Source organism: Prosopis cineraria, unplaced genomic scaffold (genome assembly GCF_029017545.1).
Source record: "Prosopis cineraria cultivar Desert tree isolate PC_DT_omini unplaced genomic scaffold, ASM2901754v1 PC10, whole genome shotgun sequence".
NCBI lineage: Eukaryota > Viridiplantae > Streptophyta > Magnoliopsida > Fabales > Fabaceae > Prosopis > Prosopis cineraria.
Window position 1 is genome coordinate 16865380 of NW_026555341.1, and position 72089 is coordinate 16937468.

The following is a 72089-nucleotide window of genomic DNA, read 5'->3' on the forward strand; positions in this document are numbered from 1 at the left end:
CTTAGACACTTAGAGGAAAGCACCATAGATGACACTGTGTAATGTGCATTCTACAATGGTGATCAATGAGTTTTAGAGAGAATTGAGGAAGGCTCAATTAGAGGATGAATTTCTTCTTAGGATTCATGAGGACATAAAGGAGAGGCAAACCACAGAATTTAGGTTTAATGGTGATGGTTATGTGATATACCGAGACTAGATCAGTTTATTGAGTGATAATGAGATAAAAAAGATGATTCTGGATTAGGCATATCATAGTGAGTACACGATTCACCCTAAAGTCACTAAGATGTATTAGGACATAAAGTAGATTTGGTGGTGGCTAAGAATGAAGATAGATGTGACTGAATATGTGGCTTGATGCTTAACATGCTAAAAGTTCAAGATTGAACACCAAAAGCCGAGAGGTATGTTACAGCCATTAGAGATTCTAGAGTGGAAATAGGACAACATATTGATGTCACTTATTTTCCTAGAACTTAGTTAAGATATGATGCTATATGGGTGATTGTGGATCATTCGACCAAGTCTGTGCATTTCTAATAGTAAAAAACTTATTCTCTCGAGAAGTATGCTAAGATTTATGTAAATGAGATCGTGAGATAGCATGAAGTGCTAAATGATATTGTCTTTGACTATGATCTAAGGTTCACATCGAACTTCCAAAAAGTGTTGTAGAGAGTAATCAGAACCAAGTTGAGGTTTAGCACTTCCTATCATCCAGGCAAATAGCCAAATTGAAAGGATTATCTAGATGTTAGAGGACATGTTACGAGCCTATGATTTAGAGTTAAGAGGTAGCCAGGATACTCATTTATCATTGACCGAGTTCACATATAATAATATCTACCATTCTAGCATTAGAATGGTTCAATGTGAGGCTTTATACAGGAGAAAGTATTGATTGCCTCTATGTTAGATAAAATTGAGTGAGAAAAATTTGTTGGGATTGGATTTAGTGGACTAAACCACTGAGAAGATTTAAATGATTAAGCAAAGACTTTTAACAACTTAGAGTGGTAGAAGAGCTATGTGGATAGGCGAAGGAGGTTATTAGAATTCTTGGGGGTTAATCATGTGCTTTTAAGGGCTATACTGATGACTGGCATTAGGAGATCAATCAAATCTAAGAAATTAACTCCTATATTCATTAGTCCCTTTGAGATTTTAGAGAAATTAGGGCCGGTGGTCTATCGGATTACCTTGCCACCTCATTTGTTAGAAATTCATGATATTTCACGTGAGTAAGCTTAAGAAGTATCTATTGGACCCTTCTCATATCATCAAGCCAGAAGATGTGGAACGCAAGAATATTTGACTTATAGAGATGAGCTATAGTGGATAGTAGATGCAAAGTATAAAAAACTGAGGAATAAAAATATTCACCTAGCTAAGGTCTTTTGGAAAGACATGACTTTAGGTGATGCAACTTAAGAGACTAAAGACAAGATGAAACAATTGTATCCACACCTATTTTCATAGGTATATAATTGTTATGAATTTTAATTTTGAGAGTAAAATTCCTAAAAGGAGGGGATAATTGCAATATCTTCAATTTCAAATTCTTGATTTTAAGTGTTCAAAAGGGTAAATTGATAAATTTAGGCGATTAATGATTTAATGATGATTTCAGACTAATAATGAGGTTATTGGATCATTAATAATAAGGTTATGTATCATTAGACAACCTTGGAAATAAGCTAGATTGGTATGAGTGGACCGGGCATTATATGAGGCCTAAAACTCATTCTAGGCTTCATTATGCCATTTGCCATATGGATGCATGAAAATTTGATCTAATTAGATTGTATGCATGGGCTAAAACAGAAGGAAGCTAACAGGTAGATAAGAAGGACGACAAAGAGGGAAGGTTACTTTGCAAAGGCTTCATCATTTGGGCATTTTAAGGGCAATATATGCTAGAAACACCATTAGGTAAGCTTCCTTTCCCTTTTCCTTCCTCTACATTCAAATTTCTAAAGTTGTTGGCTAGGTTTAGATGTTGTTTGTTCTCTCTTAGGCTTTAACTGAACCCACTAGCTTAGATGGAGCCTTAAGGCATTAAATTAAGTTTCTAAACCTAGATATAAGGATTTTATAGTGATTTGGAGTTTTGAATTAAGATTTAGACAAACCTTAAGTAAAAATTTGAAAGGTTGGGAGCAATGCGGGTAGAAATGTGTTGTTATCTAAGTGGTTGGTGTTAAATAAAATTAATGGAGTGTATTAAAAGTGTTAATTTGTTAAAGAAAAAAATTGGATATAGTAGGTACCCAAAAATTAGGCATAAATGGGTTTGGTTAGAGTTATAAATCGATGATTAATGTTTAATCATGTAGATTAAATATTGATCGAGCATTATTGAGCTAGAAGAATCTAGAAGGGTGGTTAAATTATCACAGTAACCTTTTTTGTAATAAAAGAGTTGAGGTAACTAAATAATGTTGTTCTTTTACTTGTGTATTGAGTGGTTATGAGTTTTGTAAAAGTACATGCATATATATAAAATCTATTGTGAAATCTAGAAATTTACTTGAGTTTTGGTGTTTTAGAAACTTGTGTAAAGCACTGTTAAACTATTATATTATTTCTACGTTTGAAACCTAATTATATTTGTTTTTTAAATCACTGTGGAATCAAATAAAAATTTGAAATGCTAGTATGTGTTGCATGATAATTTTCTACAAATATGATATGTATCATTGGTACTGTATGAGCATAATTATTGTAAGAGGGTGATAGTTTAACGTAAAGTTATTGGGGCATATTGTATGAAATTCATAAGACATACTAGTACTGTGGAGGTCTAGGTGCTCAGTTCTTATTGTTTGGAAGTCTTAGTATCATCCTAAAAAATAAATTAGGCATATGACACCCTGGAAATTCGAAAAAGGGGAATATGTGGTCTAAAATAGGTGAAGGAATCTTTAGTCGAGATTGCTTCTCATAATTAGTGAGTTTGGGCAAGTCCAGTCACATGGATTTGGTCCTATTATGTTATCAGCCCACAAATTCAATTGGAGGATATAAGGTGAAGAATGTTAAATACGTGAATTTTAAATATAAGTTTTGATATGTAAGATTTTAAATTTAGAATTCAAATCCAAATTTACCTAAATATATTGATCATAACTTTTAAATTTTCATCTTATTTTTATATTATTTTATTAATAATAAAATAGGAATTCCAATATTTAGGCTAAGTCTATTCATGTTTGAGCTTGACTCAGATTTCTTCGAGTTTATTTGAACAGTCTAAATAAACCTAAAATCAAAAAATATTTTAAACTTTTAAGTCTTGTCTTAAAATTTTTCAAGCTTATATGGATTAATTTGTTGAGTTTGGTTTAAATTATTGCATATGTTAAAGCGGGAGAAAAATGAATAGCATTATTGAAAGAGAAACCTCAAGAACGTACAACAACTTTAAAGCTGCAATTTTCATTTACCATCCCTTTTAATTCAGTGAAATTTCTCTTTCATGTCGTGAATAACCATTGTTTGAATTGTCTTTTGCTTGCAGTAGGACCCATATGACACCTCTTTTTGATTTGGACTTGTCCCTAAGCTTGCATGCCTTTATCTACCCTTTATCTGCAATCTCTTAGATTTCCATATGCTCTATTTCATTCCTTTAATTTCCATTCGTAACTAAAAGTTGTTCTTATTTATTTGGTATTTATATTTAATGTTTTGAAAGCAATATTTTAGCTCAATCGGTTAATTAATTTGAATTAATGACAAATGGTGATTGGGTTGAGTGGGAAATAATTAATCTACAATGATACATCAATTGTTTATTTTCTCTACATGAGTTGTTTATACGTCTAGTTTTACCAAGAACAATAAGATCATTTTAGTCAGCTCTTTACTTTCATTTTAATTCCCTACATGTGCAGTGAAAATTCAAAGTTTTAGGGGTTTTGACTAAACTTAAATTTGGTCAAGGGCTCCTCCTAGAAATTTTTCAAGAATAATGTTTAATATATGATTAATTAATATTTTATTATAAAAATAATTTTTCATTTGAGTACTCCGACTTGGCTCAAATTTTGTTAGGCTTATATTCTAGCTAGCTCAAATGGGCTTGAACATTAAAAAATATTTGTTTTACTAAGACTGCCATAAGTTTTTTCAAATTTTATTTGAACTAGGCTTGAATTACCATCTTTTATTGCAAAGCATGGGGAATAAGACTAGAAGAATGGAGGAGAGAAAATGTGGGGTAGGAGAGAGAGGGGAGAGGAAAGAAGATTGAGATCCACATGTAATATTTTATTATAACAAATGTAATTTAAAATGTTCAAGGAAAAAAATGACTTAAAATTGAGTTTAAGGTGCCCGAAGATTCTAAGAAAAAAGTTCAAGGGCAAAAAAGACCTTTATCCTTGTAAAAATATTAAAAAATGTGATTGATTATACTTGCATAATGGTTGTTGAGCACATTAATGTTGAGGGCAAAAATACACACGTGACGGTCTTTTAGGAACAAAAATGACCCACAATTAAGTTTAAGGTCTCTGCAAACCGTAAGGGAAAAGTTTATGGACAAAAATGACACTTGACCCTTATAATTAAGATAGTTTTAAAAAAGAAATCACACATAGTAATAAACCTCATTAAATTCACTTTACAATCTTATTTTTTTTTAAATATAAACATTTAAAAACACCTTTAATTTAATACTCCATTTATAAAAGAATATTAAAAAGAGAGAACATAATGAAAAAAGGTTAATATTGAAAAAGTGTCATTAATAAAATCTTATTTTTATCAAAAATATCTTATATTTTAAAATGTCAAATCTCTTAAAAAAATGTCTTATAAATTGGGAATAAAGTAGTACTTGATAATGCCTTTAGCAAGATCAAAGTTAAATAAAAAAACATCTCGAGATAGTTCTCTCATTGGACCGATAATGATATAGGATGACCTAGTAGTATCATATACTATATATTTACATAAAAACAAACAAACCAATTCAAATATAATGAGATTAAATATAATTATATACATGTGTGTGTGTGTGTGTTTTTGTAAAGCTCTTCTCTATTAACAATTTTTCTATTTAGAAATGATTTATCAATAATATAGATGAAATGTTAACATAATTTACTTTTCAATCAACTATGATGCAAATAAACAATAATGTTTAAAATTACAGCTAAGTACATTTTATACTTGTATCATATATTATTATTATTACTATCTAATATCATATATATTGTTATGCCTTTATGTCAATCTCTGTACTTCTTGACACATCCATATTTTCTTGTAAGCATCAATACAAATGAGTGAAAATGAACACTTAAAGATCTGTCATTGTTAAACTGTGAGGATGGATACCAATATAATTCAGCATTTTTGACCTTCACTTTTCGTCATGAGATCACTTTTTATTGAGCTTAAAGCATGAAAAAATGTGATTGATGATCAAAGCAATGTCTTTTTCAAGGGAAAAATATAGCTAAGAGTTTTATTCCATAGCTTCACGGTATAATTGCTTGTTAATTTATTTAGATTAGTCTAGCTAGTCATTAATATGAAGGTAATAAATATCCTTTATTTTGGATTTTAAAATCTTTATTTTGGGGGGGAGGGGGTTTTGTTGATAATATAAAGACTTATTTTTCTGGCAACAATTAGTATAAAAACTTTCATGATGCCCTTTGAATCATGAGAGATATTCTAATTTCTTTTTAATAATAAATTTTTATGCTTGGCATTGTTATCTAGATTATATATGTTTAAGTTGAGTTAGACTTGTCATTGTCAAAAGTTTAAAAATCATTACTAAAGGTTTTTAATAGCGATTGCTAAAAGGTGCCAAAAGTTTTTTTTGAAAAAAATAAAAAACTCATATCATGCCACTTCACCCCACATATGTATCAACTCATGCCATGTCAAATACCACATCAACCATCATGTGTGCATCAACCTATGCCATATTGCATGACGCCTCACACCATATCCCCTGCCACATGTATTAAGTCATGCCATGCCACTTGCTATATTGCTACTTTGCACCAGGTCACACACCACGTCGTCACCTCACATGTTCATTACAAAATATGCTATAGCCAAGATTTTGAACCTTTGGCCTACACTTTCTGAGTGTTTTGCCTTCTTTTATCAATTGAATTGAAATGCACCTATAGTCATTATATGTAAAATTAAATATATATTAACTTCACACACATATATCAAATAATATATTATTAAAAAGATATACATATATTTTATTTTATTTTCCATTATTAATATAATAAAATAATTTACATGACTATTTATATTATATTTTTTGATAAAATATTATTTTTGTATTTTACCAACAAATATAAAAAGAAGTTACATATATCAAATGCCTAGTGTTTATATAGTTACTAACAATAAATTTCTTCTTTTATGTTAGTAACTTCTTTTTTATAACAATGGAAGCATGAACACTAGCAAAATCATGCAACATTCTTGTCCAAAAGCCATCGGAGATCAGCAGATTGAGTAGATACCATGTGTATATTATGCCAAATATCAAGTATGTAGTGTTATAAGTAGTCTGTGATGTCATTTGTATCTTGCAACATATGTACAGCATTAATGTCTAAATCTCTTTGAATCTCCATAATAACACCCTTATTCAAGTAACTTCTTTACATGATGACAAAATTTTGAATTTGAAAATATCAAATTTTAGAATATATTTATGTGATGTACTTTTCATTTATCCTTTACACAATTTTAACTTTAGATATTACAAATTATATTTTATATTTTTTGAAATTTATGTATTTTAATGTAAATAAGCATTTATGTATAACTTATCCTAATTATAATTGAAAGTAATCACCCATCAATATTTTAAATAAATCATATTAAAATACTAGCTTAATAATATCATTCTTAATAAAGATGAACCATATAAGTCTAAAAAATAGTATATATATAATAGAAAATTAAAAAATAATTTAATAATTAAACTTAACACATCTTCATTATTCTTTCTTTTGTTTCCCAATCCTATATTTTATTTATTTCTTATTCTATATATAAAATAAGAACTTTAATTTCATAAATATCTTTTGAATGATTTTATTTAATTTTAAATTTCTTAAAATAATTCATAAGAAATTTTTTTCTAACCATTTAGATGATACTTTTATTAATTATTTCAAATAAATTAAAATTATATTTAATTTCTTAAAAATACTTTTAGTAGTGACAAATGTTGTCACTGAAAGAAAATATATAAAATATTTTAAAATTTTTAAATTAATTTAGAAAAATATATAGACAGGTCCTTATAGTTTTATACAATTTTAAATTAAATCACTACAATTTATTTTGTTTTAAGGGTGAACATGCAATTTGAACCCTGAATTATAGGTTCAGGGGTTATTTGAACCCATATTTGTAAAATATACATTTTGGAACAATCTAACTTGGGGTATCCTTCCTCCTATCATTGATTAGGCCCTAACATTCATTAATGAAAATCTAGGTGGTAATGTTTTCTTTGTTACCATTGGCTAATGTGGGTGAGATAATTTCATATGAGCCAACACATAGCGTCCCCACATACCCATTTACTCTACCTTAGCCACCTCCCATCCTCTTCCATTTACTCTCTCTTAGATTCTTTAACATCGACCTACAAAAACAAGAAGAAGGATGGTTGATTTCTCATTATTATTATCGTCTGCAGAGATTGTTTATGAAGGTGATACTAGATGTTATCGATATGGGATGTTGGCCCCTCATTAGACTTCACAGAGTAAGGTGTAACATACGGGAAGATTAAGCATGATTAATTAATATAATGAGTGTGATTGGTGAATTAATGAGGCATATGATCAAAGGGGTTTAATTGGTATAATTAATTATAATTTCAACCCTAAAAGTAGGTCCTGGTTAATGGCTGGCCACCCGAGCAAGAAAAAAGGAAGAGAAAGTAAGAGAAAGTCCTTTGTGCCACATACTGTAGCATGTGGTCAATTCGCCATGACACACAGAGGCAGATTTAAATGCAACGAGCCTCTCTATGCCATGCACTGTGGCTGGAGGCTACGTGCACCATGACATATGGCTAAAAATTAGATATATCTGGTTTATGTTTGCCCAAGAAAAATAAAGAAGAGGAAGGAGAAATTACAAAGGCACATTTAAAAATTTGCTAGGGCACATTATTGGATCACATTAGTGATAGTTTGAAGCTCCCAAACACCCAAGGTAAGTAGTTTATGCTCTCATTTTCCTTTCTCTACCATTTATATAAAGGTTTGAGTTAAGGTTGAGTTAGACAGTTAATTTTTAATCTGTAAAAGTTATGGGTCCAAACTTAATGATTAAAATAAATATAATAGGAGTTGTTATAAGATATTTAAGCCCCACATTGATGGTTTTGTGTGTGGTTAGTTGGGTGGAGTAATTAATATGTAAAAATTGCAATTAATATGGTTGTTAGGAATGTTAGTGGAACACTAATGGTGATTTGAAGATTTATCAGTGATAATGTGTATTAATAGAACCTAATGAACCCATTGGATATGAATGGGTAGTGAATTATGGAATTGATAGTATAGAGAATGTGGAGTTTGGTATTGGTAGATCCTTAAAAATAGGATAATGATGATATCCTTGCATTATGACTGTAATAAGGTTCAATTTAGCACCATTTAAGCTTGTGAGAAGCTTTGGAAGTTAGTATTTAGAAGGGTTAACTTGGATCTCTCAAAATTTTGAGGTAACTAAGAGAAACCTAATTTTATATAGTTGAATATTAATTGGTTATTGGTTAAAAATGGGTTGATTTGGATTATAATTTATATTTCAAATTATAGATGCAACTTTGGCAAATGATAAACTTGTGAATGGTTTGATAAATGAAAACCTTTTACATGTCATCCAATTGTGATTTATAAATTTTTCTTGGTATGTTATTATGAAAGAGAAAAATTATGATGTGTAATGTAGAGTATATTAAGTATGAGTATGTGAGTTTATATGACATGATATGTTTGATGTGATTACATAATTATGTGAGTTGTGCATAGCATGATCATTGGTAAGAGTTCGCTTAGGGAGAGGAATAGTTGGTTAAATACACATGATATTGGTAGTGATTGTTGGAATCGAGCAGTTGCCTTGGCACCAACTATTAGAATCAGGAGGTAGCCCTTATCCTATGGTTGATTCAAGACTATCCCACTTGTTCTACAAGGGACTCAAACCTAACTAATCTCCACTGATTCATGAGGCGGTAAGATTAAGGGTACGACACCCCATGGTTGTTAATATTGAGGGAAGTTAGATTACATAAGTGAGTGAGTTAACCCTAGCCTGGTAGCTTCTCACAACTAAAAGGCTGGGTTAGTCTGTAAAGGACGTAGTCATGTGATAGCTAGTGGTTTCATGTTAGAGGTAACAAGAGGCTATAAGGTTGGCATTTGATCATGCTTATAAATTTGATCATATAGTTGTTAGTATTGTGGTCCTACATGTGTTAGGGGCACATGTTTGGTATTATTGTGAACCGTGGCCAAATTCATCATATGTGTGTTTGTGCCTAATTGGCATATGTTTATAATTGATATGTAACTATATAGATTAAGTGAAACTTGATTATTGAATGGTTATAATCCTCAATTCTCAATATTTTCAAGGCCTAGTTTATCGAATTCAAGTCGAGGAAAACACACAGAGGCATAGGTTCTGTAGAGTAATCCTTTTTGCATGCCTTTCCTTATCATCTTATGTGTATAAATGTTGCTATAATTTCCACCTAGGTTTCATATGATATTTTGTACTACTTACATTATTATAGCACAACTTGTGTATTTTGTGCCCTGGGTTAGTGAGTTTTGCTTGTAAACTCGTGAATAGGGCCAAAATATTTATGTAAGTAGAAACATGTGTATTTTGCATGGTTTGTAATAAAAATAATGGTTTTGTAAAAAGTTTTCCTCCCCCTTGTATTTTATGAAATTTAGGGTTGAGTGGTGAATTTGAGATACATGTATTTTTGATTGTGTATGGTGCATTGCACGTGCTGCTAGAGTTCATTAAGTTTGGTCAGAGAGTTAATGTAGGCTTTTGGCACTTGTGGTTGAGTTAGAACACTATTATTGAGGGATTTTTATGAAAAAGTGATAAATAGGTTTTAGTATCCAACTTTTTATAAAAAATGAATTTGAGTGTGAAACTTGTACCATTAGTTAGAGCTAGGAGAAAGCTCCATGTAAATATTGAAACCATCTCAATTGGATGTCAGATAGAGATTTATGATGCATTAGAAGTTCGCTCCCATTACTGTAAAATGACAGCAGCTATTGCTGTCAAATTATGTGCAATGTGTTATGGCGCCTCATGCCACGGTGCATGGTATAGAGATGAGTAAGTTGCATCGCATATGTCCTTAGCTGCGGCACATGTCACGTTTTATGCAAAAAACACATTTTTGAGTTTTGAAACTTAATATTTTTTGTCCTATATAATTTCCAAGCTTTTGCATTGTTTTAAAATTCTGATTTGAGCATATCAAGTGTTTGAAAGATTAGAAATATTGAATTTTAGGGATCCCAATATAATTATTTAAGAGTTGCTCTCATTTGTGCAATTTTACAAACTTGGTAATCCTTGAGAGGTTTAGTCTCTTGATTACCTCAATTTTGGAGTTAATTATGGTTTAGTAAGAAAGACCCACCAAAATTATAATAAGATATTCATAAATCGAAGGTTCTTTCCCTGTTTTTCCTCTTTTCCTTTTATGTTTGATGAGTGAATAATCATGTGCAAACCACCACTGATTGGGAGAATGTGGGTATTTTGTATGGCATGATGGTAAGGTAGGGCAAAGATCAAAAGTCATAACTAATGAGGTTTGGACCATATAGATAGGTTGTATGAAGAAAGAAGTATGTTGAGAAGGATATCAAAATGTGAAGGCTCCACCGCAGAGGTTGACTTAATAATTGCTGTACTAAAAGAGGCTCTAAATGAGAGAACGAAGCTTTAAATTGTAGTGACAGTGTTAATCTTCTCTTGGATGTTTTTTTGTCTTTTGTAAACTTGCATACATTAGCCCATAAGTTTGTATTAGTTTTTGAATTTATCTTCTCTTAGATGTTGCTTAAAATGAGTTTTATCTTTTATCTTTTGTAATTTTTTTTAGTGAATATTTGCTTTACTTGACCAAACCTAAGTCATACTTTTGGCTTTACAAGTTTCTTTTATATTTGTTGTCCCTAGAAAAAGGACACAAGTAAAAGCTCAAAATGTCCTGAGAAAAAAAATGCCTTGACATAAGTGTTTACTTCTATAAAACTCAAAATAAACAAGCATAAAGCTCAAAATGCCCTAAGATCTTCATATATAGCTAGAAACATAATTTATACATTCACTAAAATAATCTGTGCAATAGATGCTGTCAAAATATCATAAAGATGCATCCCACATACCTAAAACTTGCATTCCATAATTACAACTAGTATAATGGCATCATTCAGAGGCTATGCTGCCATTAATAAAAAATTACAACCACTATTCATAATATTTAAGGGGCTGCAAGATTCACATACAACCACCATTTACAAAAAATACAAATAACATTCACAAAAATGAAAACAATTAGTGATAAAAATTACAAGAACTAACTGAATTTCCTTAGTAAAAAAAGTGGCAATAGACTAAATTTATATTTAGATTCCATCTTTCTTGGTCTTAAACCTTTGAAGTCTATAACATTCCCAAAAAATTTCCCATGACTTATTAATCTAATGAAGGATAATTATATAAATTTAAGTATAATTGGGTTTAAGGATAGTTAGAGATGGCTATTGAGTTTGACTTTAACCTTTAGATTAGGTTTGAAAGTGAATTCGATTACTTAGGCTCAAGTTGTAGAGAAAACTTAGATTTTGACCCATTGTGTGTTATGTTACAGCATGATTTCTAGAATCAATTTTTTTAAAATGCAAAAAACATATCGAAACAAGAAGAAAGGAACTAGAAATAGAGAAGGGGCGACAAAGATAGTATTTTCTCTGTTAGGGCATCAACTTTTAGGCATTTTGAAGATGATTAGAGCTTGATTTCACCTAGTTAGCTTCCTTACCTCTTCTTCTTCTTCTGTTTACACATTTTGAAAGTAAGATTTAATGCTAAGAGATGAGGATTTTCAAACCCATTGGTCTAAATAAGATTAATGAGAGTTATTTGAGTTATCTAAGTCTGGACATAGTAGTTGTATGCGTCCATAAGAGTGGGTTCTCAATTATGGACGAATTTATACATTAAAGTGCCATTAGTGATGAAGGTTTATGTTGTTGGATGATATATTAGTGATCATGTAATTATTTAAGTTGTTGAGAGCTAAATGAAGTTGATGAGAGTTAAGAAACTTATCAGATATGAGGTTGATCTTGTAGTTAAAAAATTTGGTTATTAAAGTATGAAATTAGATATTGGAAGTGGTGATTTTAATGATTGTTAGTTATGAGTGTTAATGTTAATTGTAAACTAACCTCATGAAGCACAAGAGAGCTTGAGTTTAGCTCCGAAGCAAGTAGTAATGAGGGGTAAACTTTGACTTTTAAAAGTTTGAGATAACCGGGCGAACTTTGGTTCATGCATTTTCTTGTTATTTGATTATATGTTTAAATGAATTATTTAAAAATCAAGTGATATTTTTAAATTGATATTTGATGCAAATTGTGGCAATGTGAGCAAGTTTATGTGATGTGTTGAGATTGATGTAATGATATGTGTAAGAATAATTGTCTACATGAATATGTATGTGATGTGTGAATAAATGGTATGTTTAACCATAAACATGAGAACATGTTGAGACTTATGATGTGATGATAATATGATATGAATGAGATAGAATATGTAATACGAATAATAACTAAAGATGAACAAAGTGGTTTGTAGAGTTCAATGATTGAGAAATTGTGTGCAGTGCATTTAATGAGAAATTTTATGCTAGATTAAGCAGGTTTCATTTGCATGATCATCAAGCAAGAGTTCGCCTATAGGAAAAGAGTAAAAGTTGTAAATCTATGTGGTATTGGTTACTTATTGTTAGAATTAGAAGTGAGCCAAGCTACCAACTATTGGAATCTGGAAGTAGTTATTGTCCCATTATTGTAGAGAGACTACCCCACTTGTTCTTTGAGAGACTCAAATCTAACTAGTTTCTACTGATTCATGAGGAGGTTTGATTAAAGATGCGACACCCCATGGTTGGTAGTATTGGGGGAAACTATATCGCACAAGTGAGTGTAGTAGTATTGACTGGAAAGCTCCTCATAAGTAGAAGGCTTCATAAATTCAAGTTCATAGACATAGCCTACTAAATAGCAATCAGTTTCATATCAAAGCTATTAGGAGGGTATAAGGTTGGCATTAGTAATGCATATCATATCCCAACCACATGATTGTGATTGTTGTGGTATGACATAATTTGACAAGGGCACATGGTTGTTAGTATTGTGACCCCATATGTGTTTTGATGCATATTATTGTATGACCACATGGTTGTTATTTATGTGGTCTTGCATATCTTACAAAGGGCACATGGTTGTTATTATTATGACCCTTGCATGCTAAGTAATCTAATGTCACATGATTGTTAGTTTTGTAATTATATGAATTGGGTGGTTTAATATATGTGAATATGTTTCATTTGAATTTTTCATTTGCATCACTATAATTAATTAACATGCAATTGTATAGGCTAGATTAACTATAGTTACTGAGTAGTTATACTTACCTCTCTATTTAATATTTTACAAGCACTAATTCTATGTAGAACAAAGGAAAAGTACCAGAGGCTTAGTAACTCAGTTTCCTACTGTAGGCCTCTCATAATTTTAGATGTATATGTGTAATTGATTTATATTGCTAACTAGAATATTTATATTTTGCTATAATTGCACTATTGAATATTGACTATTGCAATATGTATTTTGGGCCTTAGTGTGTGTGGTATTTTTTTATTTGATATATTTGAGCAAGATCAAAATACTATTACAAGTATAAATGTGACTATATAAATGTTTGTATTGGATTATATTGAGTTTCAAAGTCAAAATGCCTTCCTCTGCTATTTCTAAAATCAATGGGTTGGGGGTTAAATTTGTGAAATATGTCATATCTAGTTGTTGTGGTGCATTACATAGGTTGTCCTAAGTTTATTCAGCATAATCTAAGTGTTAGGTTGCGTTTTTGGCACTTAGTGTGAATTTTAGACACCTGAATTGTGGTTCAAGGGTGAAAATGTGTTAGTTTACATTTAAGTGTCCAATTTTTTATTGGGTTACAGTTTAGAAATGAAACTAGTGCCACTAGTTAGAGTTTTGAAAGAGATTTTTATGGATACTTAAATCACCTCAATCAAACTTTGAACAAAGATTTGAGGCTTATTGAAAGTTTGGCCAAAAAAAATTTGCTATGACAACATGCTTTGTCATGGGTTTTGCATTTTACACTGCAACATAAAATTTTATGTTACATTGTATTGTGATAAAATCATTGTTTTTACTCTTTTGACCTCAATTTTGTATTATCTTACCTTGTATGATGTCTATATTTTCTTATGCAAGTTTTTCTCTAATTTTAGTTTATGAAATGATTTTATAAAATTTTAAGTTTTGAAAACTTAAGATCCCATTTATGTAAATTTTACAAGAAAAAATTAATCATTTGGTCCTTATTGTTTTGATCAAGTTGTAATTCAGTCCCTTAACTTTGACTCATTATAACTCAATCCCTAAAGTTTTGACTCAATTATAAATAGTCTTGGATTTTGCCTTTGACAATTTAGTCCTTAAAGTTTTAACCCCTTAAATATTTGTTCTTATATTTTAAAAATAAAATTATAAAAATGAAAAATATTTTAAACTTTTAATATTTACAAAGATGAAAAAAGTTTAATAATTTAAAATATTGGTAATAAATTTTAAAATTTTTTTAATCATTATAACTTTATTTTTTAAAATATAGGGACTAATATTTAAGAGTTTGAAACTTTAGGGACTAAATTACAAGAGGCAAAGTTCATGAACTAATTTACATCCAAGTAAAAACTTCAAGAAGTGAATTATAACAAGTCAAAGTTTAAAAACTGAGTTACAATTAAGTCAAAACTATAATGACGAAATGATTAATTTTTCTATTTTACAAACTTAGTAATTTACTTGGGTTAGTCCCGTGATTTTCTCAATTTTAGAGTTAATTATGGATTATAAGGGAGACCTTACAAAGTCCAATCCTTTTCTATTATTAGGCCTTGAGTTAAGAGCCTATAATGGGTGCTTGACCCTTTCATCTTAGGCTTGAGGCTTTGAAGGTAATTCTTTAGGTTCTTTGACATTGGTCCCATTTCCAAAGATTTTAATTTGCCTTGATTTTGCATTGGGATTTGAAATGGCTTGTCCTTCCTTGCTCATTCTTATCTCCTTCTTGTTCGGAATATAAAACCTTGTTTCAAGATATGCTTGGTGCACCATGTACTCAGCTGGAGTACCTTTCTTCATCACTTGTTTCGAGCTAAATCCAGGCTAGTCATAAAAAAAATGTTAGTGATGTGGATCTAATTTAAATGAATCAAAGTAAAGTTTAATTTATAATCCTTTCATTATAAATAGTTTGCCTTGTGGATTCATCAACTCTAATTCATGAAATATAGGAATCTATAGCCAAGTCTTTTGAGACTTAAGTGTGATTTGTTTTTAGAATGCAATGACAATATCATACCTGTTAATTGGTATAACTTGGAGTCTTCATGGAGTTAATTATGTTCACTTAAGGATATAATTGGTCTAATTGAGATGTAATAAACATAAGAGAGATCATTTGGGATTTACGTATTTAGCCTAATGGTTGTTTAAGGTTAGACTTAATTAATAAAGCTATTAACAATTAATTTAGCTTTTACATATAATTGCAACTTCACTATTTATAAGTACAAATTTGAAATTCACAATTCAAATTTCTTGTTTAACTCTTGATATAACATGGAGTTAATTCTGCTTGATTAAGGCTGTAATTCATCTTATTGGGATGTAAATAAAGTAATAGAGTTCATAGGGATTTACATATTTAGCCTATTGATTGCTTAAAGTTAGATTTAATAATAAATCTATTAATAGTTAATTTGACTCTCATTTAAAATTGTAACTTAATAATTTATAAGTAAAAATTTATAATTCACAAGTCAGATTTTTTACTTAATGCTTGATAGAGCATAGAGTCTTCTTGGAGTTAATTGTGCCTATTTAAAGCTATAATTGATTTAATTGGGATGTAAAATTCATATTCATCACAAGACCTCTTCCTTTTCATACATTCATTTTGCCAATTGATCTTTGAAAACCTTTCAATTTAATATATAAAATTTAATATATATATTACTTAATTAAACACATATATTTAATTTAATTTAATGTATTTTTTTATATAACTCATATTATTATGTAAATATGTTGATAATATAAACCATCATATAAATACATTAACACATATAAATATTTAAATCAATATATTATTAATAAGAAAATATATTCTTAACCTCAATTAATATATATTATTAAAATAAATATTTGTGTATATCATTTTAGATTATCTATGTTATAATTAAAATATTTTCATATGATAGAGATTTTATTTTTATATGTAAATTTACATAATAAAAATATTATTTGTTATTATTTTTCTATATCATTTTATATTATTTATTCTAATTATGATATAAAAAATTATTTGTAAATTATTTACTTTGGTAATTTTGAATATTTTATGTAAATATATATATATATATATATATTCTAATTTTTAAATTTATAAAATATTTAAAAACATTTTACTAAATTTTTAAATTAAAAACATATGTCATTAGTGTAAAGATTTAGTGATGTAAATTAGTGACAGATTTAAATTGATCACTAAATTTGTCAAATTTTTTTATAAAAATATGACGACATTTTATATTTGTTATTAATCCATTACTAATTTTATAAAATAAGTGACAAATTTCAATCCCTCACAAAATGTATGCCATTAATGTTTAGGATTAGTGACAAAGAATTTAGTGGTTAAATAAACATAAAATAAATAATATATAAAATCTCCACATGTCTTAATTTTATTGAAAATAAATACATTAAGTATATATAATGTCACCTATATAAGTATTATTCGATAAATTATACTTGTATGGTTCATTAAAAGATGGAAGCTTTTAGGAACTCAATACAGATTCATGAACAATTGAAAACAACTTAGTGAATGGGTTTTTCCTTAATTTCTTCTCAATTCGAGTAGAAAAGCAGAGGAGGAGAGAGTTTTCTCTCCTTCAGGCGCGTATGTTTTGTGGAGGTTCTTTATTGAAAAATAATAATAATTTTTTAAAATATATAAATAATAATTTGATCCTTCAAAGTGTCATATTTTTCTGAAATTCCTAGAGACTTTTTTATCATTAATAAATTTATATAAATTATCAAATTTTTCTTATTAAAAATAAATGATTCATAAATTTTGTTTAAACATTCACAACTTTCCTTTTTATGTTCACAATGATACAACAGCAAATCACAATTTCGCATATTAAATTTCTTATTTGCTGTTATATTGTTGTGAATATAAGAAGGAAAGTTGAAAATATTTAAACAAAACTTATGAATTATTTATTTTCAACAAAAATAATTTGATAATTTATATAAATTTATTAATGATAAAAAATTTAAAAATTTTAAGAATTATAATATTTTGAGAAATTAAATTATTATTTATATATTTTAAAATTTTTTTATTATTATTATTATTATTTTATTTATTATAGGATGACTTTACCGAGTCGCATCAACTATCAAGTCTCAAGTTAGATATCTACCGCAACCACTATCTTTTTCTTTACGTACGCGTTCACAAAGTTAATCTGTCGTGCCTCTAGACTTCAAGCTCTTATTAACCTTTACTGGAAGTTGTGTGATCAAGTCCGAGTAATTTAACAACATCATCCACACTTTGATATACTTCTTTAATTCTATTTATAAATATAAAAAAAAATTAATCTTATTTATAAAAATACTTGCTAATTTTCAATACTCTTCTTATATTTTTATCCTTTTTAAATGCTTTAGATAAAAATATCAGTAATGAGACTTAAGAATATTTATCAAGGATAAAGATAAAAATTTATTAAATTTTAAGATAGAGTTAATAAAATTTAAATTTTTTTTAATTTTAGTAAAATATATGAAAAATAATTTATAAATAAAATCAGACAGAATATACTTTAATTTTGCTTTCGATGCCTCTTTCATCTTGGCTCTTGGTACTTACAAGGTTATGCGTTGTCTGTTTCTGCTTAGGAAGAGAATCAACTCATTGCAAAAAGTCAGGTTTCGTGTTTATGGTTTGCCTCTGGAATATTTTTCCAAAAAATACAGCAGACCAGATTAGTACATTTCTTCGCTATGATTGTGCGAGTCCTTTCTCGGATTAAGGTTTAAGTTGGCAATTAGAGATTTTTCAAAGCTTCCTCATGGATTGGTTTTTTTAGCTTTCTAATATTCAATTGATATTAGAAGATATGGGACCTCTTTGCTAGAATTGCCTTGGCACGGGTCAAACGTGGCTTATCAGGAGTGTGTATTAATCCAGGTCCGCTTCATCAGACTTTCAGAACCATGAAACAAGAACACGTGTGCAGATGTATGATGACGTGCTGGGAATTTTTTGTGGTAACACGTGTAAAAGAAAGCTTTAAAATGATGTGCCTTAATCAGGTCTTGAAAGTAGAGGATCCAGATCCTCTCTTCCCCAACGCCAAGTACAGGTGTCCGTTCGCATGAGGTTCCTAAAGTACGTGTCATCAGATAAAAGACACATTTGTGACAAACCTGAATAGTCTGATCACTGATTATCTTTTAACGGATCTGATTTCTCTCTCTCTCTCTCTCAGTTTATGGCATCTTACGAAGAAGGGCAGATTTACCACGGGTTTGTCACATGGACTGCAATTAATTAATGGATCAAACATTAACAATCTTCCACTGCCACGTACACCCTTTGCATTTGGATTTTAATTCATCAACCTATGGCCCACAAACTTCCCAAATTACTTCCACATCAAAAAATCGACTAGGCTCTTTTGGGAATTAGTTTGGGTGTTTATCATGATCCTCATGATAAGCAATTTGGACTGTTTAAATTTTTAATTTGAATGCTCTAAATTTATAAATTTTTTATTTTTTATTTAATATTTATTAAAAAATTATAAAAATTTTAATAAATCTACCCCATTAATCATTTGAATAATACAAATTTGATTTGAACAGTTTAATTTTTATTTTTGATACCAAAAAAATAATGACTATCCAATTTAATTATAAAATTTTTATGATTTTTAAAAATTTACTATCAAGATGTACATGGAATAATTTAAATTTAACATTAAATTCTTTTAGAATTTTTTTATTTTAGTAATAATAATATTAAAAATAAAGATAATATCTAAACTGAAACTTTAAAAAAAATTAGGAAAAAGTTGCCAGTTAAAAATTTGTTTAGAGTAATTCTGGATAGTTAATTTATAAAAATTCTAAAAAATTTTAATATTAAATTGAGCCATAAGAGTAAATATATATTATTCAAATTGATAATAGAATAGATTTATTACTTTTTGTAATTTTTATTTCAATAATTATAAAATAAAAAATAAAATAAAACTTGTTAATTTGGGATTGCTCATCATATGTTGACCACCTAGGCCAGACCTGCTTTTTTGTCTCTTTGTTTCTAATGCTGTCTCATCTTAGAGCATATCATCAACACGAGCCTTCTACACCAACATTCTTTCCTCAAATCAACTAGACTTTACTAAACTAAAAACCTCATGCTCATCCATGATTTTGCTGAGGAGCTTCATGTTTGGGAGCTGTATGGAGGTCCATTGTAGTGAGCTGCTTGGTTCGTTTTTTTAGCTTTATTCAGTTTGGTTTTCTAGGTAACTGTGTTTGTGTCTTTGCCTCAAGTTTTCAGTAGCACTGTAAGGATGATGAGTTCAACCCTTTGCCATGGCCTCCTACTAAGCTATGGTATGTCAAATGCTGTGGGGAGATTGATCAATTAGAGTTGAAAAAGAATCAACTCAGCAATTTACTCGCTGGTTTTATTTATTATGCTAACTAGCTTTTGGAGTTCATTGTTCTTGCTTTACGTGTGAGCTAACAAATACTTCATCGGCATGCAGTTTTTGGAGAAGACTTGGACCTTTTTGATGGGATTTGGATTCAATGCATTATGTAACATCTCAAAATTTTAAGACTCGGATTTATAAAAATAAAATAAAATAAAATATCTATAATTAAATTAAAATTTAGAATAATTTGATAGAGGTCTAGAGTTTGAATTTTTCTAAGCAAAAGTTTAGTTTTATTTGATTTTTTAACTATAGAAAAAATTACCAAAGTTGACCCGGGCTTTTGTGCAATAATAAAAAAATGTTGGGTCATTTCTTGTAATTTTCCCAAACTTTTGGATCAGCTTTTATAAGGGAAAAGAGATGCAGAAACGCAGAAAAAAAAAAAAAGAACAAAACGCAGAGAGAGAGAGAGAGAGAGAAAGGAAGAAGAAAGGAGAAAGGGAGGGAGTTAGGCTCGGATCTAGGAGTCTTTGCGACCATTGCGAGCTCGGCTACACGATAGGTAAACTCCCTACTTCAATCCTCTTCTCTTTCAATTGATTTTCTTCAATTTTTAGAAGAGGAGATTTTTGGATTTTGATCCCAAAGGCTTTATTCTTGTAAGCTTTTGTTTCTTTGAATCCTAGGGAGTATGTTTTGAGTTTCTATATAGTGATCTAATATTTTGAGTGGATAATTGGATGAAAAGAGGTGTTTTGGGCACAAAATAAATCCTGAGAAATTGGGTTTTTGCTCTTCAATGGTTTAAGCTTATTGATTTAGTTATAATTTTGCTATTTGAGCCCAATAAGATTCAAATTAAGGTTTGGTTTTCATTATAAGGGCTAATGGTGAAAGTTGGTGGCACTAAGTGAAGGTTTTTAATTGATAAAAAATTATATAAATTGGAAATTAGTCTAATGATGGCTAATAAATGGTTTTGGTGGTTAAGTGATATTATGTGAATGGTTGGTTTAATATATGGACTATTGGGATGGATTATGGCTTATAGACCCAAGTTGTGTGGTATGAGTTATAGTCTTCATTAATGCTATTTGACATGATAAGTGATGTGGATCACTTATATGTTGTAGGGATTGTTGGTGGAATTTGTTCGGAAGTTAAGGAACAAGCCAAATTCTATTTTGTACAAAAGGAACCCTTTTGGTACCAAAGGGTTGAGGTAACAGGGGAATTTATATTTTTTATTACTTTTTTTTAGCTATTTTTGAATAAATATTACTAGTTATCATGCATTACATGTTTTAAAAGATTAAATGTGCTTTATAAGGGGTTATGGGGTACTACTTTGATTATAGTGCAAATATGTTTTCTAATTGTTTAATAACAATGTTTTTATGAAAATGAGATTTATAAATATTATACTACTTTAGAGTGTTGAATGGTCAATACTCAGGAAAGGTAGACAAGAGTAAAAGGCATGATCTCGGTGGGAGTTCACCAATGAGAAGGTGTGGATTTTTGATATTCTATGGCACACTGTCAGTACTCAGTGTTATCTTACGTATTGTGGGCTCAGTGCACTAAAGTGGTTAGTGTATTGAGTGTTCGACACCTCTCAGTGGGGGAGGGAATCCAACATATGAAGTGTGAGGTTGAGTGCCTAGGCCAAGGTAGCCCTCACAAGGAAAGTAAGTTGGGCTGGCTCTGGGAAGGAGTTAGCTTTAACTGCTTAGGATTCACGTCAAAGGGGCATAGGAGGTTCGGTGGATTAGATCATGCCTTAGATTATGTTTTGTGCCTGTGGAGGTACAAGTAGATATAAGGTTTACCTGTGAGTTAAAGAGTGCCAGGGGGCATTCTGTTGGTCATGAAAGGCCATACCGGCCTAGGTCATGCATTCATGCATTTTAAATGGCTAAATTATATACTATGTTGAATTTATTATTCGTTTATTTGATTATGGCTTACTTTGTAATAATTAATGTAGATTTCACTGTTACTGAGACTGTGGTTGTCTCACCCCTTTCTTTTCAATATTCTAGGTCCAGGCGAAGGATCCAGTGGTAGACGGGGAAAGGAGCAAAGCTAGGGATTTGCTTGTGATTTGTAAAGAACTGCAACCCCTTTCTTTTGAGCAAATATATTGTAATGTATTTAAGATTAGGGTGCCAGTAGGATATGATTATGTGTGTGTGTGTGTGAATATGTGTGGATTGTGTGCTTGTGTATGAATTTTTGTCTGTTTGCAGACTTGTGGCTAGGAAACTTGGTTATGGTGTGTAGTTTTGATGGATTTACTTAGTAGACCAAGTTTCTATTACAAGCAGATCTTTATTTTGATATATATGTGATTTTATAAGCAAATGCAAAGTGGTTGTATTGCAAATGGTGTGCTATGGGCAAACATACAGCTTGGATAGAGAGAGTGGGTGTGTGGGCCCCACAAGGAGCTCTGAGCCAAGTGAAAATATTTAGCATATGTATTTATATAAATACATGGTATTTGGATTGATTTGTGACCACTCTTGTATGATTTGTGCATTTTGGGGGTTTAGGGTCCATTTTGAGAAATGGCACCCGGGTGGTCAAATTTTGATGTATAGAGGTTTTCCATCATTTGAATGTTCTATTAGGTATTTTTAATCTTATTTGATGTGTCCAAAGTGTTCCCACAGGTTTGTGACCATTAGGATGAGATTTGGACAATTTTGAAAATGGTTTTTACCAAAAAGCTGCACTTTTTCATCTGGGTGTCCAAATCTTAATCCGACTGTTGGATTTCTCTAAAATTTGGGTCACAAGTAAAACCTTTTATAAGCTTCGTGTGGGCTTTGGAATCACATCGATCGGATATTGGACGGAGAAACGACGCACTCCGGAATTTGGTCTGGAGGTGATGTCATGACAGCATTAAATTGCTGTCATGACAGCTACAGTGTTAATTTTGTAACCTGCATAAAATTCAATCCGTCCGTTGGATCTTTTCAAGATTTAGTATGCTAATAGTATTCTTTAAAAGTGACATGTGGGCCTTGGAATCACTCCGATTGGAAGTCAGATGATGAAATGGTGCACTCCGAAAGTTAGTCCGGAAGTGCTGTCAGCTGTCATGACAGCAAAAAAATTAAATTTTTAACATGTCTAATTTTAAATCAGACCGTTGGATCTTTTTGAAATTTGGTATACTTATAGTACACTTTGAATGTGACTTGTGATCTTTAAAATTTCTTCAATCGGAGATCGGAAGGCGGAACGGCGCCTCCCAGAAGTTGACCCGGGAGGGCTGTCATAACAGCAATTTAATGCTGTCATGACAGCATATTTTTACCTTTCTTTTGTCTAACTTGCTTCCGTGCGCTATAAGTAGAACCTAAAAATTTTTTTTTAAAGGCTTTAAATGTTTAATTTTCCATTGTATATTTGCTTAGTGATTTAAATGGTTTGTTTCCTAAGTTGGTTTTAGGATTAACTCCTTAACCACACTTAGTTTATTTGGCTTGTGTGATTTTTGGATAACACTCGGGGCAAGTGTTACACATTAAGTGACTACAGGAGTATTAAACTGAAACACAGAAGAAACTCTTCTTATTTTAGCAAATCTCTTCAGCTCAACGATTACATTCTACATATTGATATGTATCTAGTTTAGTTACAACTAAACATTAACGACCTTAATAGATAGCCACTAGTAGAACGTTGGTCATCCCTGTCGGAACCCCAATCAATTAGTACACATCAAATCAAAGTAAAATATTATTTTTACAAAAATATGGGATACCTTGTGGTAGTCAAAGGACTCAAAATCAATTGAAAAATATTGAGAAATGAAAATAAGGTGACACACTGTGCCACACACTATGGTGGAAGAGTCATGTGCTGTAATGTTTTTCATGTTATCAAACAGCATTTTGCTGTCAAATGACAACTCCAAAGGACTACTACTAACATGGCCCACTTCTTCGTCTGTCGTTTGAATGAGATGATCAAGATTTTATTCCTAAATTAGGTGACACAAGAGAATTGGACACCCAAACATATTTTATCAACTTTTCAGACTATTTACAACATAAGGGTCTCTAAAACCCTATATATGTACTAAAAGCTATTCTTAACACCTAGAACACATTCAATGGACTTAGGGCTACCTAAACAACACACCATAAGCACAAGATCTCAACAAATTTCAAATTTTTGCTCTTCAACCCTTAATACCAAGAACAGAAGTAGGAGGTTTTAGCATTTTATGAATCATGTAATTTTCAATACAACCATATGACAATGTTTATTATACTTGTACTAGTATTTTGGCTCTATTAACACAGCAGCAAACTTGCATACAATATTTTAGGGCCCAAAATACATTCTAAAATTATAAATAGCAATAAAATGCAAGTGCAAACAAATTGCATCCTTTAAATGGTAATATCTATTGCATAAAATAAACAAGATTATGAGGTATTACACTAGGAATATAAAAATTTCTAAACCTCTAGAGCTTTTTTCCTTTTCGCATTCAAGCAAGATCTTGTAAAATATTTAAAGAGAAGGGTCAGTATAACAACTTAGCAATCAAAGTACATATATCCTATGCAATTGCATATGAATTGACAAAAATATTTAGATAAAAGTTGAATACTCAAAATTTGTGATTGCACAGATAACACAAGTCATAATTTCACAATTTATCATATTTTCTTTTCCCATAAATCAAATCGTAAGGCACATTGCCCCAATATAGATAACCATATGACAATGGTTAAATCCACAATCTTAATGTGCATTGCTATAATATAGACAACCATGTGATAATAGCATAATCACTATTATGACTTCCCACAAATTTATCAATCATGTAATATGTCAGATGAAAATATGCATGATTGATTCCTCCTTATACCCTCCTTATTTTCTTTAATTGAAATTGTGAGCTACACAATCAATTAGGGCTTCTTTAATATGAATGGACTACCTAAACTCTCTAATTGTGAGGATTGACTCAGCTAAAGATCACAATACTCACTTTCAGACCAATGTAATGTCCCACCTGGTATTATCAAACACATGGAATGCGAGACACAAGACACCATTATGATAATCAAGATTAATTAAATTCTTTATATAATGTTATCATAATACAAGGGTATAAAAAATAGTTTAAAAGATTAAGATCCCAAGAAACTCTTTTTAAAATGACGTTTGAGCTTAAACAATGATTTAAAACAAATTAAATAAGATAGCAAAAGCATAGGAATCAAAATATAGCTATTAAACACCTGTGGGGCATTTTGAAATGCTTTAAAAATGTACCATCCGTTGTAGTGAAAGCATCACCTGTTATAGTGGATGGCAAAGAGGAACCACATTCTTCTCTGTACAGTGCATTGTGGCGCATCCTTACTATCATGACAGCAAACATTATGATGACAACACTCTAGAACCAACTTCTGGAGTACATCAATTCATCATTCGATATTCAATTTGAGCAATTCAAGTATCCACATGTAGCTCTTTGAGCTACTAGCTATTGGCACTAGTCCCACATTTAAACACTTTATCATTTAAAAGTTGAATACCCAGACACAAAATGGTCAATTTTAAATACCAAACAACAACAAGGGTGTCCAAACCCACAAACCTAATGCTAATAACCTTGGGACCATTTAAATTAACTCAAATGGACCACAAATAACTTGATTGAACAATCATGCAACAACAATAACACTCCAAACACGAATTAGCCATAAGAACCCCAAATTCACCATAATTCAAAGGATAACCATAATTCACATTAAACATCATTTTAGCCATTCCAATATATACACAACACAAAAACATCACTTGCATCAATTTCTTCACTTCTCATAACCAATTCAACATAGATACATCTTCTAGGCCAAGATGCACACGTTTACACAAATTTTCATACAACTGACTACAAAATGGCATATGATCCTAAATGGGCATAAGTATTACAAATTTGTTACATTACCATCAAGAAAGAGAAAAGCTATACAAATTAAAGCTCTTCAAGATTCGATAGCCCCTTCCTTTCCTTTATCCCTATCGAAGCTTTCATCTTACAATATAACTATAGGGTGAGTTGAGAACTCAATAACCAAATAATCTAAACAAATTACTCATGTGTGAGAATAGTTAGTGAGTATGTGAAGTGAAATTTAGAACATAAACTTTGTATATATGTCAAATTATGTACACACACATGACTATACAATACATGATCAATACATCGCCTTATATCCTCCTTATTTCCTCTAATTGAATTTGTGGACTAACAATTTGATAGAGTAAAATTCATGTGACTAGATAGGCTCAAGCTCACCAATCATAAGAGGTAGCCTTGACCAAAGCCACCTTAGCCCACTATAGACCACATATTCTTCCTTTTCACAATACTTAAGGTGTCATATGCCTAATCTATCTCAAATAGTAATTGAACTTCTAAACAATTATAGAACTATACATCGGGGCTTCCATGGTGCTAGTGTACCATAAGAATTTCCAAACAATATTTCCAAATAACACTAAGGTGAACTCCCACCCTCTCATAATGATCATGCCAAATATATGCTTAACAATTACACACATAACCGTAAACCCATAAATTGTACTCGAATAATCATTTCTACTATAATTCATACAATTTTGCAATTATGTATGCATGAACATAGGATTTGGATTAAAAGCTTCAAAACCATTAAAGTACAAAACAAAGTTATGCATCCCACTTTACATAAAATTTTTAAATCATAAACATTTTTGATATTAACACTATATTAGTCCAAAACAATAATAATAGCTTTCGCAATTACCACACAACTATCCAAACACACAAATAAAGAATTTAGATAATTTAGTTGCCTCAACTCTTTTATCACAAAAAGGGTTACTGTGGACAAAACTTAGCTCTACATGTGTCCACTAGTATATCAACACTAGATTAATATTTAATTTATAATAAACATTTAACATCAATTCTCACTCTAATTAGCCCTCTTTCTAGCATAATTTTGGATACTCACCATACCCAAAATCTCACCTTAATGCTCTCAACACTTCCAATACATTCCATTATTTCCATTTAACACCCAAACACACTAATAATACCAATGACAAGCTCATTATCTTAAATCATATGATTAGTTTAACCATGTAAGCAAGACAACTATTTTCATTTATCACATATAGCTTCCACTTTCAATCTCAATCTCATTTACATTTTCACCACTATACTTAATCATTACATTTTGGACAATCATAGTAATCACATTAAGTGCTAATTCTCATTCTAGCACATAATCGTAGTTCTGAAATCATTTCAAATTAAAATTCACATTTAAAGTTGACTCATTGTTAATAAAACCTCACATGATTTTAGCATACATTAGCAATCACAATATTCAGTTATTCAAGTCAGTTCTTCCATTTTTGAAAACATAAATCAATTAACAAAGAACTGCATAAAATAAATTTCTCGGGTTATCTCAAACTTTTTAAAAGTTAAAGGTTTACCCCTCAAACATGTGCTTCCAAGCTTGTTTTCCAAGCCAAATGTGGTGTGCAGGGTGATTAATCTACAATTAATCAAATTCAGTATCATCAATATCATTAGTCATATACTTAGCTTATTTTCTTCAATCTCTAAAATACCTAAAGCTCTTATTTTTTTTAAATTTAGGCTTACTCAATAGGTTTATTAACTTCTATTAATCCCAACTAACAATAATCATATTCACATAGGGTCATTAATGTCATAACAACCCTCATAACTCAAATTTAATATCCATTTTCAGACATAATACCCAAACACCACCATTAATATTTAAACCCTTAAATTCTAGTTTAAATACCTCAAATAACTCCTATTAACTCCACTAAGTTAATGGGTTTGGACCCATAATCTATATGGACCAAAAATTCTCTCCCATTATCAAAACTTAATACAAAACTTAAGAAAATGGGTAAGGAAGGAAGAAGACTAAGTTAGGGGACTTACACTTAATGTTTAATGGCTTAGAAACATATTTAATTCTCTTGAGAATGAAAGAGCTCTCTTCATTCTATCCTTCTCACTCTTATGAATTTCTTTATGATTCGCATCTTATTTCTACGGAATTAGAGCCATACATCATGACGCATATTGCACGCACTGTAACATGTGATACAAAGGAGGCTCCCTCTCATCTTTTAGCCCAACACGCCATGGCACACCACAATGTGCCGCGGCATGTGGCACAAAAGCTTTCCTTCTTTGTTTTTCACCTCTTTTGATGTTCAAGTGACTCCCTTTCACTTTGGACCAAAATTTATGCTTGAAATCCCAATTAAAGACACTTATTAATCCCCTTTAACCACATACCACATAATTCCTATATAATTACCCTTAATTAGGTTGATTATTAGGGCTTAATTTTCAAGATGTTACATTAACAATGCATTAGAATATTCAGAATGCACACCCAAGTAGCAATGCGACCTTATAGATTCTTGTAGGGATTGAAATATGGCATCCATCTCTGCACTAACACAGTGCTACTTCAATGATAATGGCCCCTCATACAGAACCCTTTTATATTATGCCTTCTAGTTCTCTTTATGAAGAAATCTAATCGAGTAATAAATATTTTGGAGGTTTATCAGCTCAAAGTTGGAGAACCCCCAAATTGAGCTTAGGTGTTCTTTAAGCCTATATAAATGAAATTTCCTTCCAAAAATAGTCAAAACCAGTGCATACTTCCAAGGTTGGCACCATTTATTGAACTCTTTGTTATTAGAACAAGGTAGAATCCATCAACTTTTTTCACTTCTTCTGAAGGTTTAGGTAGTTTCCAAATTATATCTTTATCATTATTAAATAGTTCTTCTTGCAGAGGCCATTCACCATTTACCATGCCATTGAAACCCATTAAAGACTCGCAGTATGACAAGCCATCATGATATTTACTTCCCAAATTACCATTACCATTCTTAGGAGGGTTGCTAGGTTTCAGCTCCTCTACTTATTTCTCCTCCATCTAGTCATCCATAATGGCTTGGGGAATATCCTCCACTTTCTTTCTTTTTTCTCCTTCTATTATTGTCGTCCAAGTGAGGCTGATCTAGTAGGACTTTCTAGTAACCTAAATCAATCATGGTTGAAAAATCATGAAGCATGAAAAACTAAGAGAGAGAAGTCAATATCACTTAAGGCTATTCTTCACACAATGGAAATAATCATTTTCTAATCCATTTATAAATCACAAATTTATAAAAAGAGAGTAGCCATTTTCTATTTCATTTTAGTCAATAGGATTGAAATAGTTATTTCCTATGATAGTCACTAAGGGTGATTATGTCATTTTATAAAAATAATTAAAATAACAGACACATCTCTAGGAACTAAACAATAATTATAACATTTCGTGATAATTAATTATCATTTAATTATTATTTGTATATTTTTGCATTTTTTTTTGTTGGTATACTCCTCCTTAGAAAGTAGAAAGTTCACATTTTGAAAACCTAGGAGGAAGATTAATAGGAATCATAGGATAGGAAAATAAACTGAAACAAGCAAGGCATAATTCATGAGCAATGTTTAGGTTTTGCATGGAACATAGAATACAACTAGTTGTCATTTGTCAAGTTCTTTAATTCATAAATAGAATGATATGTAATGATATTTTTTTTTTATGGTAAATAAGCAAATTGGCCTTTCAACTATAGATCTAGAAGTGTCCGGGACCTCAAATTCATCTTTTGTATAATATTTTCCTTTAACTTTTAAAAACAGTGCAATATGACCCATATTATTAACAAAAGTTAACTTTGACTATTAATTGACTAAACAATGATAGAAAATGACTTAAAAAAAATCATAAAAAAGACATAAAAATTATAGTAAAGGACCAAAAAAATTATGGACAATGACCTAAAAATTTAAAAAAAATGACCAAATTTTTTTGGCTTCTTTTCTGTCATTTTCTAATCAACTAATAATTAAATTAACTTTTATTAATAATAGGGGTCAGATTCAATCATTTTTAAAAGTTAAAAAAATATCACTTAAAAAAGTAAATTTTGGATTCTAGAAACTTTTGGGGATTAATTTGCTCAAATATCTTTTTTCTTTTTGCCAAAATACGTAATGATATTACTAAAAATGTGAAGGAGAAGAAAAAGATGATATGTAATGAATTTCATGTTTATTTTTTGGCCATGGATTTTATATATTTTTATTAATGACTACTTTTAGTTGTAGTATATTCATTTGCACAAGTTAGTGGATGGAAATATCACAAACAAGTACCACTAAATAACATTTATTATTATGCAAGATTAAATAATTTTGATTTTGTTCTACAGATCAAGAGACCTAAATATAATTAAAATTTGTTATAAATAGATAAAATTACCCTTCATATATATATATATATATATATATATATTTTGTTGTGAAGGGAGAATTGATTTTTGTTAAAATAAAAATAAAACATATTTTTTTTTCAAATGAGAATTTGTTCATCAGACACCAATACTTTCTCTTTGCTACTAAGTTAATATTTTGAAATTGTTAATGAAAGAATTAATTGTTGTTAAAATAAAAATTAGATTTGCTTTTTTCTTTGAATGGGAACTTATTCCTTAAATCATAAAGCTTGTTATTCTCTATTATTAAGTTACTTTTTAAGAATTGTTAATGAAAAAAATTAATTGTTATTAACATAAAAATAAAATTTATTTTTTCTCTCAAATAGAAACTTATTAAAAGATTATATATATAAAGAGTAGTCTTATTTTTTGAAAATAAATTTTAATTATATTTGAGTTCTTTATTCTTCAGGACAATATTAAAATTATTTGATTATATACAGTAATAAATGTTCTTATGTGATCTTGATTGTGCCTTTGAATTACGTTGAAATTAAGCATGGAAAAGTGAAAATCTTCTGAATCGTGTTCCAAGACGGAAGCGGGGGAAAAAAAACAGAAGAAATATCCCAAAGCTCAATGCCAAATGCTTGATGCTTCACTCTCAAATCGCATATGCCTGTAATGAACACTCTGACATTTATAGCGAAGCATCCCACAATTTCACTTATTCAATCAAGTACCACTCTCAGAGAGCTCAAGCAGATCCACACCCAGTTGCTTCAAATCGGCATTCTCAACAATCCTCACTTTCATGGTCAATTTGTAGCCACAATCGCCTTGGACAATCCTACCAATCACGATTACTCCATTCAGCTTCTAAACCAATATGATAATCCCAGTACATTCTCCTTCAACTCTCTGATCAGAGCCTACTCCAAGAGCTCAAGTCCTCACAGAAGTTTTCACTTCTATAATCAAATTCTCCATTCCAGAAACAATCTATCGCCTGATAATTACACCTTCAATTTCTTGGTTCGCTCATGTGCGCAGCTTTTGGTGCGGGAGGTGGGTTTGTCAGTTCATGGTGCGGTTATAAAGTATGGGTTTGAGAGTGACCCACATGTGCAGAGTGGATTGATATTTATGTATGGTGAATTAGGTTGCTTAAGTTCATGTCGTGGGGTATATGAAGCGATTGCTGAGCCAGATTTGGTTTCGAAGACGACAATGGTGAAGGCCTGTGCTGAATGTGGCGATATTGACTTTGCAAGACAAGTGTTTGACGAAATGCCTGTGAGAGATACTGTTGCCTGGAATGCTATGATTGCAGGGTACGCCCAAAGTGGGAGGTCAAGAGAGGCGTTGGATTTGTTTAATTTGATGCAAATAAAGGGTGTGAAAGTTGATGAAGTGTCCATGGTTTCGATTTTATTTGCATGCACCCACTTGGGAACAATGGATCAAGGAAGATGGGCTCATGCATATATACAGAGAAACAAGCTCAGGATGACTGTGACACTAGGAACTGCACTTATTGACATGTATGCTAAATGTGGAAATATTTACAAGGCCATGGAAATCTTTTGGGGTATGAAGGAAAAGAACGTTTACACTTGGAGCAGTGCCATTGGTGGGTTAGCAATGAATGGGTTTGGCAAGGAGTGTCTTGATCTTTTTTCTCTTATGAAACAGGATGGTGTACAGCCAAACGAAGTCACCTTTATTTCGGTCTTAAGAGGATGTAGTGTGATTGGTCTGGTTGAAGAAGGTCAAAAGCATTTTGAATCAATGAAGAATCTGTATGGAATTGACCCTAAACTTGAGCATTATGGCTTAATGGTTGATTTATGTGGTCGAGCAGGGCGTCTGGAAGAAGCCATGAACTTCATAAATAACATGCCTGTGGAACCTCATGCTGGTGCATGGACTGCATTACTTAATGCTTGTAGAATGTATAATAACAGAGAACTGGGTGGGTCTGCCCTGAGAAAGGTGTTGGAGCTGGAGTTCAAGAATGATGGTGCTTATGTTCTTTTATCAAACATATATGCTGATGACAAGAACTGGGAAAGAGTTAACAGTTTGAGAAAGATGATGAAAGCAGATGGCGTGAATAAAGTCCCTGGATGCAGCGTAATAGAGGTTTATGGTGAAGTTCATGAGTTTATTGTTGGAGACAAGTCTCACCCAAGATATGACGAGATTGAGACAATGCTGGCAGAAATCTCTAGTCTTCTGAGATTATCAGGGTAAGTTCTTACGCTAACACTGATTTTTGATGTAAAAGAGGAGAAAGAGATTGCTTTGTATAGACTATAGAGTGTAAACTTGGTGAGAAGCTAGCCATTGACTTCGGGTTAATTGGTTTTAATGGTGTGATCAAGCGGGGTTGTGAAGAGCCTAAGGATTTATTTAGGTTGCCGTGTAGGTAACATAATATCTAAAATTTATTATGGAAATTATTTTTTGAGAGTTTAAAACAAATAGAAAAATGAATTAGAACTAAATGGTTTAAAATTTTTAACACAATAACAGTTATATTATTAATTTTGCAAATCATCAATATAAAATATAAAATATACAGTAGATAATAATAGTCACACATCAAACGGTATATATATTATTTCTCACATTCTGTGCAATACAAACAAAAAAAGGGGGAACATGCTTATTTTACTAAGAAATTATTAATCAGTACCAAATTTAATATTAATATACAATACAAAATCTATGGCAAGCTTAATATTAAAAGTATTGAAATATTGAATAGAGAGTGGCTTATCTTTCAAATTTTGCACAATACATGGAACATTTTTCTATAAAATATAAAATACGTAATAAGTCATAATATTTATGAGTTATGAAGAATGCACTTCATTCCTTACACATCATATGCAGTATGAAAAAACGTGTCTAGTCATGATAATTTTATAAGAATGATATAAGGACATGATAGTAAATTACTTAGAGAATCTTAAATTGACAACGTAAGAGATTTTAAGAATTAGTTGAATCATGCTTCCCTTCTCAATTGTTGTGGAACTTTTCCTTCTTATCCAATGCCTGTTCTAACAATGCTTAATGTTAACATAGCTTAATATATGGAATGTCCAATCCTTCCTTGTCAAGTGTGTGTTGGGATCAATTATTGGAGTTGCATACACGAGTTGTCCATCCTCATACAAGTATAGAAACAAAGCATTAATTTTCTCATGGAGGCATTTATGATCAATGAAAGACTGTGTTCTTATGATTAAAATTCTCAAGTCACAACACAAACCAACAAAACATGGCTGTGCATGAACCTAGTGGGTTTAGGTGTATCCAGAATCGACCACTGAAACTCTCTTAACTGAAAAACATTGCGAGAAACCACAGCCAAGTATTTGTTCTCAAATCAATGAATTTCGTTGAGAAATTTGTTTGACAATGTCAAAACATCCATGATAATATACTTTATCTGGCCTAACCTCATGTCTCTCCCCCTTTTCCCGTCCATGAAGAGTTCTTACAATTCTTCTGACTTCAATGAAAATGTCACTGAGATTTAGATTTTGCCGATAGGTTTTTGGTAATAGATCATATCTGTGCTTTTCAGGTCACTTCAGGGCTGAAAAACCAAAAGAAAGATCCATGTCCTTTCACTGTCTGGATCTGATATGATAATCACCATTGGTCGATTCATTGTAAATATAGATAGAAAAGAATTTTTTACATTGTAATTTCTTAATGTCTGAAAATTGAAATTGGCTGCTCTAAAACACTCAATAAAAGAATTTTACTTTTCGGCTCAGTTTTGTATGGGAGAGTTAAGAAGAAAATTTGTTTGAATGATTTTTATACTTACTATATCATTAATCTATTGTTTGAGATCCCTAGATTGTCTGGAAAATAATCCTTGAAATTTCTCTCAAGTTACGGTCAAATCTAATCATAAGGTTATCTGAACAGGATAGATCAATAATGGAGTTTGTTTCAGTAAGATTTATCTTTTGTATGTTTGCCTGACTATTTATGATTGGTGTGATATATCAAAATTAAATCTCATGAAGCATACACTTCAAGTTGTGCATCAATCCAGTTCCTCTGGATAGGGATGAACATGAAGGAATTTGAAGGCAAGTGACGACATTGGACTCAAAACTAACCCTATCTCCTTGAAGGCCTCAACCTTTGTTGGGATAATAAGCTCACACAAGTTAATATCTACTCAAACTTTTTGAAGATCTCATGCTCATTCGGCTCGATTCTGCCCAAAATCACCCGCTCTTTGGAATTTTAAAGAACATAGAGACTTCATCATATGAGATTAGACGATCACTTTTAATCGCATATGCAGAGAGCTGAATCAATGCACTGATTGGCTTGCTCACCAAGCCATCAATGATAGTTTAGATGTTAAGATTTTTGAGGTCCCTGTGCTAGGATGTAAGAACTTTTTGTGTTATGACATGATCTAATGGTTTCTCTTTTACACGGATTCTTGTCCATGGTCTTGTATTAAAAATAAATTAAAATAAAACAATCTAACCCTATCTAATTAAAGAAGCAGATTATAGGGGAACTATCATGGACCTTGAAATCTGCAATTTTGTCTTTGGAGGGTCCCATGAAATTCCCTCTCCGCTTAAATACAATGCTACTACTGAGAATGACTCGTCATTTTCTTTTATTACCTGATTGATACTCATAGAGAGACAGAAGACAAAAATGATCAATACAAGACCATGACTAATACTACAGAACAAAATAATTTGTGTGGGGAACTAATGTTTGAGATGTGATGATTGATTACTGACTCTTGGGAAGGCAGAAGAAGTTCATGTTCAAGTAGTTGTCATAATGATGTACATTGTTTTATAGAAAACAGCTAATGATACAATGATTATTATGATAGTTAAGAAGCTGCTTAATGGCTTTTTATTCCTTTTTGTATAGTTCTTTGCATAACACAAAGTTGTGGTACAATGAACATGTGTGTCCACCTGTTGGTGTAAAACATCTTTTCACAATTAAATTAAAATACACATGAATTACTTACTTTAATTAAGGCAAATGCCGGATTTAATTTTCTTTAATATATAATATCAAGTATACAAGTCTTAGGATCAAAAGTTGGCACTGATATCACATTGTCAAGAGGCCATTATTCTCTCTCTAAAAGGTTAACCTATCAGGATATACAGTACACTTGCTTGTATAGTCAGGATCTTCCTCAAGTTCCTAAACCCACATTTTACCTACTATTTACTTGCAGAACCCCCCTTCCCCCTTTCTTTTGTAAAGGAATTGAATTGAATTTACTTTAATTTACATAAGATAAAAGATGCTACTTGACTTGTGCTGTTAGGGAAATTTGATGAATACATGTTATTTAGGCTTATTCTGGCCCCTTACAAGATTAGAGAATTGGGATGGTGAAAGGTCATAACATAATAAACTCATATTAATGAACCAATGTTGCAATAAGATAATTTAATTTTTGCCAATGGCTCTAGCTATGACCCAGTGGCATCAAATTCATCTTGTTTGTGGGAGGTTATTAGAACATTAAAACTTTCATACTGGATCAACATTATAACCTATTGCCTACGTTCACATGTATGTCCCTTGTACTATTTCTAAAAGGAAAAAAGATTTAGGTTGTATTTCTGTGACTGGCTCCTATATCTTTTTGTTTTTGTTTTTTTTTTTTGGAGGGGGTTTAAGGGCTTAACTCGGCAAATTGACAATGGTACTATACAGGAAAAATTATTTCCCAAAATGCTACAAGTTCAAAAATATTTTTCAATATGTTTATTGCAAATGAGAATTTGGCTCCACCAGATCCAGTTCCAAAATTTCTTCTCCAACACCTAGCGTTGAAACTGGTTTTTCAGACAAATTTTAGTACAATCATATGCCAAAAGAATAAATAAATAAAAACCTGTTTAAGAGCATTTGTCTTCTTCTTCACGTGTTTTTTTTTTTTTTGCATATAGCACCCGATTTTTTTGAGCTTGTCTCAATTGAACTAAGAGACTTTAATAGGGGCCAGATAAATCCAATTGGATCAGGATTTTGAATAAATTTAAATGATGGCTATTCAAAGTTAAATATTATTATTAAGAAATTTGGGCCAAGTCAAACTCAAATGAGTTTGGCTTGAATATTTAAATTTTTTATTAATAAAAAGAAATTAATCTTCAGTTCAGCTTCTGTTTAGAACTCACAAACCCTCTTCCAGTTGTTTACAAATTTTGTATTATGAAGTTTTGATGATTTAATAATTGTTTGTCTTCAATATTTTTTTAAAATATCAAGGAAAAATAAACATAAGATGTTCATTTATATATTTTCATTTGTATTCTTTCAATGTTTGGTCTCACTTTAATAAAGATAGAAAAAAATGTGTTGTAGCGCTATGTTGCTTGTAAGATTTTATTTTTTTCAACATAAAAATTAAAATTGACTAATAAAAAAATAAAATAAAATAAAATTTAACAATTTAGGTATTCAAGTTAAGCCTTCGAGTTTGATGTATCAAGATTAAACTTGGCCACATGAGTTTTTTTTTTTTATATGTTTAGATATTTTGAACTCGATTTAAATAAGTTTAACCTAAAGTGAGCCAAATTCAAATAAACTTGAATCCACTTGAATTACCAACTCTAATTAGTCTAGGCACCTATTAAAGTCTCTCAATTTGACATGAGGCAGACTTAGGATATCAGGTGCTCTATGTAATATTGCCTAATTACTCCACAAGACTTAACCATAACACCATGTATTACCATGGTAAATAAGGATTAATCACCCTAGTTACCTTGTAATGGTAAAATAGAAATTAACTATAGTTAAAGAAAGTTAACCATAATTAAAAAAAAAAGAAAAGACTATATACTATGATTAATAAAATTTAAACTTATAATTTGAAGATTCAAAATAGTATTAGTAAGTAAAGCTTGTCATGGAAGAAGGGATTTAAATCATTTAATAGCTACTAGTATATTATTAAAGGATTTGCACCCGTTAGGATAAGGTATTGAGAATATCTTAGGATCCTAAGACCACAAATGGTTTGAAGCATAACAAGACCCACTTAAATAATGAATTAGAGTCCTAAAAGCATTAAGAAGCATGAGATACCTCTTAGTTTGGAAAAATTGAAATAAAAGGGTCAAAATCATCATTTTCAATTGCAGAAGCATTCGTTATGGCATATTAAGAAGTGCCATGGCATGACCTTCTTTGTCATGTGCGTCGCAGCATATTGTATAGAATTTGATAGTAAAGATGTTGCCATAGCATAGCTTTAAGGGCAAACTTTTGATGCGTCCCAATCTATCATCCGACATCTGATTGAGGTGATCTAGCTGTTCGTATAGAAAGCCTATTCAATAAACTAGTTAATGGAATTAGTTTCATTTCAAAATTTGATCACATTTAAAAAGTTAGACATTCAGAACCAAAATCACTCCTTTTTCACACATAAACAATTCTAAGGTGTCCAAAACCTAAACCATATGCCAAAAGCCTAAACAATCACGAAGAACAATTATCCTATGATAGCAAACATAATCCATCATTCTACAAAATCAAGTACTAGAAATTATACAATAAAGTCTCTAGTGCTTGGCCCCTGAGGTTTCTCCTTTACCCTTAGCCTTCTTGTCTCCTAGAAAAACATTAAGTAATGGGAGTAAGATTAAAAAATTTTAGTAATAAAGAAATCTAAAAATTATCACTTGACACCTTACGAGCCAAAAGGTTAGTGCACTTATTTGTCACTTTGTAAATATAATCAAAAGTGATCACACAATCTCTCATGGTGAGATTTTTGATTTTTTAATAATTGTTGAGAGAGGCTGGCTTTCACATTTGGTGCAATCAATGAGCACCATAACATCTAGGGAATTAGTGCAAACATTAACTTTGGATAGTTTAGCATTCCAACAAAGATCAAGACCTTCCAAAATCCCCATAAGTTTTGCTGTTGTGCTAGGGTGATAATAAGATTTTTAAAAAATTTCTTAATCCAATTGCCTTTGTTGTCTCTGATGATGCCTCCACAAGCAACATCTCTATTAACGTTGACTAAACCATCAACATCAATTCCAACTCACCTAGGATTGGTGAGCTCCATTTGGCTATTTATTTGCCATCAATTTTGCTCAGATGATTAATTTTGTAATGAAGTTTCAGGTCATTGATTATTTATTGAGTGCAGGAGAAGGTAATATCACTATACAGAATATCATCTTTAGAGTAGATCTTTTTGCATTTAGCATTCCATATATTCCAACAGGCATGGGCAAAAAGTCTTTGCCAAGACATTCTCATATTCAGGCTACCTATTTCATTTTTAGCATTTCATATTATCTAACCTAGCTTCACACGAAGAGCAAAGAAAGTAGTAAGTTTGGTAGGATTGAACTACATGAATGGATTACGTAAATATACTAAATAGTTTTAGCATTCACTTTCTAGACTACGATAGAAAGAATTTTGATGGGTAGTTTTCTACCATCTTGGAATAATTTTAATTACTTTAATATGTTCCAACTTTCAAGTCATGCAAAAGGGGATTCTATTATTCTATCATTACCCCATTGGTGTGTGTTGCTTTGGAAACTAAAGCCCCAAAAAATAATAAGAATAATAAGTCCCGTTAGAAAGAAAAGGTTCATTCGAGATAAGATGCATTTTATAAATGAAATTTTAAAGTTTCAAATTTACATTATCAGTGGATTGGAGGGAGTAATTATCCCTTTAGAAGTTTGGTTTTGTTCTGAAATAATTACCACTTTAGGTTTTCAATAAATCATTGCTTTTTTTTTTTGTGACAATTTTATCCTTCAAATGAATTAGTAGAGTAAGTTTCTCTACGTATTTTCTAAGCAACATATTTTTATCCTTCATGCTCTGGTGAATGCATGATGAATTACACACCCAGACAGATATATGAAACTCGCATCACAAGCAGAGATCCCTCCTATTTGCCTTCAAAATGCCATTCTCGAAGCTCCCCACTTTCCTCCTCCTTCTCTTCACTTCCTCAACCTCTTCATACTGCATCACATTCACCATCACCAACAACTGCACCACCACCATATGGCCTGCCACGCTGTCCGGTTCAGGGTTGCCAGAACTTTTGCTGACAGGGTTCTGGCTGGAGGCGGGGCGAAGTGTGAAGCTGACGAGCGGACCAAAGTGGTCGGGGAGGATATGGGGAAGGACTGGCTGTGAGTTTGATGGAAATGGAAACGGAAAGTGTCAAACAGGTGATTGCGGCGGGAAGCTGGAATGTAAAGGGAACGGAGCAGCTCCTCCTGCGTCGTTGTTCGAGATCACACTCGGCGGTGGCACTGACCAAGACTTCTACGACGTCAGCCTCGTCGACGGCTACAATCTCCCAATGCTTGCTGTCCCAGCTGGGGTCTATGGTGCCTCTGCCTGTAATTCCACCGGTTGTATTTCTAATCTCAACAGAGGCACGTAACAGCATTGCAGGTTATGTTATATTGTGCATGGGAATTAGAGCTCGCCAACCCCATATATGAGTTTTGGGAAAAAAATGAATTGGATTTGGTTTAGTCTATTTTCTTATGAGTTGAAAAAATCATTGGGAGAATGATAAAGAGGTCAAAAAGGATCAATTAATTCTACTTATATTTTAAGTGGTAATTTTTAAGAATTTGTAAGTTTGACTTTTAATTTTATAACTTATGTTCTAAATTTTAATAAAAAAATTTATTTATTTTTCAATCACATAAAATTTAAAAAACAAGTTATAAATTCAATACAATAAAATTATAAAATTGAGAACTAAATTTATAAATTCTTAAAAGTTGGCATTTGAGATTTAAGTTGAATTAATTAATTCTTTTGAAACTTATTTGTCATTCTCCCAAAATCATAACTGAATGTGATTTTTGAGGGTACGCAATTACATGGACTAACCCACTAACTCATTTAATTTTTTTTTGCAATGTATTTGTTTTCATGAATCTTAAAATAATACACCTAAATCATGATAAATTCTATCCCACTATTGTTCATTTTAGATACACCAAAATATTAACCCATAATATTTTTACGGAATATATGAATTGAACAAACCAAGTTTTGGCCAAAAAAAAAAAAACCAGCCAAGCTAAGTACTCTTGCCCATCAATTTATCAAAAATCATGTGGTTGAACCCTTTTTTCTTTTATTTTTTTTAAAATAATATAACTTAAATGAGTCAACCCTAAATCCATTAGGTTTAACTCACATGGTTTACAAGTTATTTGATCTAGGCTAAGAAAAAATTATTTTATTTGGGTCAAAAAAATTTCAATCCAACCCAACTCATATGATTGGTTATTCAAACCAACTTGGATAACCCTGTCCATATTCTTGACTCTGGGAAAGATGAGCATGGAATGGAATTATTTATTAATTATCAATGAAAACATGCAGGTTGCCCAAGGGAACTTCAAGTGAAGAGTGGGGGCGTGGTTGGATGCGAGAGCACTTGCGAGGCATTTGGATCGGACCAGTACTGCTGCAGAGGACAACATGCCAACCCAACCACGTGTCATGCCTCCTATTACTCTGCCAATTTCAAGAAGGCCTTTCCCACGGCTTACAGCTATGCTTTCGATGATATCAGCAGCACTTTCACTTGCAAAGCTAACGTATATCACCTCATTTTCTGGCCCCCCGCCTCTTCCACCAGGTACGTATTACTTTCCCATGTCCATGCAAAACCTTTTAAAGCCCCCATACTGACACGTGGCATCACGATTCAGGATTACAAAACCAACAAGTGAACGCAACGGCAAGGCTCAGCAAGTCGGTTTCTCAAATACTGATCTCTTCCCCTATTCAAGCCCTATCACCCTCTCTGTTGCCGCTCTTATTATCTTCGGGGCTTCTGCAGCAACATGGTCTTTCATTTGAATCAAACAATGTTCTCGCGGATTCCTCTGAGCTCAGCATCATTCTGTGAGAATTGCAAGACCATTACCAGTTAAAATTTCTCTTCCATGGCTTCAGTAGACTGCCAGCTGTTTCAAAGCACGTAGCCGTAACACTAGCCTAAGCACACTGTTTGGAACTCAGTTTGGCAGAAGCTGAGTTCTTGTAGTATATTGGCAAATATTTTTGAACTTACAGCGTTTTGGGAAATCATTTTTCTTTCTGGAGTACCACGGCAAATTTGCCGCTTAACCCAGATCAATAAAAGGGAGTTGAGTCTAGTTAGGCATTAATTCCTCGCAATATCGCAAACAAAAGTTTAAATTTTGGGTAGAAAAGGTTTTCTCGCTCAATGCTTTTAACTGTCTCAAACATGATTATTTCTAAAATAAAAATAAAAATAAAATTCCTTTAAATTATATAAATGACAATTTGGGTTTTTAAAATATCATAATTTCAATGAAGTTGTTAGGGACTTTTATGTCAATAAATTTTAAAATAAAAAGATCATTTTATCTTTATTGAAAATAATAAGCTCTAATCATAACTTTTATTTAAGTAATATAACTTTGTTTTGTAAATTATAAGAGTTAAATAAGAAATCACAACTTGTTAAAGTGTAATTTTTATTATTAAAAAAAAGCCATGATTATAACTTTTACTTAAGGAATAATAATTTTTGTTCTGCGAATCACAAAAGTTGAACAAAAAATCACAATTTATCAAATATAATTTCTATTATTAAAAAACAAGTTCTTAAAATAACAAACTGTATTTACAACTTTTATTTAAAGAATCACAATAATTGAACAAGAAATCACAACTTATCAATAAGGGTAAAATGGTCTTTTCAATTTAAAATTTACTGACAAAGAGGTATCTAAGGACTTTAGTAAAATTATGACATTTTGAGAGATCAAATTATTATTTATATAATTTGAAGGGATTTTATTATCATTTTTTCAAAAAAAAAAAACTTATATCTTGAGAAGGAATCACATATACTCCCTCCGTTTCTATTTATAGAAAAAATTATCACTTTTTATTTATTTTTTTATGTGAGTAAAATCACATATTTTAATAAGTATTTATTACATATTTTCTAAATCATCCTTCATAATTTACATTAATGAGAAATAATTAATGTATACTTATATTAATTAACATAGGGTATTTTAATTTAATTTTTTTATTGTCAGATATAATTATTATAGTTAATTAATTTTCTTAAACAGTGAAGTATATTTATACATATACATACACACACATATATATAGAAATGAAGGGAGCATGCGTGAATACGCTGGTGTAGAATCAGAAAAATATTAGATAAAATAAAAGGAAAGAATGACTTGTGCTATTTATATTGTCCACCTGATTTCAACAAACTTTTAATGCTTTACCTTTGGCGAAAATTAATCCAATCAGAGTATCTCGTTAAAGTGCATACTACATTGGTGCTATTTATGAGATATTTTTAACATGTTTTATTATAATTAAAAAAAATTTTAAAATTTATTAACTCTGTCTAAAAATTTAATAATTTATCAACTTTGTTTATATTAAATATACATATTTTAATAATGTATTTTTTTATCCAACATTTAATGGAGGTCAAATGAGGACTTCTCTCATTGCCCTATAAATAGGATTAGAGAAAGTACTTCTTATCAAAAATTTAATCATTATTATACATTTAAAGCTCGAATTTGAGACTTACTCAAGAGGGATTAGCTAGTTGATTTAAATATTTGATGGTAGAATATATATGTAATTAAATTGACAAAAGCGAACCATCATGTATCGCGCGATCCAAAAGTTGTAATGCGTATATAGAAAATTGTTGATTGGCATATAAACAATCTTCCAAAAATCTTCCGTTCACATCCAATAACCGACAATTGTGTTCCACAATGAACACGAAATTTAAAAATAAAAAGAAATTTGTGTTCCACACTACACAATATACTATCTCTATACCAAAATTGTCAGTTTGGGTTATGCACATAGATTAAGAAAACTAATAAATATCCTTATGTATTATAATATCTAAAATAAACACTTCTAATTTATTTGAAGGATAAAATTTACGAAAAAAAATAGAGCAACAATTTATTGAAATCCTAAAGTGATAATTATTTTAAAACAAAGCCAAACTTCTAAATTGACAAGTAGTCAAGTACTCCCTCCGGTCTACAGCGTATGACATTTTGTACAAGTTATTGTTGGTCCAAAGTGTAGAACATTTTGTAAGTTAACTTTAAGAAATAAATTTATGTATAGTGCCCCAGTGTTAATTAATGTATGCTCAGTAATTATGTATAGAAAATTGCGAGCGTTAGTTGTGGATTAGGGCAAAACAGAGAAAATAAATAATTTTTCATGAGATTTAATGGGGAAAAAATAAATTTCCTTAATATATGTCTTGCATATATGTAGCAGAGGGATGAGTATTTTGGAGTGAGGGAAGTAACTTGACACACTTGAATGATATAAGCTCTCATCACTTAAATAAATAGTTAGAAGATTTGAATCCTAACACTTGCTTACATCACAATTTAATTAAAAGATGTTTATCTATTGTACTTAGTATTTCAGAAGAGATAGTCTCTATTGTTGGCAAGACTTACCCCTTATACTTACACCAAAAAAAAAAAAAATGGTGTCTAAGGTTTGAGTCACACTTTTAATGCAATTATTTACAAAGGCCATTACCAGCTCGTTTGTTTCATCTTATTTTATTAAAAAAAAAAACTTATTTTTTGAGAAAAAGTCTATTTCATGATTTTTTACAATGTTTATTTAAATTTTAAAAAATAATTAAAATTTAAAAAAAATCATATTTTTGATTATTTTAAGAAGATGAAAGTAATCTCATACGATAAATGAGAGATAATGTTTTAAATAAATATGATATGTGAATATATCCTAAAATGTTAACATAATTCAATAACGAAGTATTTTTATAAAACAAAAATTAAGAAAAATATTATAAAATTCAAAAATAACTAACTAATAATAAATTTTATATTATTATAATCAAACATAAAAAAATGTTACATTTTTGTAAAGTCTCAACAAAATAGATCTCTTTTTATAAAATCTTTAAACTACTTAAAATTAATTAATTTTTAATATTAAACAAACTGGACCTATAATTTGCTATAAGTTTAATTTTATACTGTACTCCCTCCTTTTTCTTTTTATAAGATATATTAACCTTATCAGTTAACACTAATTGATGCCTATAAAATTAGCAAGAAACTTTAATACACAGACAATATAAATTTGAAACTTTAAAATTTCTTAAAAAATGCATCTTATCTGGAACGAACCTTTTTCTTTCTAATGGGAGACTTTATCATTCTTGTTATTTTTTGGGGCTTTAGTTTCCAAATTAAAGTAACACACACCAATAGGATAATAATATAATCCCCTTTTGCACGATGACTTGCAAGTTGGAATATATTAAAGTAATCAAAATGATTCCAAGATGGTAGAAAACTATACCCATCAAAATTCTTTCTATCTTAATCTAGAAAGTAATACTATTAGAACATAAAAGAAGTCCTATATTTAAACATTAAAAAATAAATTATAAATATATAAGTTTAGAAAGTATCTAACCAAATGGTTAAAATATTTTGGTAGAGTATGCTATTCTTAAGTACACTTAATATAAGAAATTTAATATGATATTATGTGCCATTCGATCGAAGATAAAAAAAAAACAAAAAAGAGATTGATGAAAAAGAAAGATCAAAAAACAAGAGATTAAAAGAAAGAAAGAAAGAGAGAGAGAGAGACAGAGAGAGAAGGAGAAGAAAAAGAATAAGAAATTAAATAGACATGAGGCCTTTGAGACTAAAATAAATACAAACTCAGGCAAGAAGAAAAAAATAAAAAAATGAGAAAAAAAAGTAAAGAAAATATTAAAATATAAAAGAACTCCCGTAATTAAGTATTAGAAGATATGTTATAAATATATAAGCTTAGAAAGTATTTAACTAAATGGCTTAAGCTATTTTAGTGGAATATATTATCTTTAACCTTAAGCATATTTAATATAAAAAAATAAATACTAATATTATTCAGTGTATATATATATGTATGTATATATACACGTAATCCATTCATGCAGGGACGAACCCATCAACATTAAGAAAATCTAGAGTACCGCAACGAAAATTAAAAAAAAAATTACATGCAAATTCATACTTCAAAATATAGAAACCTTAAAAAAAAAAAGAAGCAAAATAGTTAACTAGCACATGAATATATGTTGTACCAGTGATAAAAAAGAGTAATGTTTTAGAAGAAGGCAGTGAAATAAATTTTTTCTATAGACCATTCTGAGATGGGTGATGCTTTAGTTAAAAAAAAAGAAAAAAAAAAGAAACTAAATTGGAGAATTAATTCCACAAAGAAAATTAAAAAAAGGAGACAAACAATATCTAGAGGTGATCCACTAACACACACAGTAAACTCATGTTTCTAGATGTAGGTGATCACTTTATAATTTTGTGGTGTGATGTCAATATCTTCAAATACAAGTGTTCATATTGGTAGATGCTTTGTTAATGAATCTAACTCAACTTTTTTAAGGAATTCAGCAGTGAATATGATGACCAAACATGTATAGGAAGAACACTTAGATATTCGTATCATCAAAAGATGCCAGCTTCTTTTAATTGTATTTTTTATTTTTTTGGTTTTGGTATCTTGGTCTTTGACTGACTAATCTAGTCGATAGCTTGCCAGAATTTCTATGGAGGGCACATCTCATTGAGAACTTAATCGCTGCTACATTTTTAATTAGGACTCATTCAAAATCTCTAATTAAATATTCAAGTGTCTATGGGTCAGCTTTTTCTATTTTATGCCTTCCAATAAATATTTTTTCATGTTGTAATTGTAATAATTAAAAACTTAATATTTAAGTCTCTTTACAGACTAACACGTGCTGGACAAGTTTTTCTTTTTTTTTTTGGTTAATAATTTTTAAGTGACACAAGCTGAGATAATTCACAAAATTAACCTGGTTATCCTATTTGTATTTGTTCTCTCAGTTTGTTGAACGTCTTGAAAAAAAAAAGTGAAAAACATGGTTAAAAAAAAGTGTGAAACATACATACACACATATTCATCATTAGATACCAATAAATATCCAAAAACTGTAGGGAGATTCATATATTCTAGAAATGTCGAAGTGGATCTTTTTTTTTTTCCTAATGCTGAAACATTGTTTGACAACTTCTTGATGACGTGTTAGGCATATAGGCAGGCGAAAATATGTGGATTTATTTGTATATTTTACATACAATAACACTTTATCCATTGTAATTTCCTTCTAGATAATACCATGATATTTACTAATAGGAATCAATGAAACTATATAATGTGATATTTAGATAGATATATTTGAATTTTGAATTTAAAATTTCATATTTAAAATTAATATATTTAAATTTTTATTTAAATAGTATAAAAATCCACATCAATAAAAATGAGTTTTCATACTTATATGATTTGTTCATATGTTTGGGTAATATAGGAAAAGGATGGTTGAAAATTCAAATAATCAGGATAAATAATAAATTTAAAATTATTGCTAATCCAAACATAACAGTTAGTAGTCTTTAAATAAAGGATAATTTTCATAATATAATTTTTCAAGAAATAATAATTATATTGTGCCCAAAATCTTGGCTAAAAAGAGTATCAATTATCTGTCACTTAGCCAGGTGGTGCGTGTTTTTCTAATTATGTTCTATGAACAACTAAGTAAGTGTTTGAAATATTTGTCTAATGCGCGAAGAGCTTGTGGCCATAATTTGAAATCAGGCAATATGATTGTCATCGTTGACCAAACACAAATATAATTGACTTAATCATCGACAGAAATTAATAAATTAATAAGGATACGATTTGATTCCATATATAAAAATGATTTTAAATTTAAATTAAACAAACACTACTTAATTGGAACTAGGACTAGCAAATAATTGGTGCTTATAGGGAGCCACAAGTCTTTTATCGGGAACCAATCAAACTCACAAGTCTTTTATCGGGAACAAGTCAAGCCCCCCTCTCCCCCCAACACACACTATATGGTTGGAAAAGCTAATAGTATCTTATATTTTTGAACACACACTCCATGTTAAAAAAGTAAAAAGCATCTGATATTTTTTAACACACACTCCCTACTTGTTAAAAAATTAAAAGTATTTTATATTTTTAAATATCTAATCTCATAAAAAATATTTATTTTGGTTCTATTTACCGAACATCTTAATATTATTATGTTTATAATCCTTTTGCTCCATTTAGTATTGAAAGGTTAATAAATGTTAAAGTATTTTATTTTTAAAATATGTTTATTTAGTTGAAATAAAGTTAGAAGCTTATTGAATTTTTTTAAAAAGTTAATAGTTAAAGTTTAAAGTTTTCTCCAATTTTGATGAAATATGATAAAAATAATTTATAAATAGAATGAAAAGATGAGATAAACTCAGCCTAATCAAATTATTAACATTGTGTTTGACTCCTGTTTGGCCAATATATATATATATATATATATATATATCTGTGTTTGAGTTGATGGGTTTTATCGTGAGAAGCATGGGAAGGCAAAATCATTGGTTGATTTCTCTGTGAAGCAACATGAAGGAAAAGATATGATGAGACAGTGAATTGTAAAATAATAAGTTGTTATTACTTATTAGTGTTTTTTTTTTAAATAAAGAGTTGATGATTGCGCTTCACAAAGTTACAGCTTAATTAAATTATTTTATAACACCAATTGGTTTTCGAAATTTACATGGAGTCTCAACAGAGTTTGAATCGGGACAAACTACATGAGTCTAAAGTTGTCGGTTGGGTGCAATATTTTCACTCAAGATTTCATTTAAAAATGATTAAAAAATATTTTTTCCCTTAATTATTCACATAACAATGTCTGGTATTTTAAACCTTTTTTGTGATGCAATATCAATTTTCAATATTTGAAAACAATACAATTTTACCCTTATTGTTAAATAAGTTAAGTTTGATTATTAATTGATTCAAAAAATTCTATAAAAGTACCTCAATAATTATAAAAAGGACTCTAAAAGATCAAAATATAATTTTAACCTGCTACTGATCATCAAAAGTCTTGTATAATTTATTAGTACTCTTGCTTAGTGTGTGTATAAATATATATATACACAATACACACACGCACAAAAGGTCTCACTTTACAACCAGTCTTTTGTGATATTTACAGGATGATTTACACAAAGTTTAAAACATATATAAATCCTGGAAATTTTACTACAGGCCTTGTAAATCATGGAAGGCTTCTTGTAAATTAAGCAAAGATTTCTTGTAAAACCAAGTGAGACCTCTTATAAATATGCAACGGGCTTCAACATCTTTTTTCCTTTTTCCCTTTTTGAAAATCTTCGAGAGCTGTTTCATTTGTTTGACAATTTAAATTAATTGATATAAGCACTTATTAGCAATTATGCAAATTTCAGACCCCAATTGACAAATATACATGTTTGGTATTTGATCCCTATACCAGAAACTTTCGCATCAATTAGTTATATATGTCAAGATGCAATAAATTACAAGATAGACCCAATAAGTTTGATGGTTAAAGTGTATGGAAGGTATTTAGGTTAATGAGTTTCATTAATTTAATCCTAGGATTAGGGTGTGATTAGTGTTTAAGAACTTGTATATTAATAATAATTAGTATTATATTATATCTAGATTACGGTATTTACATCATTGGAGGTGTTAGATTTCTTAGCAGAGGAACTTTACTATCAAGGAGTAAAGATAACTTTTATTAATGTGTGATAGTGTGTGTTTTGTGATTATGTGTCTGTTGAAAAGATATGTTGTTTAGAAATATTATTGTTTGGAAATACTTATTGTTGTTTAGAAATAGGTTATTGTCAAGTGGGTTTAAAAATTGTATATGACTATGTTAGTGTATAAATAATCACTTGGAAGCATAATTCAACTTGTTCAAATTTGTTATTGTTTGGAACTATTATTTGCATGATTTGTTGGGATTGAAAATGTTGTAGGGGATTTCTTGTTTGGTTTGTTTGAATACCACATTGTATGCTCTCATTGGATCCAATGAATGGATTGTAGCTTCAAGTAGCTTACCTTTAATTGGGTGAGTTAGGCATTGAGCATGGACTCGGGTCCTAGAGTAAGGAGGTTATAAAATGTAATAATACATTTTTGTTCAGATTTTTAGGAAATTTTCTATTGGAAACATGTTTTTATATGCTCATTTAGAAATTGCATGATTAGTTATATTACATGCATCATTACAAATTAGTATTGGTGACTGAGACCTTTGTGTTTCATTTTGCATGGTTAACAATTTTTTAGGAAAAGAGTTCAACTAACAAAGTACTAGTAGTATAGTGTTGGTATACATATTGGCAACTTCTTATTAGGCCTCATTTGTCTTGGTTATTGTATATTTGCCAACCATAGGGCATATTTATGTATAGAGCTAGTAATTAAAGCGGGCCAAGCTTATTTGAGCAGGGCTCAATTCAGGTCAAGCTTAAAATATCCTAACATATAAAAAAAAAGTTCATATAGCTAAAAATGATCCTAACCTCATGGACTTTTAGGCTTATTCATATTGGCCCGAATACATAAATTATTAAATATTATATTATATTATTTTTAATTTTTATATGATTTCACTTTTATTTTTTTAAAAATTAATATTTTCAATTTTTACCTTATTTGTATATAATTTTATACATAATAAGAAAGGAATTTGAGTATTTAGATTAAGCCCATTCAGTTCAGGCTTAGAACTGGATTTTTTTTTTAGGTTTATTCGAGTAGCCTGAATAAGCCTAGGGTAAAAAAAAAATTCTAAACTCTCAAACTTGGCCCTATGATTCTTTGGGCTTATTTGGGCTAGCTCATCAAACTTGGCCCAAATTTCTGCCTCTATTTATGTATATTGAGCTTTATGACTCCAAACTTTTGAGTAAACATCTCTAAATTAGCCACGAGAATAGTTTTGACTCTTATGCTCTTAATTATTAGGATTTGAGTATGATATAGATATGAAAATGCTTTATAACCATTTTAGTCAATTATTAGATTTTAACTGTATTAAGTGATTGTAATCCAACTATTAGAAGTTTCATGTGCTTGAGTAAATGTATGGTCTATAAGTGTTAATTAACATGTTTTCGATATGGTTAAGTAGTCCACACATTGGTTTTTTGCTTTGGTTGTGGCTTGGGAAGTTAATAATGTTTGGCAAGTGTGTTTTAGACCCATTATGGGTTTTTGTGAATAAAAAGTTTATACGGAGGGATTTTTGTATTAAATGAAAGCCTTAACTATATTTTGTGATAAGTTTTATGTGGACACTTAAATTACTTTATTTAGAGTTGCGTGTTTGGTTACTTTTATTGAAACCATCATATGTTGCTACTGTGTATTGCACTGTGGCACATTCCTTCTTAGCTGTGGTGCATTGCCATACGGAGGACTGCCTCTATCATGTCATCCATCATGGCATGGCATGCATTAACCATGATGGTTGGCTTAAAAATTTAAAAAAAATGCTCCTGCTTTGAATATTAATTTTTAGAAAGGTTCTTTTAAACACTTTTACCTTTTTAAAATTTTTGGACAATTTATCCCCTACGAATCATGTTTTACTATCAACCATGATTTATAACATTGTTTTGAATTGACAAGCACTTGTTTTTAATGGGATATCATTTGGTACTCATTAAATTAATTTATTTATTCCTAAATTACCATGATATGCTTAATTTATCACGCTTTTTTTTTTCATGGTAAATCCTTTTCTATCATAGTAAGTCTTTTAAAAGTTAATTTGATCTTTAATTACTATGGTAGACTTTTCTTCTACTATGTTAGGGTTTTGAAATAATATCTTTTGTTCTTTCTACCTTAGTAAACATTTTTATTATCATAATAATGTTTAAAAAAATTATTTTTTACTTTTTAATTACCATTGTAGACACATTTTTCTACTATGATAAGTGTTAAAAAGTCAAGTGTTGGAATTAAATACTTGTTTAATGAAGAAAATCATTTTAAAAATTGAGGGCATTATAGAACAAGTGCTTTAAAGTATTTTAATCTATATTGTTCCCTATGATATGAGATTTGATATAATGATTTATTTGCATAGAAGTTATTTTATACTTTTCTAAATCTTATTTTTTCTTATTCTAAAATAATTATACATCAATGAGTATTCAGAATGTTATTTTTTATAAATTTGATACATATGACTTCTCATATGCATGGCCTTATAACTATTATATTTACTCTAATGTATATTAATACTTAGACTAACTACTTTTTTTTAAATCAAATGGGGCAAAAGCCCAATACTACTTATTACACATGATCAACTATGGGTAAGAAATACCCATCTTATCCTTATGTAGTAAACTACTCAAACCGTCAGGTGCTTTTTCATCAACTAGAAGATTTTGGATTGAGTGAAGCTCCATTTAGCAAGCCAATCTGCATACTAATTTCCCTCACACAAGACATGAGAAATCTACACCCTCCATTTTCCCTTAACACCTTTTAAGAATTCTCTCACAAATATATTTTGACTCATTCTTGTTGTAATCCCTTCATTAATCACATAGCACATAAAGACTAAATCAGTTTCTACAATCACATTCCCACCTTCCATCTATTGCAAACAAACTAGTCCAGCCATACAAGACCTTAATTCTATAGTTAAAGCCTTGTACTTTACAATCCCCTTTAAGATTTTTAGGCCATACAAACTAAGGTTCAAAGATCTCACAATTCCTCCAAAACAATTCCTCTAAGATAACAAAAACTAAGCTGTGATAGCAACAGTCCAACACCAATCTCCTTTACTCTAGAATTACACTTTAAATTTGTTATAAACCAATTCTTACCAGAAACAGAGAAGAAATCATTTATCAACTTACCTCTCCCAACTTGCAACCATACATGCTTAGCTATAACACAATCACAAATAGTTTGAATTACATCCTCCTCAATACTATTACAACACACACAAATGGATGATGTATTAAATAAATTACTTCTTCTAATAGAGGTGAAAAGAGCTCACGTGTAGCAAACCAAAGAACTACTTGAATCCTTCTTGGCCATTTCCATTCCTAAATCAACTTCCACACTTTCTCTTCACATACTTCATCATACCCCTTCATCACCTTGTACATACTAGCCACTGAATATTCCCCATTAGGGCTACTATGCCATTTCACTCTATCACTTTCTTTATGTATACTTGGAGTTAGTACGACATAGATTTGATCTACTACCTCCTTAGGCAACATCCTCTCTAACTCCTTTACGGTCCAATTCCCATCATCTCACACATAATCACAAACTTGAGCCTAAATCACTACTTCATCAATTGACCGTAAGCACCTATCAATCAAACAATTTTCTATCCTTAAGCCATCTCTCAGTCCAAAACCTTGCAATTCTTCCATTCTCAATTTCCTATCCCAATTGCTTCATAAAGTCCAACCACAGTCTACTCAACCTTTTCTATATAATTGAATCACTTTGTTTAGCAACCCACTTTCGTGATAAATCTTCTTTTCTATCATCCTTTGCTACAAGAATTTTAGAGACCAGTTTCTTAAGATAGCAACAATTTCCCATCTAAACTTACATACCAATGCATTATTCATTCTCTTCAAATCCTTTCATCCATATCCTCCAATAACCTTTAGCTGACACAATTTATTCCAACCCATTAAATGCACTCTTCTTGTCTCACTTAAAGATCCCTATATAAAATCCCTCTACAGCTTTATTCATAATAGCATATAATTAAAGGTTGTATCCAAAGTAAAGATAAGAGAGAGCATGAAGAAAAAGAAATTGAAGTCATTATTAGCATGCTACACTTAATAATTTAAAAACATAAAGATAAATAAAAGGGTGATCTAAGAAGAGCCTAAATGAATGAAAACAAGATTGGATGCACATTAAAAGCCTTAAACTTTATAGGTATAATATCCTTAGGTTAAAAATCTCTATGTTAAACTCATTGATTTAGATATATAATATTAGTTCAAGATATTTTAACTTAAAACATGCATTTTGTTCTCAAAATGAATAGTGAGATATAATTTTATATAGTCATATTTTTCATCTTTGATCATTTATATTTCACAACCATTAGACTTTTTTAATCACTAACTCCATAAGATTTTTAAAGATGGTCTATTCACTTAAAATAGGGTTAAGTTGAAAAAATTATAAACATTTGAATCATAAACTTTGAAATATGAATTCTACCAAAAATAAAACTTGATCTTTGGTCACATTTTTAATCATATCTCTCATTGTAAAAATCATTTTTATATGACATATATCTCATTTGAAAAAAGACTCCAACAGGTTTTCAATTACAATGCTTAGGTTTGACGTTTGGTTATTCTTTGGATCATATCTTAGAAAGTATGTTGAATTTAGTTGTGCAACTTATTTTCTAAAAACTAGACTTTCAATATGTTTCCAACAATATATAATTTGTTACGTTTAGAGTTATATATTGAGTGAGTTATAGCCTTCAGAAATTATGCGACATAATTTGACTCATCCTAGCATGATATCTAGTTTCCCTGCCATATGAGTTTTAGCTTTAAAACCTCTATAAATCTTATCAACATGAGTTTCAGAGCTCTAGTAGCATCATCCTTATCAGTTTAATCTCATACATGCAAACTTTAGTCTCATTCTTACAAGTTTCAATTTAAAACTCAAGTTTGCTTAGAGAAAGCCAGGAACACGTGAAGACATACATCATGAAAATCCAAAATCTTGTATTCCAAAACCTTGCTAGACTCAAACATTCATGGTAATTTTAGAGTTCTAGAGAAGATTGTGCTTCTATTTAACTGATCCTCGCAAATTTTAAAGTAACAAAGAGGAGTTTGCTTCACCTATTTAAAACACATAAGTTTTAGGATAACTGTAGGAGTATTAGAGGTACGACACACATTAAATGAACTCTTCAGAGAAAGGTGCTTTTCATAGAAAACCCCTTCTTTACTCTACCCAACAGTCCTAAACGACTATATTATGTCTCCAATAGCTATTTCACTTCATGAGCTATAAATATAATATTCCAAACTTGTTTTAACAAGAGAGATTAAGCATGAAAATTAATGAGTTATGAAATTTATGTTCTTATTGCTCTTACTTTTTGAGAATCATTATTTCTTCAGCCATTATCTTTAATATCTCCATCATTTGAGTATAAATGCTTCATTGTACTCATTTTAACTATTTGAGAGAGTTTTTATTAACTAATTTACTTATCTAAAATCCCTGTAAGAATGAGGGAGAAATTCCACTTAAGATTTAAGAGAGATTATTCTCTTGAAAGAAAAGTCATTGTAATATTAAATAGCTAGTAGAAAATAAGCCATTTACACTCGTCTATCTACATTGGTTCAAGCACATAGGTGTAGAAATAAGATGTATTGGCATTTTGTTAAACAAATGGGAATCTTATATGATATCTATACTGGTTTCATGCATAAATGATGTAGCTATATATATCTAAACTGGTTACACGTGGAATTAGTATAGATATATTATATGTTTATTTTTTAAAAAAAATTCTTAAGATATCTCATCAATTATTCGTGGACTAGTGTAGATATTTATATATATTTGAAAAAGCTATTCTTGAGATATCTACACTAATTACTCGTCGGCCATAGTATCGATGTAGATATTATATATATATATATATATTAAAAAGATTTCTTGAGATATCTACACCAGTTATTTGTGGAACTGATGTAGATATATTTTTCAATTTATAAAAATTATTTTCCAACATAACTACACCAGTTAATAAATTTAATCAATGTAGAAATTCTATATCTACACCTATTATTATGTATAACCAATGTAGATGTGAATTTTAAAATTCTACTTTAAACCTTTCTTCATTTATTCTTCATCGTCGTTGTCTTTACATACTTGAAAGTCTCAGAAACCCAGAATCTCTATATCGTGTTCGTATTATCAGTTTATTTGGTTTGGTTCTCTAATTCAAACCCATTTCATGCTTCTCTAATTCTAATCTTAGAAACTTAGAATCTTTACTCATGGTTGTGCTTGTGGTTTGGTTCTCTAATTCAAGCCCATTTCATGGTTCTCTAATTCTAATCTTAAAAACCCAAAATCTCTTCTTATGTAGTGTTCGCGGTTTGGTTCTCTTATTCAAACCCATTTCATTTCTCAGAACCATTTACATTTCATTGAGCTTTATTTATTGATTCAAACCCACATTGACTAATTTGTTTATTGAGACTGAGCTTGGTGGCCTACTTCATCTTCTCCCTCAATTCTTCTCTAGCTTCATCACATCTATTCAAGCAAACCAGAATGCCAGGTATTTTTATTAATTTTTTGGGTTTTAATCTTCTAGTTTCCTAAATGTTAATTTTTGATTGATTTTGGCTTCCCTTTGTTAATTTTTCATTTTTTTGTATGATTGATTTTGGCTTTCCTTTAATTCTGGATTTAATTTTCCATTTTCATATATGATTGATTCTAGCTAAGTGGCTTCCCATGGATTCGTTCATTGAGTTTGAATTAATTTTAGATGTTAAACAATTATGAAAACTTGCTGCTTAGTTTATGTGTAATTAATTGAACCAATACCCATAGCCACTAATCTAGCTCTACTTTAGGGTGTGTATATACCCTTATTGAGTTTAAAAAAAATTGCATGCATATGGTGTTAAGCTATTGATTATGCCCTCCCCACAAGCATGAGAATTTTGAACCCACTAATCTCAATGTAGTCCTAACAAGGACAATATATAAGATGCACAATCTCCTATAGAGACCTAATTTACAAATGATAAACTTAGCTTTGAGTAAGATTGAGATGAAACATATATGAAAATTTTACGTTGGGTAATTTATAATTATGGTGTTTTTTTATCATTTGATTTTAAGAATGCATTTAAGATGTTTGAATTAGGTCAAAGAAGCATGATAAACTTAAATTTTAGGTGCTCAAAAATTTGTTGGGCAAGATGCTGTTGATTATGTATAAATTTTGTGTTGTCAAATTTTTAGAAAGTCCAATATTTAGGAGAGACTCTATTGATTTTTTTCTTAAATCACAACTACTAGCTAAATTTATTTGGAACTATTAGCTTAGTTAGTAGTAAACATTGTGTTTGTATTCGTATAACTTAGTCTTTATTGGTTGAGAAGTGCTGATAGAGGAGACCAGAGGCCCTTAGGAATTGCATCATTGGTTTTTTTTATTAGTTTTAAATTTATTGAAAAGTCCAATATTTAGAGGAGACTCTACCAATTTTTTCTTTAAAATCACTAGTGTTAGCTAAATTTGTTTCCTTTTTGCCTTCCAATTAAATTGAAAATTAATATCTTAGCATTTTGCTTCATTTTTTAATGTAAAACTTGTTTGGCATAATCCTAATGGATTTAGTGATAATCCATGTGTTTTAGGAAGTCAAATTAAACATAGATCATAGTTGGATAAATGCAAAATGAGCAAGCTTAAAGTATGTTAATAGGGTTAAGGCGTTTCTAGAATTTGCTTAAAGCAATGCTGAAGATAACAATGGGAGATTTTATTATCCCTGTAGGGACTGTTTGAATGAGAGGTGGCTAAGTGCTGATAAGATATATAAACACTTAATTTGTGAGGGGTTTCTTGAAAGTTATAAAGTATGGATATGGCATGGTGAAAGACTAAACATGCCAATGTCGAGTACATCTTAATCGTGGCATGTTGATGACGATGATATGGTTGATTGGTTGGAGGACATGAACCGTGATGGGGGTAAAGAGACTTTTGAGTAATCCTAAGCGTATAATAATATGTGTAGTGATATAGAGACACCTTTACATCCTGAGTGCAAGAAATTTAGTATGTTGAAAGCAGTAGTTGGAATTAGTGAAATTCAGAACTATATTTGAGTAGAGGGACAAGAGTTTCATCAAAACTCTTAAGTTGTTCAAATTAATGCTTTTAAAAGAAAATGTGTCACTGATTTGTTACTATAAGGAGAGGAGAATTCTATGCCCACTGGATATAGAGTTCAAGAAAATACACATATACCTAAATGACTACATACTGTATAGAAAAAAGCATAAAGAGAAGCAAAAGTGTTCAATATGTGAGACATTATAGTCTAAAGAGAACAAAGCTCTTGTAAAGGTGTTATGATATATTTCAGTTATACTAAAGTTTAAGCAATTGTTTACTAATGAAAAGGAAGAGAAGAATTTGAGATGGCATGTGGATGAGGGAATTTCATATGGAAAGCTCTAACATTTAGCCAATTTGGAGAAATGGAAGAAAATTAGAACTTTCTTTTTTGAGTTTAGTAGTGATCTAAGGAACCTCAAGCTTGAACTTAGTATGGATGGCATGAAGCCTAATGGCAGCCTTAGTAACATACACAGTTCATAGCCTATTCTACTAGTGAGTTACAACTTAATTATCTCCCGTGTTGTGCATGCAACATAAATATATAATGTTGTCTATGTTTATTTTGGGACCAGAACAACTAGGGAATGACATTAGTATTTGCCTAAAGCCCTTGATTGAAGACTTGAATAAGTTGTAAGAGGTAGGTGGATGTACTTAATGCGAATCAGAAAGAGGTATTCAAGTTGTGTTTAATGATCTTTTACACTATAAATGACTTCCCTACATATAAAAACTTGTCAAGCTACAGTGTTAAGGGGCGTAAAGCATGTCTAACTTGTGAAGCAAGCATATGCTATCATTAACTTCATCTTGAAAAGAAGACATTCTATCTTGGCCATAGGAGATTTCTTGAAGAGGGTCACCATTATTGTAGAATGAGAAAAGCTTTTTATAGTGGCTAAAAGCATGGACTTCCCTAAAAGCCATTAATAAGGGAGTAAGTTTATAAATTGGTGAAAGATATCAATGTTATCTTTGGTAAAACTATAAAAATAATGAAAAAAATACATGAAAAAAGAAGTTTATCTTCTTTAACCTTTCATATTAGTAGCATTTTGATGTGATACATTATATTAATGTCATGCATATGGAAAGAATGTGTGTGATAGTATTGTTAGAACACTTCTTGACATACCAGGCAAGTTCAAGGACGGTGTGAAAGTAAGATTGGATTTGGTGGAGATGAAAATTAAAGTTGACTTACATCCAATGTCAGATAGTAAGAGGACTTATTATCCTTCGCTAAACATACATTGTAATAAATTCTTTATATTTAAGAATTTTTTACCAACTTTTTATATTTAACAGGAAACCTCATCATCTCATAAAGTAGGTCAAAAGTCATAATTGTTTGAGCTAAGTTCATGGGACTGATCTCTACTTAGGTGTTTTAAAGCAATTCTTAATCTTCTTGGCATAAATAACTACGAAATCTTTGTTAAGAATAAGGATCTCTATTAGATTCTCATTGATACTAACCTAACCATAACGAACATTCAAATTAGGATGATATAAGTGTCTTATTCTCAATTTAAATGATATTAAACAATTTAGCTTTTGAAACTAATAACTTGTTTTTATTTTTGTAGGTTTTTGCATCAATTGTTCATTCCCTCAAGTAAAGACAAATAATAAGGATTTCTTTGCTTATATTATACTAATGATAAGGAGACCACCAAAGAGTCAAATGAGGCATACATGAACCAGAGGCTAAGTAAAGGTGAAAAGGAGTGTTACTTTTTCATGTTTCTCAATTTGTAAGTAAATATGTTGGAATTTGTTAGTTTAATGGTATCAAATATTTGCTTAAGTCACTTTATTTTTTTTTCAGTACACACTAGCAATTGATAGTTTTTTTTAATAAAGAGCAATTCTATTATCTTGTTATGCTCTCTATATCATAAACTCAATTCAACAATGAAGAAGTCATGTCAGTAGTAAGTGTGACTAAAAAGTCTTATAATATATTTATCTGTGTAATTAAGTTACTAATTATGTGATGTTGATGATAAGGCTATGATGATTGGCTAGCAAGTTCAGTTGGATAAGGCCCCATGTGATATTAAAGATCCTACATGGATAACACCAAAGGTAATAAGTAATTCATTTTTCTTATTTTATGTAATTTTGATTTTAGAGTTTTCTTTCAACATAATTATGACAATGTTTTATTATTCCACGGAGCCGTCGACAACCCCCTACTAACTTATATAGCTTTTATGTATTAAGACATGCATACAATATCATCATGGTTAGCTTGACTGAGTTCATTGAGGAGGTAAATCTAATTTTAGCTATTCTCTATTTTTTTTTCTTAGAATTGCTAATTTAATTTCCTTATCCCTAATCTTTTTAAATGTTCAAATGATCTGTCTCCATTTTTAGATTTAGATATCCATCAAATCAAACAACATTAGGGACTCTTTATGTTAGACCTTCACAATAATCGTCCTTTGGAAGAGTGAGTTGTATAGTTTTCTAGTTATAGAAAGCATTGGTATATATAGTTTTGTGTAGGTTACTTATTAGTTTGACAATTTATGTTTTATGTGTTAGAAATTATACATAATTTTAAATTCATTTGATTTGAATAATATTTGATTGTATTGGATTTTGCTTGGTTGTCTGGCCGTTGAATGTTTGATTAATGCAGATTTTAACTTGTAGCCTATTATGACTAGGGTAGGTAAATGGAAAAATGATAGTAATTTTTATTTTCAAAATAAAATATCTACACCAATTATGACCCATGACTGGTGTAGATATCTATAACATTTACACGGCTGAGTAACCAGTGTAGATATCCTCATTCATTAAAAATAAAAAATAAAAACAAATTTCCTTATTAGGTATCTACACTGGGTAGAGAATTGGTGTATAATGTCTAATAACTACATTGATTAAATAACTAGTGTAGATAATGTCAGCTTATCTATATTAGTTGTTGAACCAGTTTAGATAAGCTCCTTTAACTGATGTAGATTTTCTTGTCTATATTAGTGTGCACATATCAAACTTATGGATGTTATTTGAGAAATCTCAAGTGATTTTGCTTGGGCACTAGACATAGACTCAAGGTGGAGTTGAACAAAGATAAATCTCATTTTTCACTTTCTTTATCCTTTATCTCCTTATATTTCTTTATCCTTTAACTTAACATATTTACAAGTTCTTACTCAACCTTCTACTTGTCAATTGATTTTAAAGATTCTTACATACATTGTGTTAGTGAAATTCAACTATAGCATTCTTGCAAAAAGCTTCAAACTCAATTTTGCTCAAAATACACACTTATACTTTATTTTACTGTGAAAAAGTTTTGAAGTACCAAAAATTCAATTAACAACTAATTTACCCCTCTTTTGTATATGTTGCCATATATAACAAAAACAGAATCCTCCAAAAATGAAAGCCAACCATCAAATCCTAATGACTAATTTTGAATTAAACAAAAAAATTAATTATAGTTGTGATTAAGATTACATAGTTCAGCCAAAAAACTCATTGAGACATATAAACTAGCTAAAAGTATAAATTAAAATCATATGTAAAACTCCCTAACTCATTGATACATAAACTATAACCAACTAAAAATTCTATCAAAGCTTACAAAACAAATCTAAAAGTCACAAACACTCTAAAAACTAAGTTGTTTAGCAAATGCAGATGTCCTCAATCTCTTCTAGGGAAATGGGTCTACATTGTCACATATCTAGAAGTGAATTGGCTAACAAAAATATTAACTAATATCAAATAACATAATCAAATAAAATTTTGAAAATAGATTTACCTCTTTAATAAATTTAGTCATGCCTAAAGTGTTGATGTTAAAACATGGTCTCAACACATAATGGCCTCACAATTTAAATTTTAGTTTGTTGTATATGGCTCTCTATAAGAACATAACATAAGCAACCATTGAGAAATCCTAATAATTGAATGAGTTCCCAAAATGTTCAGTCCCCTTGCCTTTGGCTTTATCCATGTATTGTTCTTGAGCTCATGCATGTATTTCTTCAGAGTCATATGTTGGTATGTTTTTATTTCCATATAATCAAAATCATAAAGTTAGTAATCAAAATGTTCTTAAAAAATTAAATTGAACAATTATGCACAAATGCACTTATGAATTCATCATCTTCTTCAATTCATTTCCAAGTTTATAATGAACGGAGCATAAGAATTAAGATGATGATGATGATGTTAGACTTCATCAAGAGAACCACCAATGGCATTAGTACCCACAAAATAAGGTTGAGTTAGAGCACAAAAAATTATTTGATCACATGCAATAGCAACCTAATGACTTAGGCCATAAATAATAGCACTCCTAATAAGTAGCTATACAATAAATAATCAATCTCAACCTAATATCAAACTTAAAAAAAAAACCATAAAATTAAAACTAAATCCTAACTCCTATCCTAGCTTAAAAGGATAAATTTGGAAAATCAAATTCTAGCTAATCCTTATCCACATAAACTCAAATTCTTGCTCAAAAAGATAAATTTGTGAAGTCAAACTTTCACTCAATACTAATTAATCCATATCCATAAAAACTCAAATTCTAGATCAAAAGAATAAATTTTGAATTCAACAAATAAAATTTAAACCAAATATAAAAAAAAAGCTAAAATCCTAATTCTCTAGAATTTAAAATTGAAACAAAAATCATAAAAAATTAAATTTACTTTGTTGAAGCTTGAATTTGAAAAGGCTTCACTAATGGATAACAATCATTGTTAGATCAGGCAATACTTACAAGGGGTGTGAAGTTGGTGTTGAGAAAAATTTTCACTTTTCAAAATGTTTCTTCCAAAATCGAGCTTGATCAAAGTGAAACAAGAAGTTTATCAACATAAGTTTAGTTAAACTACAAATACTTTAGTTCCAAATGTTTTATTAAACAATCACCAAATACTAAAGTTAAAGATTAATTTTTTAAAAGCAAGAAGATATTTAAATAGAAGTTCCAATATCTTTTTGAAAATAGGTTTGAAAAGCCTTTCATAAAGTGTGTAAGAGTTCAAAGCAAGGAAGATAAATTTTATCTAATAAAATCATTTATCGAAACAATGTATTGAACACAAATGATAAAACGTTTTCAAAGCCAAGAACCAAGAGAGAATGGACATGAAATGTTTAATGTAAAGAGTAATGATAGAGATACTACACGGAGCAATTTATCTTAGTTTAATCTAACACCTTGGCTTACATCTAATCCTTAGAGTACCTTTGGGATTTTCCACACTAAATACTACAGGTTTTAAATGGGAACTTGTGAGCTACTATAATCCCTCCTTTAAAAATAGTAAGCACTTTAAAATCACACAGAGATATATCTCTCTCACATAGATTTAGAGTGTTTCTTTATAGATTCTATCTTTAAAGAGATTATATGAATAATGAAATACACTTGAATAAAACTCTTACATAAAATAGATATGATAATTAAAACTTATAAACCAAAAATAGAGAGCTTTAAAAAAACTAGGTAGAAATCAATTAATGCATCATGAGAATTGTTGCTCACTCACTTAAATGAGGTTCCATTTATATTGTGAGGATGATTATGTTGTTAAATACATCAACCAATCTATGTTGATAATTACATGCAAACCCTTTATATATAGGAATCCAAATCAAAACAAGAGTGGTCAAATGATTCTTAAATTTCACTTCAATATTTAGATATACTTTACTAGTCTTATTAGATGAACCCAATAAACTAGACACTTTAACTATATAAGGTAGATCATATAAAGGAATTCCCAACGCCTTAATCTTTACTAGATAGCTACACATTCATTTGAAATGAACAAATTTGTAGCACCAAATCAAATAACTCCTCAATCTTTTGCCTATATTTAAAGATTATACCTTATATTAAATTCAGGGATGTTCTAGCCTCCTTTAGAGAAAGTGTATACACTTGTCTGGGAATCATACCTTGCTACTCCATCATTTCAACCTTGCCCTTTGAAATATCCTAAGAAACTAAACGCGTTGACGATTCAAGTCCATAATAATCAAGAGATTAATTCTCAAAGAGATTACTAAGTTATAGTTTCAAAATAAAGGAATCCTAAGTTTTCATAAGTTAAAATCAATCAAAACCATTTATTAAATCTTAAATCAGAGTAAAATCAAGTTACGGAAGCATGGGATACCTCTAAGGAGTAAAAGAAATTAAAAACAATGAGAAACATTAGGTTTGTTGAAAATAGAGCAATGCTTCACAACTTACACATACTATACCATGGCTTGTTGCTCTCTATGCCCAATGTCGTAGCACAAGCACCAATGTACAATGGCATGTTGCATGTAAATAATAGTAATTCTATTGTCAAATAATAGTAAAATTGGGTAACTTTTGATGGGCCCCAAATCTCCATTCAACATTCGATTGACATGACCTAGGTGTTCACGGAAACTCTTTTCATGAACTAGCTAATGGCATGAGTTTTCAATATAAAATAAGTCATACTAGGAAGTTGGACATCCAAACTCATTTTTACTACTTTCACAACTTCACAATCAAAAGGGGTGTGCAAAACCTAATACAGCCTTTCTTAACACCTAAACCATATTCATTAGACTTAGGATTACTAGTACAATACACCACATACACTCAAACACCACTATAGTACAAAATCACTCCTTAACTCCTTTAATACCAAAAATAAAAAGGAGGAGGTAATTTGCATTGCAATTCACATAATATCTACCAGGTATTCACATGAACAATTCTATACTTGCATTAGTATATTAACCCTATTTAAATTTATAATCTTTGATAAACCATATATCAAGGCTAAAATACAATTCAACCATTTTAAACAGCTATATAGTGCAAGTGTAAACAAAATACAACCTAGAATTGGCAATAATATTTTATTACACAAAGTAAATAGTTTAACATAGAGGCATATAATAGAAATATACTAATTCTGAAGCCTCTTGAGCTTTCTCCCTCTCTGCACCAAAGCTAGAGCCTATAAAATGTTAAATAAGAGGAATAATCTAGCCACTCAATAACTAAGGTAATTCTATCCTATGCAGTTATATATTAATTAAAATCAATACAAGAGTTTAAAGATAGACCTTATAAAATATACCACTATACTTAGTTCACATAGATTATAACACATACTATCTTAATCAATTTATTTCTATTTATTACTTGGTATATAGCCACAAGATACCTAGACATATCACTGTGACCTAATACATTAGCAAGACTTGTCATAACTTTATTATGTGACACATCATATGAATTTAAACTACAATCAATTAATATTTTAACTTTCTATTTTTATACCCTCCTTATTTCTTCTGACTAAAATTGTGGGCTATACATTGAATAGGGTTTTGCCTGTGTGATTGGACTACCCAAGCTAACCAATCATGAGGTGTGACCTAGCCAAAGATCATATGACTCACCCTCAGACTATAGCTTCTACTCTCAAATCTCTAGGGTGTCGTATACCCTAGGCTAATCTCCTTAATAAATTGGTAGAGATAGCTAGGTTTTAGTCCCTCAACAAACTATAGGATAAGGCTATACCCTTGTGTACTGGAGGGTATCCAAAATACCATATGAATTTTAACTACTCCTATCCCTAGGTGAACTCTCGCCCATTGATCCTGCCATGTATGATACTCATATTTTTGCAATCTCATTATTCATTATTAACATATTGGGCTCACGTAAATTGGCTACCCAATTGAGTATCTAAATCATTTTCACATATACCACATAAATACATCCACACACATTTTCACATATACATATCACATTTCCTCATCTCAAATTATTTACATGTTCATAGTTTGAAAACTCATCTTGGCTTTAATCTCACATTTCAAATTGATTATAACATTATGCAAATTCATATCTTAAACACTTTCTAAGGCTAATAACATGATTTCACATCAAAAATCAATTCATGCATTTGACATTCATAATTCATAACTGACAATCAATTAACATACAACAATCCAAAATAAGGTTTCCCTACTTATCTCAAACCTTACAGAGGTCAAAGGTTTACCTCTCAATATTCTAGTTTCCAAACTTGGTTTCCCAAGCCATAATGGTGTTTCAAGAGCTCAATCTATAATTAACCAAGTTAAACTTCATTAATAAGGCCAAACCTACATATTTCAACTCTTATTTTCTACTTCTAGATTTTTCAATGCCCATATTGTTTATATTTGTGCCTACCTATTGGGTTTACTAACTTTCTTTATTCTCAATTAATATTAATGAGTCATTAAATTTCCATTAATTTCATTACTATTCTTCCAACAACCCTCATTAGTGCTAAATTTGTATATTAATGAGGCCCAACAACTAAGGGTATAAAAACTTAATATTTCTATGGTTATATACTTAAACTTACTCCCATTAACTCCATTTGAGTTAATGGATTCAGATCCATAACTTATAGACTAAAAATTATCTCCCATTATCAAACCCAAACCAAAATACTTCATAAATGTAGAAGAGAATGGGAGATTAAAGTGTATGATACTTACCTTTAGTTTTTCTAGCTTCCAAAATGTCCTAAATATCCTCTAAAAGTTGAACCCTAGTAGGGCTTTCCATTGGTTCTTTTTTTCCTCTTTCTTCTCTCTATTTTTTTTTGCCTTAGTTTGTGATTGATATTTTATAGAAATTGGCTGTGTTCTATGACACACACTGCACTCACCGCTACACATTACATAAAGAGGTCCCCTCTCACTTTAGTTATGTCTATAGACAGTAGTAGATGTATTCCACACTACAATATGTGGCACAGAAGTACTTCATCCTTGTTTTCTTCTCCTTTTAATGCCTAGGTGGCTTGACTTCATACTAAACTCATATTTAAGGCTAAAAAAATAAAACCAATCATTAAACTTCCCTAGCCACACACCACATCATTTACTCCATTATCATAATTAAGATTAGCTAATTCCTTAGTAATTTAAGGATAAAATTTGAGATGTTACACTTTCAAGGAACTACCTCACAAAATGCCTTGGCATCTCAAACTTATAACACACACAGTATCTCTTAATATGTGATTTACCACCCTTAGGCATAAGGTAGTGACCTTATGGTGCTCATAGTAAAAGCAAGCATTATTGGGAGCCTATCTAGATGTTTATGGAGCATTCTTAGCGTATGGAGCATTCTTAGCCATACCCTTCTATATTAACCTCTAAGGTTGTGATCCTCTACCAAAATTTTTCTTATCAAATAGTTGAAGACCACTTGGGCCTTAAGTAGACTTCTTAGAGATCCTACCAGAAATACCTAGGGATGACAAGAACCTCTTAAAACTATTCCACCTCCTCTCAGCTTCTACTTCTCAGCCCCTTCTTGATGTAATCCAGAGATAATTACATATGTTGTCAATTGTGGTCACACCTAAAATAGCAATTTGTTGTCTATATTTTGGCCTTATCTTTTTTAAAAGTCTCTTGTCCTTCTATTAACCATCATTCCTCTCATTTAAACCTTAACAACCCTTTCACTTTTCCTTACAAGCTCCCTAATTTCTTGATGTTTCCTTTTTAATTTTCCACTTGATCTATGACTTATAATTCTAATTTAAGTGTCATGTGCTATGGTGCAGCATGTACATGTCATGGTGTATGGTATAGAATGTTCCATAATAATTTCTCTTTCAATCTGATATACTCTAAGCTCCTTCTTAGTTCAACTGCATTACTGGCTAATGATTTGAAACATCCATTAGTAATACAAAAACATGATTAATCAAACTAATCTACTTATTTACTAATTACACTCTTAATTAGAAATTAAACCCTAGATTAATACTTAGGATGTTAAACATGAGTATGAGATGCAATACTCAAAGAACAATACAAGGCTTTTAGCTAAAACTCATATAGGTAAGACAGTCCCTTGCAAGGAAAAAGTTATGAATATGAAATGCACAAAGATGTTTTCTAAATTTAAAATCTATAAGTGTGCATGTAAACCCTAGACTTCTCTCTCAAAACATTTTACCATGAATGCAAATGCAAGCTCTCATATTTCAAGATCATATTTTAATAATTAATCCAAGAGAAACATAAATATTGAACCTATAAATCTAAGCTTCTCTTGATCTTGTTTCTTTTCTCTCTTGAATTAGTTGTCACAAATAAGTATACAATCTACATAAAACAAAAACCTTACGTGAGTTTTGTTGTCATTAAAATAAAGTATCCAACAATCACAAGCTAAGCAATGATGGAGAAGACTTGGCAAAAAAGGAGATGATAAAGGAAGAAAGCCATGACAACATTAAATTGCTTTTTGTAATGAAAAGACATGAATTATAAAGTGGGTTTAGAAGATGATAGATGTTTGTGAAGATTTGTGTGTTATAGTATGCTAGAATTTGAGTTTCTATTTTTTAAAGAAGAAAGCATGAAAAACACAATGATGAACAATGATGAATACTATTCTAATTAAAACTTAGGTTTTAAATTACTTTTTACATTGGTTATTGAGAAACTAGTGTGGGAAGTAATTAACTTATTTAAAAACTAATTTTAAAATAACTTTCTACACCAGTTGTTAAGAAAAACCGGTGTAGAAAGTAATTTAATTTTTTTAAAAATAAAATTTGATTTACTTTCTATATTTTTTAAGAAAAAAATATACTTCTAATCTTGTATAATTAATTGGTGCATAAAGTATTTTGTACTCTAGTTATATTTACTATCGATGTAAAAAGTTCATTAGACACACTTATAATTATAAAAATGCCATTGCCTCTACTTTTTATAGTGTTCACTTTACAACTAGTGTAAAAAGTCTCCTAAAACTTCAAAATTTGTACTAGTGATCCTATATTAATTTATGACCTATGAGGTATTGTAGAATTAGTTCTTATAAGTCAAACTAACATTTTAAATGCAATATCCTCAATCTTAAACCAAATTAATCAAGCCTAGATTAGATTAATTTAGTATAGTAGTGATATGTGTGGCCAAAGAGGTCTAAAAGGTGTGTTTGAATGTGATTTCCAACCTTAAAAGAGGGTTCAAAGGAGAATCAAGTTACTCGGGAATAAGAAGAGGAAGAAATATGAAAGGCAAGGTTCTGTGCCATGTGTCGAGGCTTATAGATCAGGTGCCATGATGTATAGATGCTGGCATACTTGGGGAAGCCCTCTTTGTGCCATGCACCATGGTGCATGGACACTTTTCTGTAGAAATAGGTCTATCTGTAATTCACAAAAATGAGAGAAAAGAGAGATATTCAAGGGATCATCTGAGGAGCTATGCTAGGGCTTGAGGAAATCAATTATTAGGAGTATTTTGGAGCTCACAAATATTAAAGGTAAGCTTCTTACACTCAAATCTTCCTATCTTCTTCCATTTTCTTGATGTTAAAGTTAGGGTTTGGTTGATAATGATGATTTTTTATCCATATAGGCTATGGGTTTGAATCCATTGACTTAAATAAAGTTAATGAGACTAGATTGAGTTAATGAAATTTGATATTTATGGAGTTATGATGATTGGTGGTTGAGAAGCATTTAATATGCAAAATTTCCATAAATAAGTTGGTTGGGAACAATGTGGTCCTATTAATAGTCATTAAAGAGCTCAATGATGTTAATAAGGGTAAAGGAAGTTAAAAAATCTTATGGGTATTTTTATGAGTATAGAATGAATCTTGAAAAAGTGTTAAGTTAATAGTGAAAATTAGCTCAACTATGGATATTGATGAATTATATTGTAAATGCTTGTAGTGCAACCTTATTGGCACCATTCGAGCTTCTTGGAAGCTTTAGGTGTGAGTAATTGAGGGGTGAAACTTTTGACCTCTCAAAGTTTTGAGGTAATGAGAGAATTCTATCTTGTACTTTTGAATGCTAATTAGTTTATTGATTGATATTTGATAATTGAATTGTGTGAAATGGATTAAAATGCAAATGTGTCTTGTTTTGTTTGAAGAGCCCATTATGAAGTAGTGATTTAATGTAGTTCAATGATTTTAAAATTTTAAAGTTCAATCGTTGTTAATGTGTGAGGTATAATGATTATGAAAATATAAAGTTCAATGAATTTGAGAAATGTGAGTTCAATGAATTGGGATGTGTATGGTACAATGAAATTAAAATTGTGAAGTTTAATGAAAATGTGAGGTTAAGAAGTTTAATGAATTCATGAATGAGAAGTTCAATGAAATAGATAAGTGGAGTTCAACGAATTAATTGGGTGTGTATAATATGATTGTCCTATTTATGATTGGGTACAATGATAAGTAAATCTTGCTTGTAATAGTACATATCTATGCATCACATGATCATGAGAGGTGAGAGTTCGCCTAGGAAAGAGGAGTAGAAAATTAAATCTATGTGGTAGGGCTTTCATCTGAGTCAATGGCTTGCCTGGATTGTTTATATATATATATTGTCCCACTTATTCAATGAGGGACTCAAACCTAACTAGCCATCCACTGCTTTAATGAGGAAGCTAGTTTAGAGAATATGACACCTTATAATGTGAGAAAATAGGGAAAACCATGTTTTACAAGTGAGTTGGAAAAACCTTAGTTGAGTAATCCCTCACAAGTGTTTAGGCTAGGAAAGTCCTAGATTATAGACTATCCCAGTGTACTATAGCCTACAGTTTAATGTCAAAGGAATAATGAGAGGGAGGTGTGATCATGTATATAATGAAAAAGGGCACATGTTTGTCTGTATTGTGACCCTAATTATGAAAATCATGAATTGAGTTATAATTCTTTGTGAGTATATGTCAATTGATTGTGTAACAAACTCTCTTCTACATGAAATTTGTTAAAAAGCATTATTTCACGAGTATGTGCTAATATGCCTGGAAATATGAATTTATGCTCTTGAATGTTTTACCTAGTTTGAAAATTGATTGTACTTGCCGCTTGCATATTAACATGCATTAGTGTAAGTTAATTAGACATTGATTACTGAGTGGTTGTACTCATCCCATTATATTCAATATTATAGAAAATAGCTCAAGAGGATCGGAAAGAGAAAAATAGCTAGAGAAAATAGCTAGAGGCGTAGGGCTGCAACCCTATTTAGTAAGCCTCTTTATTTTAAGTCTTTATGTGTATATGATAATTGAAATTGCCAACTAGGAATAATATATTTTAGTTCTTACTTGCATTATGTGTTTTATAAGTTGTAAGTGTATTTTGGGCCTTAAGGAGTGAGTTTAAGAGATATCATATCTATGATAGGGCTAAAATACTAATGTAAGTGGGAATTAGACATACTATGTGATGTTTATGATATATTTGAGGAAATATATTATTGAACTCCCCCTTCTATGTTTTTGAATTAAGGGGTTAAGTAGTGAAATTGTGAATTATAAGTGTAGTGCATAGCACAAGTTAGTTTTGGTATATTGCATGTGATCTAAGTAGTGGTAATGGTTCTTAGCTTTTAATGAAGGAGTTGGATACTTAGTTTTGTAGAAATTGTTGAAAAAGTGCAAGTTTTAAAAAGAGTGTTCAAATTTTAAATGTGTAATAATTTGATTATGAAACCAAAACCATTAGTTAGAGCTCAGAAATAGCTTTCCATAAACACCTAGTTCACGTCAGTCAAACATCAGACGAAGGAATGGGGCATGTTGAAAGTTGCCTCAAAAGCTGTCAAATTAATAGTAGAAGTTTGTTATTATGAAACATGTAATGTGCTATGGCCATGGTGTCACAAGTTGCGGAACATGGTATAGAGGCAAATATATTGCAGTGCAAGTTCAACGAGCCATGACACATACCCTAATGATTATAGAATCACTTTGTTTTCTAATTCTTAAGTAAATGTACTAATGTTTGAAATGATCTCATGCTTTCGCATAATTGTAAACTTTGATTTTAAAGTCTTTGAAAATGATTTTAGTTTTAAAAACTTAGGATCTCAACTTTTCCACCTATTTGCAAACTTGGTATTATGTTATTTATTTTAAAACAATCTCTTTAACTATAGAGATTTGGAGTTAATTATGAATTAGAGAAGGAGGATATTTTATTAAAAATCTATATCTCACTTGATTTTAAAGCTTAATGTATGTTTTATTTGATAAGTGTTCTTGAGACAATAAATGCATGTATAAGTCATCTAGTTTCATATTTCTAATATAAGATTAATAGATATACCTATTTGAGTCCAATGACTATCTTGCATCTAAGCTTCCAAATCTTCAACTTCAGTTTTTAAGTTCCTTAAGTTCTGGAAGCATCTTTCTTCATTTTTATGCATGCAATCTCTTGAGTGATGCATGATATTGATGACTTTAATCTCTTCTATTTAATAATGAATCTTCATTTGCTTTGGACAAACCTATAACAAAGTGCTTTTCTTTCAATATTAAGTCATTAATCCAAGTTATATTTCAAAATATACATCACATAATAGTATTTAGTACTACATAAAAAGGTTGATCATGAATAAGAAATTTTTATCATTTATGACACAAATGAAAACTAAAACAAGTTAGATATATGACTAGTTAAATAGTATGGCTCAGGGAGAATTATGGTTTAAGCTTTTGTTGCTAACATAATTTCATTCAATT

At 30.3% G+C, this 72089-nt stretch overlaps 2 protein-coding genes across 3 annotated transcripts; both read left to right on the top strand.

Annotated features, from left to right (window-relative positions):
* Positions 1-31103: 31103 nt before the first annotated feature.
* Positions 31104-35371, top strand: LOC129321829 (putative pentatricopeptide repeat-containing protein At5g40405). 2 transcript variants are annotated; one of them, XM_054967754.1, is made up of 2 exons: positions 31104-32772; positions 34576-35371. In XM_054967754.1, the coding sequence occupies exons 1-2, from the start codon at positions 31196-31198 to the stop codon at positions 34637-34639; spliced, it is 1641 nt and encodes a 546-aa protein (XP_054823729.1). In that variant the 5' UTR covers positions 31104-31195; the 3' UTR covers positions 34640-35371. The 2 variants fall into 2 exon arrangements, with proteins under 2 accessions (XP_054823729.1, XP_054823730.1); XM_054967755.1 differs by lacking the exon at positions 34576-35371 and adding an exon at positions 34122-34569.
* A 4141-nt stretch (positions 35372-39512) lies between these two features.
* Positions 39513-41449, top strand: LOC129322458 (pathogenesis-related thaumatin-like protein 3.5). The gene is made up of 3 exons (XM_054968775.1): positions 39513-39996; positions 40967-41225; positions 41299-41449. The coding sequence occupies exons 1-3, from the start codon at positions 39513-39515 to the stop codon at positions 41447-41449; spliced, it is 894 nt and encodes a 297-aa protein (XP_054824750.1).
* Positions 41450-72089: the final 30640 nt, after the last annotated feature.

Coding starts and splice junctions, on each gene's coding strand:
- LOC129322458 (XM_054968775.1), top strand. CDS start 39,513: ATGCCATTCTCGAAGCTCCCCACTTTCCTCCTCCTTCTCTTCACTTCC. Junction 39,997..40,966: donor TATTTCTAATCTCAACAGAG/GCACGTAACAGC, acceptor GAAAACATGCAG/GTTGCCCAAGGGAACTTCAA. Junction 41,226..41,298: donor CCCCCCGCCTCTTCCACCAG/GTACGTATTACT, acceptor ATCACGATTCAG/GATTACAAAACCAACAAGTG.
- LOC129321829 (XM_054967754.1), top strand. CDS start 31,196: ATGCCTGTAATGAACACTCTGACATTTATAGCGAAGCATCCCACAATT. Junction 32,773..34,575: donor AGTCTTCTGAGATTATCAGG/GTAAGTTCTTAC, acceptor AATCTCATGAAG/CATACACTTCAAGTTGTGCA.